The sequence below is a fragment of the Citrus sinensis genome, chromosome 2 (assembly GCF_022201045.2).
Source record: "Citrus sinensis cultivar Valencia sweet orange chromosome 2, DVS_A1.0, whole genome shotgun sequence".
Classification (NCBI taxonomy): domain Eukaryota; kingdom Viridiplantae; phylum Streptophyta; class Magnoliopsida; order Sapindales; family Rutaceae; genus Citrus; species Citrus sinensis.
This window is the reverse complement of record NC_068557.1, coordinates 12,475,381-12,536,328: the sequence shown is the minus strand read 5'-3', so window position 1 is coordinate 12,536,328 and position 60,948 is coordinate 12,475,381. Positions and strand designations below refer to the sequence as shown.

At 33.3% G+C, this 60,948-nt stretch overlaps 1 protein-coding gene, 1 long non-coding RNA gene and 2 other non-coding genes across 4 annotated transcripts; 3 read left to right on the top strand and 1 right to left on the bottom strand.

Annotated features, from left to right (window-relative positions):
- The first annotated feature begins 2,092 nt into the window (after window positions 1-2,092).
- Window positions 2,093-8,521, top strand: LOC112497269 (uncharacterized). The gene is made up of 2 exons (XR_003063976.2): window positions 2,093-2,978; window positions 6,024-8,521. It is a non-coding gene; the product is annotated as an uncharacterized LOC112497269 (long non-coding RNA).
- Window positions 8,522-24,039: 15,518 nt separating this feature from the next.
- LOC107175818 (uncharacterized) lies at window positions 24,040-26,657 on the top strand. Its single transcript, XM_052434914.1, has 4 exons — window positions 24,040-24,236; window positions 25,136-25,859; window positions 26,016-26,249; window positions 26,403-26,657. Exons 1-4 carry the CDS (start codon window positions 24,040-24,042, stop codon window positions 26,655-26,657), a joined length of 1,410 nt encoding a protein of 469 aa, XP_052290874.1.
- LOC112497414 (small nucleolar RNA R71) lies at window positions 24,649-24,755 on the bottom strand. Its single transcript, XR_003064210.1, has one exon. It is a non-coding gene; the product is annotated as a small nucleolar RNA R71 (small nucleolar RNA).
- A 12,117-nt stretch (window positions 26,658-38,774) lies between the features above and the next one.
- Window positions 38,775-38,878, top strand: LOC112497339 (small nucleolar RNA R71). The gene has a single exon (XR_003064138.1). It is a non-coding gene; the product is annotated as a small nucleolar RNA R71 (small nucleolar RNA).
- The last annotated feature ends 22,070 nt before the right edge of the window (window positions 38,879-60,948 follow it).

Here is a 60,948-nt window from a genome sequence, read left to right as displayed (position 1 = left end):
GTATTTGATTTTGATTAAAGAAAGAAGAAAGGAGAAAATAATGGGTTTTCTTTCTCTAAAATGAACAATGTTCTTCAGGGGCTAAGAGATCCTTTTCTTATAAAGGTAGTCCCTATTTATAGATGATAAGTGACATGATTTTGGGGTTTTCCTTGAGCTTTCTTACTAATGAAACGTGTCACCCATCATTATTGTACACATGGATGTCAATTTGATTGTAGCAAAAGAAACATATTTATTCCGTACCTACGTATTTCCTTACTTTTATGACTTTGAGTGTGGTTTCTTCAAACCATAGAATTTGAAATCAGAATGAGTTTTCTCCTCTTATCATTTGCATAAGTTCCTAGAGAATTTTATTTTGAATGCTATACCCTAGGAATAGATTGGACGTTATTTTCCCACAAAGAAAGGATGGAGACGTGGCATAGTTTGGTGTTATCACAATATGGAACGTACACTATTCCCATCACAAGTGTGTTTTCTTTAGAAATTACTTTGATTGGAAAGTACTTACTTTCGTTTGACTAGCCCGTGGCCTTTTTGAAAGAAGTAACTATGGCCATGGGCATCTGAATGTATTTCAAGAGGAATTTTATTAGTGAATTTTTCTCTTAGTTGACTTAGGAAAAAGTGAATTTTTCTCTTAGTTGACTTAAAGTTCTTAGAGGAAATGGTAGTCATTATTTTAACTTTTCCCCTGAACTGGAGGTCTAAGATGAATTGTGGATTGTTCTTTAAAGCGATGTAATTGAATCCATTGAATTTTTCCTTTAAATTGAAGCTCCCAGAGGGAACGTCTATTTCCTCAATTTTTTTTTTATTTAAACCAAAGTTCTAAAGGGAAAAGCAAATTCTTCCTAGGCATTCCAGCTAGTTCAGGATGGTTGGTAAAAATTTTTGTTTGCAATCTAGAATTTCGGCAAGTGAATATTTTTTGTTGTAGTTTAGGTTGGCCAATTTTTATCTTGCCTTGTATAGGATTGGTCGCTGTTAGCCTAAAAGGCTACACATAATGTAATTTTGATGATAACAAACATGTGTCTTAAGTAATTTAATAAATATTGTATTTCACAATTTCACTAGTTTTTTAAGGGTAATATTTATGCAAGTGAAATCAAGTTGAAGACACTCAACGGACAACAGCGAAATCAAGAATAAAATTTAGAGCTCAACGGACAAATTATTACGATAAATTCTTGTAAAGCCAGTATGATTTAATTGATACATGATTTAGCATTTGAGAAGTTCAAGAGATTAATTTAAATAATTACTTTTCATAAACTAAATGGTTTTATTTTTATAAGGTAAAGTATTTTGTGGATTTGAGTAATTTGGACTTAAATGAAAAGTTTTGAAATTTGTGATTTTAATAAGTATTATTTTGAATTTCGGAGTTGGACCATTTTGTAAATATTTGAAATGTTCTGGGCTATACTATAATTTATGAACATTTTGGACTAAAGTGAAAGGTTTTGAGAACTTTGAAAAATATGGGTATTTTGTTAAATTTTGAAAAGGACCTCTTTGAGAAATAATAATATACTTGGGGCCATATCATAATTTTAGAAAGTTTTGGATTGACAATCATTATTAGAAAATTCTGAAATTGGACCTATTTGTAAAGTTTTATAACATTTTGGGTCATAATATAATTATAGAAAGTTTTGGGTCAAAGTATAATTTTAGTTAACAGTGTATCAAAAATAACAAAATTCAAAAATAACAATAAATATCAATGTTACAAGCGGCTAGCCGGATAAATCAAGCGGCTAACTACTTGGTTGTTGGAATTTGCCAATAACGGCTAGTTTTCGGGCTCTAACTATAAAAACTCAACTCCAATTTCATTTTAAGAACCAATGCAAGCATAAACAAAATCATATAACATATATTGAGCTTCTAAATCGCAAATCATCATAGATTGAATCATTATTGTACTATTATTTGCATATTCACTCTTAAAGAGAGTTTTTGTTGTAATCTTTTTTTTCTCATCAAATTTGTGAGTTTATAAGTGTGAGAAACACTTGTGTAAAGAGATTAGCTGTTCTTGGCTCAGCTTGGCTTACTTTTGTAGCCTTAGCTTTTGTTTACCTAAGTTTTTCATTAATTTTTACTTGCTTTTGTTGGCATTGGTTGTTCCTGGCTCAGCTTGCTTTTGTGGCCTTGGCTTTTTTTTTCTTAGTTATTAATTGCTTTGATTTTTTCTTAGTCTTTGTTTACTTTATTGGGTGTTGGCATTTTTAATTTTTTTGGCCATGGCTTGCTTTTGTGGCTTTGGCTTTTGTTTGCCTCGATTTTCCCTTAGCCCTTACTTTTTCTTAGCATTTTGTTTGTTTTGTTGGGTATTGGCTTTTGGCTTGGCTCGCTCTAGTGACCTTAGCTTTTGTTTGCCTTAATTTTCTCTTAACCTTTTTTTTTTAACTAAGTCTTTATTTGCCTTGTTGGGCATTGGTGTTTGGCTTGTCTTGCTATTGTGGCCTTGGCTTTTATTTGTCTCGGTTTTCTTTTGCCTTTGTTTGCCATGTTGGGCATTGGCTTTTTCTTTGCTTGGCGTGCTCTTCTTCCCTTGGCTTTTGTTTATCTAGATTTTTCTTTAACCTTTATTTGTCTTATTGGGCATTGGCTTTTTCTTTATGTCTTGGCATGCTCTTTTTGTCTTGACTTTTGTTTGCATAGATTCTTTTTTAACCTTTGTTTGCCTTACTGGGCGTTGGAGTTTTCTTGACCTGGTTTGCTTTTGTAGCCTTAGCTTTTGTTTGCCTAGGTTTTTCTTTAACCTTCATTTGTCTTACTATGTATTGGCCTTTTCTTGGCTTGGTTTGCTCTTGTGGCCTTACCTTTTGTTTGCCTTAGTTTTCCCTTAGCCTTTATTTCTCTTTGGCATTTGTGTTGCCTTGTTGGGCGTTGGCCTTTTCTTGGCTTTCCTTGAATGCCTTTAGAGTTCTGGATGTTTGTTGCCTTGAAGATCATGGGTAAGTTAATTAATGTAGCTTCTGATTCCGAATATCTATTATTCTCAATTTTTCTTTTAGTTTTGGAGGTAGGTTTTGCTTCCTCATATCTTTTTCAATTCTAGGCAAATCCATTCTTAAACTTTGAGGTTGTGCACATTTGAAAACTTGTGCAAGTTTCTTTTTTTAATTGCATTATTCTGATTATGATGATTTAGTGATTAGAATTTCAATCATCTAGGAACTTTGCTTGCGAAATTTTTCTCTAAAGAATTGGGGTTCTTACAAACTTGAATAGTATTATCCAGTAATATTGTTTGTGGAAGTTTTCCTTATAGAATATGGGTAGCCTTAAGCTTTTGATATTGAATACTTAATAAGATATTACTTCGTCCTCAAACTAGTAACAATCAGGCTGTTGTTACTAATGTTTAAAGGTAACAATCATGGAACTTCTCCTCTTTGTTGGTATAGGGAAAGATGAACAATTCTACGAAAGATCATTATTAGGAAACTTTTCTTCCTTCTTAGTGCACAAAAGGTAAACATTTTTAGAGGAATATTATTAGGGGACTTTTCCTCTTTATTGGATTAAAAAGAAGTGACTTATTCTATACAAATATTATTGTGGAACTTTTCCTACTTCTTGGCCTAGGAAATATTTTTTTTTCTTTGTAGGCTTAGGAATAGTGATCTATTCTAGAGGATTATTATTACGAAACTTATCCTTCTTATTGGCGGCCTAGGGAAGTGTTTCCTGCTTATTGGTGTAAAAACAAAAAATGAATTTTTTTTGAAAAACTATTGTTATGAAACTTTTCCACCTTATTAGTGGAAGGAAAAAATGAAGTATTCCGGAAGAATATTATTTGGGAACTTTTGTTCCTTATTGCTTAGGAAAATATTTTCTCTTTGTTGACTTAAGGAAGTTTTTCCTCTTTATTGGCCTAGAGAATTTTTTTCCTTCTTCTTAGCATATAGAAATGTGAGCTATTCTAAAAGAATATTATTACAGAACTTGTTATCCTTGTTGGCCTAGGAATGTTTTTTCTCTGTGTTGACCTAGGAAATTTTTTTCCTTGGTATAGGGAAAAGTAGCCTACTTTGGAAGAATATTATTATAAAAAAATTTTCTCCTTATTAACCTAGGGAAGTTTTTTCTCCTTGATATAAGGAAAAATGACATATTCTAGAGGAATATTATTACGAAAATTTCCTCCTTGCTGGCTTAGGGAATTTTTTCCTCCTTGTTAGCATAAAGAAAAGTAAACTCTTTTATAGGAATATTACTAAGGAACTTTTGCTCGTTATTGGCTTAGGGAACTTTTTCCTCCTTGTTGGCCTAGGAAATTCCTTTTTCCTCAGTAGCATAAGGAAAAGTGAACAATTCCTAGAAAGAATATTGTTAAGAAATGTTTCCTTATTAGTGTAAGGAAAAATAAATAGTTCCAGAGAATTTTATTGTGGAACTTTTCATCGTTATTTGCATAGGAAAAAGTGAGCATTTCTGGAGGAATATTGATAGAAAACTTTTTCTCCTTGTTGGCTTAGGGAAGTTTTTCTTCTTTGTTGGCCTAGTGAATTTTTTTCCCTCATTAGCATAGGGATAAGTGAACTTTTCTAGAGAAATATTACAAGAAAACTTTCCTCCCTATTGGCCTAGGGAAGTTTTTTCTCATTAGCATAAGGAAAAGTGAACTTTTCTAAAGGAAAATTACTAAGGGACTTTTCCTCCTTGTTGGCCTAGTGTAGTTTTTCCTTTTTGTTGGCCTAAGAAAATTTTTCCTCTTGTTAGCATAAGGAAAAGAGAGTTATTCTAGAGGAGTTTTATTAGGAAAGTTTTTCCTCCTTTTTGGAGCAAAGAAAAGTGAACAATTTCACTAAACTTTTCCTCTGAAATAGAGTACTCGGCAGAAGTCAACTTTTCCCTTAATATAAGAAGGACGTAGATTTTTCTTTTGAATTAATGCTCTAGGAGGAAATCTAATTTTCCCTCGATGTATGAAAGAATATTAATTGTTCTAGAAACCTTTCTTTGAGCTAAAGTTTTAGGGAAAATCTACTTTATCCACAACACAAGAGGGAATATTCCTTATTTTTGGAACTTTTTCCTTTGAACTAAGGTTTTAGGGGTAAATGTATAGGGAATATTTCTTGTTCTTTGAACTTTTACCTTGAATGAGGTTCTATGAGAAAATCTAATTTACCATTGGCATAACAAGGAATATTAATTATTCTTAAAATTTTTCTCTTGAATTGAAGTTCTAGTGGAAAATTTAATTTACTCTCAACATAAAAAGGGGATATTAATTTTTCTTAGAACTTTTCCCTTAAACTAAAGTTCTTGTACCAAATATAATTTACCCTTGGCACAAGAGAGGATATTAATTGTTCTTATAACTTTTTTCCTCGAAATAAAGTTCTAGTGGGAAATCTATTTTTCCCTCAACATAAGGATGGATATTAATTGTTTTTAGTACTTTTCCCTTGAAATGAAGTTCTAAGGGAAATCTACTTTACCCTCAATATAAGAGGAAATATTTATTGTTCTTAGAACTTTTCTCTTGAACTGAAGTTCGAGGGGAAGTCTACTTTACCATCGACATTAGAGGGAATATTTCTTGTTGTTAGAATTTTTCCTATGAATTGAAGTTCTAGCGGGAAAGAAAATATTCCATAGGTAATTTGGTCAGTTCTAAAATGGATTTTTATATTTTTGGAAACATATATGACAATGTATAAGATGATCATGAACACTCATGAAACAATGATGAATATGGATTCTCGTGAGATGCAAGATATGAATCTTTATGCATGCAAATGCTCATTAGTGCAATGCATGAGTCTTTTGAGAATATGAAATAGTTTTTAAATTTTATGATCAATCATTCGAGTACATGAGTTGTACATTATCAATTGGATCAATATTTTCAAGAGTTGACATCATTCATATTGTCGTAATAGCTAAAATGTAATGTTCTTCGTCTCCATGCTATCAATCTAAATAAGCATTTTTATTAATCTGGAATGTCATTCAAATGGAATTTAGCTTTTTCCCTAGGGCAGCTATCATGGCATCATTTTCTGTGGAAGCCACATGGAATTTTTTTCAGGAGTCTCCTTAAGATCTTTTGAATTCCCTTCTGTAGGTGATCTCATAACCTTTGTTCTCTATTATTATCAGTCCTTATATGCCTTCTTGCGTTTGTTTGCGTGAGTTCTGACCTTTATTTTAGTGGGCCAATTTGTCTTTCCATCTGTTCTTTCCATTCTAATAAGGAATAATCTAGAATAATTCACAAATCTAAATCAACTAATTGTTCCTGGATAGCAACTGCTTGGTTTTCTATAGCTACTCTTTTGATTGTTGCTCAAGGGCAAGCAATTTTGCCTTCAATTTTTGTTTTACCTTCTTTATCTCCTCTATTTATTTGGAGGTCTTGTGTTAAGACATCACTGGTTTGCACATTTCATTCCTCAATAAATTTCTCTAAAATATCATGTTCTGAATATTTTTCAATAGGTATTTCACTTGAGAAAACTGGAGGAAATTTATTTTGGATAAGCCTAACCACCGACTACTTTTTTTTTGTGCATTTAACTATGTTTTCCCTCTATTAGCCTCTCATTCTGTTTATTTTGAACAGTATTTAAAAATGGCTAAAGTTTACATAGGGAACTTTAGAGAGGCAGAATCTTTTGGTTGGTTGTACATTTGAACAATTTTCATCTCCCCTACTTTTTGATTGTTTGGAGAGAATTGTGTTAAAACACTTTTGAATTCTCCAAAATTATTCTATGGGTATATGATCTAGGCTTAAAAAACCTTTTGCTTAGTCTCTTTTCTCGTTATGGAGAAGGCGAAACAACAGTATATTTAACAAGATAGATAAATAAATAAGTAAAGGGGAATAAGTAGTTTCCATTCCTCACATAATCAACATCTAACATTATAAAATTTACAAAAATAAAAGCGTAAATGCAGAAATGTAAAGGTTATATTCGTAAAGATAATTGTTAGTTCAATAATATTTAAAAAAAAATAGATTAATCCACATTGGCATAATACTTTTTTGTATATTCCCCATCAGGAGGTGAATATTTGGGTTTCCGATTGCCTCACTCGTGGATAAGTCAAGTAAAATCAGAAATGACATAATTAAAATTAAAAACAAAATGTGTGAACATGTTAGATGTAGAATCATAGTTGTTACATTAGAACATAGAGTTATTTAATCCATATCGGCTTAATAACCTTTATATATTCCCTCTTATATTTCCTTAGCGTCACTCATGGAAAAATAAGAAATACAAGGAAATAAATAAAATGGCAGAAATGTAAATAAGCCAGAATAGTTGCCAAGGTATTAGCATAATTAAAAAGAAAATAAAGATAAAATAAAATAAAAAATAAATTAGTTTCAGTTTTAATAACTATTTTTACCATCTTGTTTGCCTACTATTTGGTCAAAGTCTAATGTTGACCAAATGGGTTTTTCATTTTCTTTACTCTTTATTTCCAACAACTCACATGAAGGGAAGACCTCCATTTTTTAGCTTGGACTTTTAGATTTATTCCCTCTATAATCATGTTTGAGGTTTGGATCTCACAAACTATACACAGCCAAATCTAATCTAAAAAAGGTGATGGTAGAGTGTTGGTTGCATGAGTTTTAGTGAGAGAGAAAAATTTCAGCAAGTTCCCTACAGACGATGCCTATGAAGGTTCTAGATTTTTGCCTTCACACGAATTTCTAGTTTGTAAAGAACTTGTAATCGATCAGGTAGCCTCGAATCCAACAGGTTGCATACTTAAAAAAGGCATTATGATGCTCAAGTTAGTGTTTAATTTTGATTGAAGAAAGAAGAAAGCAAAAAAAAGTAGGTTTTCTCTCTCTCTAGAATGAACAATGCTCTTCTAAGGCCAAGAGACCCCTTTTTCATAGAGGTGGTCATTATTTATAGATAATGCGTTATATGGATTTATGGTTTTGCCTTCATCTCTCTTCTTAACGACACGTATCTCTGGCCATTATTGTACACACAGATGTGAATTTGATTGTAGAGAAACAAATATACTTATTCTGCATCAACGTGTTTCCCTACTCTTATGATTTTGGGCGTGATTTCCTAAGGTCATGGAATTTGGAGTCAGAATGAGTTTTCCCCCTGTTGTCATTTTCACATGTTCTTGAGAAATTTTATTTTACATATTATTCCCTCAAAATAGATTAGATGTTATTTTTCCCGAAATAATTTTTTTTTCTTTAAAAGGATGGAGACATGACATAGTTTGGTGCCTTTGAAATATGGCACCTAGACCTTGCAAATTCGAAATTCAAATTCATATTTATCATGTATAGAGGCCAAGGCCTTGTTAGGTTGTATCATAGAGTTATGAAGTGCCGATAACATCCACCTGTGGGTAGAGCTCTTTGACATTAGGACATCACGTTTGGTGTGCCTCTCCAAAGCACATGCCAGAATATTCCAACTTGATATATATCCTTGCCTTTTTTTTTCCTGATATATTAGGATTAAAATTCTATTTATATTTGCAGTTAGATCCATAGCAAATGTTCGAATATTTTAACTTTTACTTGATACATATACACGCAATGGATATGGAGATTTCAATATTTAAGTCTTAATTTTAGTCATACATCTATCGGATGATGGATATAAAATTATTTATTACTCTATTCTATAATTCAATTCATAAATGTCACATCAATTAAGACTCAAATTAGTAATCAAATATTGGGATCTCTAGTATTAATCTCGTGCCCGCACACACACACACACACTCGCACGCACGTATACTTGCCCCCTTTTTTTTTTATGTGCTAGTTTAGAAATAATTAAAATTCGACTGATATTTAAAATAAAAAAATCTACTTGGACTAGCTTTGACAAACCTATTATCACATAACTCGAACTTTTACCCTCTTTTAATACCGAGAAAATATATACTCTACCGAAAGCAAAAGTAATGTTAGACATTCTAAAATTTTATCCTAAATTTTATTTCAAATAATATGACATATGATTTACTATTTATTAAATAACTGATGACATTTTTATAAATTTTAAGTGAATTAGTTACATTATTTCACCAATCAATGAATGATTGTCATATCACTTACGATATAATTTTAGAATAAAATTCTAAAATGTGTAGAATTACTCCCGAGATTAATACTGAATTAGAAACTTATTACTAAATTAAATTGGAGGAAAAATAGTCCCAACAATCTCTCGGACTCGAAGACTTTGAGACAATGGATTGTGCCAATTGGCATATATGGACTAGCCTCTTAATCTTGAATATTCTATATTGCTTTTATCAATTGCATCAATCTGGTTGAAATTTATTCCGAGTATTTAAAAATATCTTTCCCACATATATCGTTTGATTACATCTCAGTGCACTAAAATTTAACATTGTTCGTCATTTTTTTTAAAGAGAAAAAGGAAAAGAATGATTTATCACTCTTGATTGGTTAGACATGATTGGGACCTTGTTATGTTACAGATTCTGTCTGTAACATAGCAAATAAAAAACTTACACGCGTGTTGGATGAGAGAGAAAAAGCTGTTGATGCAAGGTCCTGCAAGCTTACCTTCCCAAAGTTGTTACGTGCAGAAGCCGCAATTTAGCCTCGTCCACATGATTGATCTGTACAACTGCTACAGGAAAGGAAAAGGATAAGAAAAAGATAGCAGGTCAATTGTCATAAGTTGCGTACGTCAATGGTAATTAATAATGACATTGTTAAGAAGTTATAAGTCAAGTAACTTGCAGTAGGACCAACATTGTTGGTATTATTGTGTAATATAGACATATATATCAACGGGATCAATAATGTGAACATGTGATTATTGGTATAGAATTAAATGTTCTAAAATCAATGTCGCTTTTGAATCGCTGCTAGTTGAAACATTAATGAAGTAAAAGATTAGGCGATCACTTTTGTTGAATTATTGTTGTTCACAAAAAGGTCTTCCCACACCGGGTCATACGGCGGCGTAGTTCATTCCAGCAGAAAAAAGCAATGGAATATGGATCCGGTCATCCTGATCTAGAAGCTTTTGCCTTTTTTTTTCTTTTTAATATTATGTAAAGCACAATTAGTGTTGTTAATAAAAATTAACCAATTAATAAAGGGGTTGCACGTATATAATAAAGTGTTCTTGCTAAAATAAAGTGTTTTGGTTAATCCAACCAAATATTCAAGAATCACAATAGCTAAACATTATTAGCTTTTGTCTTGAGAACAAACCTTGATAAACCTAGAAGTTCATAATTGGTTATGAGTAATGTTATGATTATCAAGCTCTACAATTCTTTAGTTTGCTTTTTTACAGCAACCTATCCTTATGTTCAAAGTAAATTTGCATTGTTCTACAGACCTCAAACTCTCTTTTCAGTGGTTTAGAAGATTTTTAGTGTATATTCTAAGAGTATTCCTTTTATTTTATTTTATTTTATTTATTCTTTTTTATAAATTAGTATGGTAAAAGGGGATTTACTAATTTTCTCTATTAAAATCAAAATATACCACTTAAACTTGTTATTTTCGTAATATCTAATAATCTCCTTGGCATAAAAAATTTAAAGAAAAAAAGGTAAATAAGTCATTTGCTTGACATTTGATCTTGGAAATACATAATATATATTTATTATTAGAAAAAATGTTCATAAATAAGATAAATTAAAAAAATATCTTTTTTTTTTCACACCCAAAACCTTTATTTCTTATTCTCAGTATTTAATTTTTTATTTCAATTTAATTTACATGATTTATTTAATTTACAATAAATTTAAATAAATTGTATTTGAAAACAAGGGTAATATCATAAAATTTTGGTGTCAAGGAGATTTTTGAGTATTATGAAAATAGTTGAAGTAAATAGTATATATAGATTTTAGTAGAGCGGAAATAGGCAATCTCCTTTTTATCTTAATTTATTTCCACCCTATAATTTTGCAAACTAACCACACTTGTAAAAAATAGTTACAAAAAGTTCACATTATTTTTTTTAAAAAAAAACTCAAACAAAGAAGAATTTTGGAGAATTAATTAAGTAAATCTATCTTAATTTATTTTTTTGACTGAGATTTTTTTTATTTAACATAAATTTAAATTAACTATTCTATCTTATAAGATAAAAGAACTAAAAATTTACTTTAACTTTAATATTATTTTAATTTTATACAAAGTTCATTGTTTCTAAATTATTTGGCAATATTAACTTTACTTATTATGATTATTAATTTTTAATTAAACTAACATAATGTCTTTATGACTCATTACATAAAATTTCAATCTCTCTCAAAATCAATTTTCAATCCTATCTCGAATTTAATCCTAGTTATTGCTTATCCCAAGGTTTCTGATCCTTCAAAATCAGAAAATGACATCTACTTGATCATCCAAGAAATTAAAAATACCAAAAAGACCAATTTGCCATTGAACCTATTGATGTTTTTTGACACAAGATTTTGATAAACCCTAATAAACAGGGCATTTTATTGCTGCATAAAATTAATTCATATAGTCTTGCTCTTAATGTTTTAATTGCTCTAAAAGGTGTATATTTCGACATCAGTTTCTTACCTATTAAATTATTTTTTTATACCATTGAAGTTTTAAGTATTATTGTATCTTGAAAATAGCCATAACATCTAAAGATATGACGATATATGTTTGATGAAGTATATAATAGGAAAATTATCATTTGTATACCCTTAGTTTACTCCATTATCAAAAATACTAAAACACTTTGAGGGTGTATCAATCGTCCACCGTAAGTTGACAAAATGTATCAGCGACCACCAAACCGTTAGTTGCTGTTTAAGTATGATGAAGTCAGAAGGGTAATTTGGTCTTTTCATATGATACAAGTGATAATTTAAGGGTATACAAGTGATAAAAAGAGAATTTAAGGGTATAAAAGTGATAATTTTCAAGGGTAAAATCGTCAATTCACTGTAACTCCGTTAACTTTCAAATGACAACTAACGGTTTGGTGGTCAGCTGATACATTTTGTCAATTAAGGATAGACGATTGATACACCCTCAAAGTATTATAGTATTTTTAATAACATAGCAAATATAGGGTATATAAATGATAATTTCTCTATATAATATCATACAAAGATGAATAGAAAGATATATGGCATCAATTGTTTTCAATTATTCATTAAATAATCAATGGGCCCTACAAAGAGATAACTATTGTAATAATTTAATTGGAATAACAGTAAATTGGATATCGATTTATAAGAATTTTCCTAGGCCCACAGGTATGGAATTTTCAAATTTCATTTCTTTATCTGCTAGTCTTATTATTAAAGGCCCATATATGTCTAATACGTGAATAAAGATGTAGTAAATTCAATGTATTTTTACAACCTTTACCGAAGGAAGGTTTGAATTTATTGTTAAATTAACATTGTTAACTTTAAAATTTAGGTTTTCGATTACATAGCATGAAATGCATATGTATTTCCCTAGTTGAATGCATGATTTCGATATATGGCATTTCATGTGGATGAATAATTTATTCTTGCAAAATCAAGTACTCTACATGACCAAGATGAATTTAAGCAGTAGGTGAATTCAATCTATTGAGCTTAAATCTCATGTAGGAAAAAAAAAAGTAATGTTAATTCTATTACTCAAGGATGAAAGTTTCATAAAGATTAAGGAAAAATAATTTGTGACTTCTCATTAGGTATTGGCCATCACCTAAATTTCATTTGCAAATTATAAAGAAAGACAAAATATAAGTCTTTCATTAGTAGTTTACAATATTTCACAATGTTAATCTCATTTGATTTATCGAGAAAATTGTTGCTTAAAATATAAACCTTAAGGTTCATCACCTCACTCTCAAGTTTTGCATTATCATCCAAAAGATTGGATACTTAAGTCAACAAGGTCACATTTTGATTATAGACTTCTTCCCATTTAGCAAAAATCATCTTGTAGCTTTCTTGAAAAGATTTCTTGTCATTTATATCAATGTCACTAATGTTGCTATTTGAATTATTATTCTTGTTAACATGTTATACAATTGTGTCAAGATAGGAATTAGTGTCTTCCTTGTAAGGAGCTAAGTGCGAGGCTTTAAATAATGGATGCATCTATGATATTTGATTCCTGTTCACTACCATTAGTATATCTTGACACATCATTATAAACAACAAGTCCTCCAACAAGGTCTTCTTCATCAATGCTATCATTAGAATCATCATCACTCGAAGTAGATTGCATTGCTTTCTTTTTCATAAAAGTGTTAGCACATTGTCTGTATTTGTCCTATGCCTCCACATTCTCTGCATTGAATACCCTCAAGCTTGTTAAGATTAAAAAATTTAGAATTAGGGTGAGAAGAACCTTCTTGAGTCGTTGGAGCCACTGATGTAGAAGTTTTCTTTGGCTTGTTGAAGTTCTGTTTTTTAAATATCTTCTTAAAATTATGAGTAGCTAATTTTCTTTCAAGTTTGGGTTGAAGGTGAAGTATCAACATGTGCCATGGGCTTTATTTGGTAAATTTACTTTCTCTTCCCCTCTAATTATTGTTGATGTTTTGACTTTTCGTCGACAAATAATAATAATCTTGTCTAGATACCGCCCTGGTTTCACTAGCTCCCTAGTACAAAATTATTATTATTTGACACGATAAGCTCTTAGCACCATATTGATTAGAGTGTGGTTCATGAGGTGTGGATTCCCCCCTCATGATTTAATTGGCACTAATAAGGAATATTTAGCCCATGGCGCATGTTGATACGGATTCAGTTACCCAAGCGCTTCAATTATTATAGTTTCTACTTTAATTTAATTCTGCCATTTCAATTTAAATTTTAGGATATTCTAAATTATCTTTACCATAATTCCAACCACCTATTTAGAAAAATTAATTCTCTCCACAATTAAAATCCACTTCCTCGTGGGATCGACACTTGTCATTATTGATCTATTCTACAATAGATTCGTGCACTTGCGAGTTCAATAAAATTTGCACAACAATGATACCCACAAACATCATAAAAAATGCGTCAAAAATTGCATAAAGTATATAGCTCAAAGAAAATTAAAAATATTGACAAAGTTCTAACTTTAATTCAATAGTCAGCCTCATCTCACATTGGATCCTTATATTGTGTGTGAATCAATTCAATCAACACTCATTCTCAAAATTTTCAATATCAACAGCCCTTGTATTGAATAGGGAGATTGCCAATTTCCGCCTTACAGCAATCAACATATACCATTTTCCCCCCTGCTGTTTTTATAATGGCCAAAAACCCCCCTGATAGTATAAGTTTACAATATTACCCTTATTTTCAACTACTCTTTTATTTATATTTATTATAAATTAAATAAATCACATGAATAGAAACTAAATAAAAAATTAAGCATTAAAAACAAGGAATATATGTTTTGATATGAGCAAAAAAATTAATAATAAATTTTTTTTCTTGTACTTATTTAATTTGTGAAATTTTTCTTAAAGTAAATATATAAGAAAATTATTATAAAATGATAAAAAAAATTATTATAAGAAAACTTGAATGACAAATAAAAATTTATTATTAATTTTTTTCTCATATCAAAACATATATTTCTTTTTTTTAATACTTAATTTTTTAATTTAATTTCTATTCATGTAATTTATTTAATTTATAATAAATGTAAATAAAAGAGTAGTTAAAAATAAAGGTTATACTGTAAACTTATGCTGTCAGGGGGATTTTTGGCCATTATAAAAACAACAGGGAGGTAAATGGTATATGTTGATTTCTGTAGGGGGGAAAGTGACAATCCCCCTATTGAATAATAAACAGAGTAGGTCAAACTAACCTCATCATCTTGATCTTTTTTTTTTAATTCCACAATCATAAATTTGCATTTTCATTTGATTTTTCTTGAAGCACATGCTTTTTTTTTTTTCAATATATCCATAGTCAGGAGCTTTCAGTCTACCCCTTAAGGTAGCCTACTTCTCATGATAGATTATCCTCTATATATTGGTGGTACATAGGCCAAAATTACTCAATGATAGCTTCACTCTTAAGGGTTATAGATAACTATTTCTGACTATGGTGCCTGGGTAAACTTAAATAATGTAGAATCAAGGTAAATAATCATTTACTCAATATAAAATTCTCAACTTAGGCTGTATCAATCTCAAATCTCAAGTCAAAATTATGAAAGAATCGATATAAGTGCGCAAGATATTTAAAGAATCACAATCAAGACAAAACTAACACAATAATCAAGTATAAACTAAGACAATATTCATCCATTTCTGATAACCATATTCTTTTTCAACTATATACTCATCATAGGCATCACTTTTTTTTTCTTTTTTTCTTTTTTAAAAAAATGAAAGCAAATATTCCCACCTCCAAACTTAAAATAAGCATTGTCTTCAACGTAAAGAAAAAGAAAAAGAAAAAGAAAAAGAAAAAGAAAAAGAAAAAAGAAACTCCCTCGGTTTTGCACTTGAATATGTAACCTTGCAGTCGAGTCATTGAAAAGGCATGTGAAACGTTTATGTTCATTGACCCCCAAACTTGTGCAAAAACCTAGATAAAACAAATAAAATAAGTAAAAGAAAAGACAAAAGAAATAAGGAAACATAAAGATGGCAATAATAAAGTTTATAAAGCTTGGGTTGCCTCCCAAGAAGCGCTTAATTTATAGTCATTAGCTTGATTGTTTTTGGTCGTCATTCAGGACTAGACAACTCAATAGCTATCTTGTGCTTATCAAATGCATCATCTAGATAGGGGTTTAATCGATGACCATTAACCTGAATGTGCCCTTTGTATCATGTGAAACTTTTGCCACGCCAGAAGGAAAGACTTGTGTTATTGTAAAATAACCAGACCAATAGGATCTCAACTTGCCTGGGAAGAGTCGAAGTTGAGAATTATATAATAAAACCTTTTGGCCAACCTGAAATTCACATCTGAGTGTATGTTTTTCATGCAAATGTTTAGTGTGGGCTTTATAGATTCAAGCATTCTCATAAGTTTCATTGCGAAATTCATCCATTTCATTAAGTTGCAACAATCTCTTTTCTCCTGCTGCGTGCATGTCAAAATTCAAATTCTTCATTGCAAAAATGTTTCCCACCATCACTTATAATTGCTCTTGGAGTGCCAAACCATGTGAAAATATTTTTCTTCAAAAAATTCACAACAACCTGAGCACCATTAGAAGGCAAAACAATAACTTCAACCCACTTAGAAACATAATCAACAGCTATCAGAATATATTTATTCTTGAAGGAAGATGGAAACGGACCCATGAAGTCAATTCCTCAGACATCAAATAATTATACTTCAAGAATATTAGATAGTGGCATTTCATTCTTCCTTGAAATTGTTAGCTTATAGGGCTATAAATGTTGATTTTGATGATAACAAACCACATGTTTTGGATAAATAAATATTTACACATTGTGCTTTTATAACAAGAAAATGATTTTTATGTTATTAGAGTGTTTTTCAAGATATGGAATAAAGTGAAAGGATTTTGCCATCTTTGATTTTAATAAATATTATTTTGAATTTCATATTTGGACCTAATTGAAAATATTTAAATATTTTGGGCCATTCTATAATTTCACATATTTTGGGCCATATCATAATTTTAGAAAGTTTTGGGATTAACAAAGTATTATTTAGAAAATCTGAAATTGGACCTATTTAAAAATTTTCATAACGTTTTGGGCATAGTACAATTATATAAAGTTTTGGGGTCAAACTATAATTTTAGAAAATAGTTCACTGTAGTAGTTGATGTAGCAAGCGGCGAACCGGATTTGACAAGCGGAAGACTGGAGTTTGGGCAGTAGCTTACTGGAATGAAAGCGTCTATCCAGATTTAAAAAATGGCATACTAGATGTTCTAAAATTCAAATTTTTACTATAACGGTAACATAAAAGCGGCTAACCTGATTTCGAAAGCGGAAAGTTGGTTATCATCATAAAATACATAACGGCTAGTTTTTGGGTTCAAACTATATAAATTCAAATCAAATTCATTTTCAAGCTCTCTTACAAGCAAAAACAAAAAGCACACAACATATATTGAGCTCTCATTTCGCAAATCATTATATATTTAATCATCTTTGTTCTTCAATTTGTATATCTGCTCTTTAAGAGAGTTTTTGTTGTAATTTTCATTTCCTCATCAAATTTATGAGTGTTTAAGTGTGTGAGACACTCGAGTGATGAGATTTGGAGATAATCTCTTTGTTGTAAAGGTTCATTGCCACCTTGGAAGTCAATTGTAAGCATTTGAAGCCTTGGAAGGCTTGGATAGTGAAATCCTCAAGTTTGGGTTAATTAGAGGCGTGGATGTAGGCGGGGATTGCCGAACCACGTAAAAATCCTTTAGTTTGTTTTCTCTTTCCCTACTCATTTATTATTGTGCTTTCATTGAATTTATTATTTTCGAATTTTATTAAGGCGTTAGATTGGATTGTTGTTTGGTTTGATTAGGATAAGTTTTAAAATACTAATTCACACTAGACCACCATATTTTGATGGAAACGATTACCCGTATTGGAAAACTAGGATAAGAATTTACTTGCAAGCTTTAGATTACGGAATTTGAGAAATCGTTAACAATGGTTCTTTTATGCCTCTGACTAAAAATGAAGTCAGGGAAGATATTCTAAAACCTTCGCGGGAATGGAATAAATTGGAAAAGAGAAAAGCTTCTCTAAATTCCAAAGCTATGAATGCCTTGTTTTGTGCACTAGATAAGAAAAAGTTTCATAGAGTGTCTAGTTGTGAAAGTGCTAATGAAATTTGGCGTAAACTTGAAGTTTTTTATGAAGGCATGAATCAAGTGAAAGCGTTTTAAAATTAGTAGGTACACTCAACAATATGAATTGTTCCAAATGGAACAAATGATAGTATGTATTCTATGTATACTAGATTTACAGACATGGTGAACAATCTATGAAATACTATCTAAGCAACCCAAGACGGGGTGAATTGGGTTATTAAAAATTAAGCTAAGCAAACCACACAACAATTTAATCTATTGCCTTAATGAAATTAAAATAAATAAATAAATTTAATCAAGCAAGATAATAAAAGAGTAAGGGAAGAGAAATCAAACACGTGATTTTTACGTGGTTCAACTAATCGTGCCTATGTCCACGCCTCCAAGCTTACCGGGCTTGAGGATTCCACTAAGCAAGCCTCCAAGGCTTTAACTGTTCTTACAATTGACTTCCAAGGTGTCAATAAACCTTTCCACAAAGAGATTATCCACAATCTCTTATTCTAAGTGTATCCCAACACTTACAAACTCTCAATTTGATTTTCAAAAATATTACAAAAATAAATCTCTCACACACAATGTGTTTGATTACAAATGAAAATCTAAAGTGTGAGAAGTGAAATGAATACAAGAATTTAAAGCTCAATGAAAGTTGTATGCTCAATAATTTGCTCAAAGATAATTGTTGGAATCGTTGAAGTTTGAATTTGATTGAGCTTATTTATAGTTGGAGTTGAAAACTAGCTGTTATTGACTTTCTACTCACTGTCAGATTGCAGTTAATTAGATATTGGATCGTCGTTTTGACTGGTCAATATGACCGTTGGGCTGAATTTTCAAATTGTCGAATCGCCGTTTTCAAGATGTCAGATCACCGTTAGTGTCCAGAGGCTACTCTTCAATTATGGTCGATGTCAACTAGCCATTATCAAGATGTCGATTAGCCGTTTGCTATAGTGATTGCTACAATGAATTATTTTTTAAATTTACAATTTGGCCCCAAACTTTATAGAATTATACTACAACCGAAAACTTTATAAAACTTGTCAAATAAGCCCATTTCCAGAATTTTAATCAATATTTGCTAATTTCAAAGTTCTCAAAACTTTTTCAATTTAAATCATTAACAGGAAGGTCATAAAGTTACTTTTTATTGAATATAAAGCCTTTACAGTATGAAAACTATATGAAAGAATAATTTGAGCTTTTAAATCAATCTTAATCAAGTTTGTTATCATCAAAATCAATATTAAAGAAATATTTATGTTAACAATCTCCCCCTTTTTTACAATGACAAACTTTTCAAGAAAATGCTTGTGCAATTTTGCTCCCCCTAAATATGTGCTCCCCCCAAGTAAAAATATTTGTAGAATTTAGCTCCCCTTAAATATGTGCCCATCAATTTTTAACCACACAAAAAAATAATAAAAAGAAAATTATTCAACAGATTATATATAAATTATCTCCCCCTTCATCATAAAAAAGAAATAAGCGCGAAAAGATTAAAAAGAGAAGTTTAGAGATTACCCATGTCGGAAAAAAAATTCGGCAGAATCTCCCCTTAAAAATGAGCATATCCTAAAAAACAAAGTAGTAACAAAACACTCTCATATAAACTCCAATTTAGCAACCAACCTCCATACCAACAATTTTAACATTATCATAAGCAATATCCAAACATGTCATCAAAATCAACTCAATCATAAACAAAGTCCACATATCCAACAAAATCATCATAAAAGCATCACAAGCACAATAAAAAACCAAATAGTATCAATACAACTACATGAGATGAGTAATGTTTGTGCAAAATGCATAGGTGAAGAAAACTAAGATGGGGGCCGTGAAGAGGAACTGCTGGGATTATAACCAAGATAACTAAGGATACGCTGCTGTCCAGCAAGTAGCTCCATCTACTAGTCTAAAAACTGCTGCTGAAAAGACTCAAATCGGGATTGGAGCAGCTGCTGCTGCTGGGAAAGTGCATTCACTTTGTCAAGGAGTTGCTGGATGAGATCATCAGAAGCTAAAGATGCTGCAGGAGGCACAACTGGCTCGGCTGGCTCCTCATCCTGAGAGGGGGCTGCTGCTGCTCGACGAGAGGCACGAGGTCTAGCTCCAAGGCGAAAGTTGGGTAACTCATCCTCAAAATAAACGACATTGACCATTCGGTCATCCTCCAGAGCAACCAAAGTGTCTTCATTCTTAGAGGATTGTGTCTTCACCCACTTCCCATGTTTCTTAAAATATCTGATCGCAGAAATAATCTATCTACTTAGCTTTCGGGTCTAAAAAAAAATAGGCTCAATAAGAGGTACATGAAAATACCTCAAAATCCTAGTAATGGTGCTACCATAAGGAAGAGACCAGTTGGTCACAACAGGTGTCGATACATATGACGTAGGATAGTGTAAGATAAGCTCACATGTCGTCCACGGATAAGGGAATCTAATAACCCAACATCAAGTCGAGTTACTTCATCACTATGACTTTGTCTAGGAGTAACCATGTGCTGGAGTATGCTATGAAGTATGCGAAAGATCCCGACGCCTACAAATATTCTATACACCATCCACATGACGGAAATCATTAAAGTCAAGCTCTTTCCTAGTTGTGTAAATGTCTAAACCTCCATATTGAATCCCAAGTATACTACATAAGTCTACCTCATCAAACTCAATACGAACTCCTCCTACGAAAGTAATAATTTGAACTTGCCGGGAAAAGGAGAGTTCCATATTAGAGTAAAAAACTCGCACAAGGTTTTCATAAACATGCTCTTCTATACTTAAAGCCTCATTCCAATGACTAAGCATGTGAGTAATATTGTGACCACAAATTGTAATATCCAAAATCTCTTCAATGTCAAGAAAAAAAGAGAGAGTTACTGGTTTTCCCATGAATTTTTCGCGAAATCGTTGAGCAGAGTGAGCATTGGGAAAATGGAGACTCTTGAAGTCCTGAGAGGAAGGCTTGGAGGGACTGGAATTACGCAGGGTGTTGTGCAAATTTTATTGAACTCGCAAGTGCACGAATCTATTGTAGAATAGATTAATGGTGACGAGTGTCGATTCCGCGAAGAGCTGGATTTTAATTATATGTAGAATTAATTTTGTATAAGGGTGGTTGGATTTGTGGTGAAAGTGACTTAGATTATCCTAAAATTGGAATTGAAATGGCGAGAATAAATTGAAGAGAAATCTATTGAAATGACGTACTTGCGTATCTGGATCCGTATCAACATGCACCATGGGCTAAATATTCATTATTAATGCCAATTAAATCATTAGGGGGGTTTCCACACCTCATGAACCACGCTCTAATAAATATGGTGCTAAAGGCTTATCGTGCCAAATAATAATAACCTTGTACTAGGGAGCAGGTGAAACCAAGCCGGTATCTAGACAAGATTATTATTATTTGTCGACGAGAAGTCAAAACATCCACAAAAACTAGAGGGGAAGAGAAAATAAATTTGCCAAATAAAGCCCATGACACATGTTGAGACTTCACCTTCAACCCAAACTTGAAAGAAAATTAGCTACTCATAATTGAACTAGGGGCAAAATGGAAATTCATTAAAATACATAGAAAATACAAAATGGAGAAGGAATTATAGAAAATGGAGTCCAAAAATGGATTCAGAGATGCCAATTAGGGGGGGAGGCCCCCTTTTTATAGATACATTGAGTAAATCATGGCCATCGGATTAAAAACAGTTTGGACGCTCAAGATTACGCCACGTCATCAGTCAACAGTACGCGGTTTGGCTGAAAATAATTATGTGTATATGCATGTACCGTACGCGTAATTTTTGGTCCACTAACATGCTGCCACGTCACCAATCAACAATGCATAAGAATTTTAGTCCAACAGGATCGTGACACCTCATCAGTCAATGCGACATCATCGGTCAATGTCACGTCATCGATCCGTCTATGTGAACAGTGTTATGAACAGTAACGTAGACAGTACCGTACATGTGAATAGTGTCATTTTTTCTTTTATGCTCCTCCTAAGGTTTTCGACCATCCTGAGTTCAAAAGTGATGTCCGTTTTGCCGGCTGATCTCTCGTTCATTGTGAAATGACCATAATGCCCCTAAAATATATAAAATACTTAATTAAAATAAAACACACGTAATTAAATCACAAGAAGCTTAAATACATAAAAGTAAGGGTGTTAGTAAGACTTGAAATGTAAAATGACGATTTTCTCCTTTATAAATATACATTTTCTAACACTCAACACACCCCCCAACCAGCTTATTGCTAGTCCTTAGCAAATAAAGCGAAAATAAAATTCAAATCCAAAATAATTTTTTTTAGCAATCATGTTTATTCAATCAGACTAATGATAATAATAAAATAAAAGTATAAGCATTATCTCCAGTCTAAAGAAACATCACACCCACATCAACCATCCACATGAATCAATCGAGTAGACTTTGTCACAGCTACTTTCAAGAATAACATGTTAAACCCCAAAATCTCACTTAAAATAGTAATACTCTCACAAAGAAATTAAACCCAATAAAAATAGCCACGCCAATGAATGGTAATTGAGAGAAAATAATAAATAAGTGATATCACATGCTCTCACCAAGATGAAAGAAATATGCCCTCAGCTTAGAAATAATACGATCTCAAGTCAAATAAAAATGCTAGTTGATAACTCTATGAAATGAGAGTTATCATAGCACTTTTAGACTTAAATTAATATTACTTAGAGAGTAAATGATGTGATTCTATTGCATTATTGTTACATTTTGCATAAATATTCATTTTAGTTTAGTCTTAATGAGTTTTGCTTAATTTAAAGTAATTCGTGCTCAAATTGTGTGCATAATTGTAGGTTTTCAGAAGCTTATAATTCATAGAAGGAATGCTGATGTAATAGGCTGGCAAAAAGGAGGAAGGACATTGTTATAAAAGAATTAAAACAAATCTAGAACAGTGCAGTTGCTATAGCCGTTGTTGTAGCCGTTGCTGTAGCAATCCTGGAACAACGACAGAGAAAATTTCGAGCGGGATACTTGCAGAATTACGATCTTCAGTTTCTTAATCTGACTTATGCGCGCCCTAGGCTTTTGTTTACCCTAATTTTTAACTATAAAAGAAGCACACATCATAAGGATGGAGGAGGGCCGTCACCCAAGGAGAAAAACACAAAGAAATAAAAGAAAAACAGATTCAAGATAGAGATTGAAGGCTACACAAGAGGAAAAATTATAGAGATCAATTGGGAGCTCAATCCTTCTTATCATTCTCTTCTTTTCGTGTTTTCTATTTATTCATGGGGATGTGTTTCATGGCTAAAACTTTTTTCTTTATTTTTCTTTTGCAAACCATGAATTAAATTTATTTCTGGTTGAGTGATAAACAATCTTGATGGTTTATTGACTGAATATATATGTTGCTGTATGTTTGCTGTAGCAGTTTGTTTTGATAGTATTTATTTTTATTCAATATGTCGGTTGATCACCCATTTAATGATACAAGTTAGGAGAGAGCCGCAAAAGGGCATATCTTAGTGGAACATATCAGAACAATACTTGGTTTTAGATTGAGTTTCCTGGATTGAGTTTAACTTATCCCAAAAGGGCCATGCTTAATCTAAAATTAGTGATGAACTAGATATAGGGATTCACCTTGTAGGGTAAATAGAACCTAAGCATGTAATGGTATATCTTATGTTGGCATAACAATTGATCACTGTTAGGTTATATATAGATATAAGATATCCAACATGCGACGGCTAAGGATGCATAAAGATTCTGCCCAGTGCTATAGCAGATACTGCAGCAACCGAGCCAACCATTAAAAAATAGTCAAGACCATTAGGAGAGTTTATTCACTCAACTACTTTATATTCCTATTGATTTTATCCTTGAGATTGACGTGATAATTTACTTTGTTGCATTTTATTTATTACGTTTTTATTTTAATTAGTATATTAGTTTCATTAATTATTTTATTTTATTTTAGCACAAAATTTGCACTGTTAAGATTGCTGTAGCAAATCTGATAACATCAATCCATGTGGAGACGGTCTTGAATACTAATCACTTTATTACTTGTTATGTACACTTGCACATTGACACCAATAACATTAGTATTTAATCACTAACAAGTTTTTGGCGCCGTTGCCGGGGATTGATTGTTCATTGTGATTTGTGAAATTAGTTTTAACGGTGTTAATTTTTTATTTTATTTTAATTTGTTTATTTTTTTTAACATAGGTGATCTAGCAACCCTTGCATGTGCAAATATAAATCTGTTGACTTCCAGTTTGATCCAGAAATTGAAAGAACTGCAAGGAGATTGAGAAGAGAGTATCGGGAATTACAAGCTGCTGTAGCAATGGATGATTTGCATGATTTGAGAAACTTGAACCGTAGAGAGGGGATACAACCAGTCATTGTACATGAAGGTCTGAATGGACAATGTGTTCAAAGGTAACCAGGGAACAACAACATTATTCACATGGCGAATGATAGAGATAGAGCCATTCGAGATTACACAGTGTTGACTCCTCAAGCCATACATCCGGGAATAGTTAGACCCGACGTTCAAGCTGACAATTTTGAACTTAAACTCGTGATGTTTCAGATGCTTCAAACAGTGGGGCAATTTAAAGGTTTTCCATCCGAAGATCCTCATCTACACCTTAAGTTATTTTTGGAAGTAAGTGATGCTTTCAAGATTGCTGGAGCATCACAGAAAGCATTGAGACTCAGACTTTTCCCTTTTTTTTTTAGAGATCCAGCAAGAGCATGGTTGAATTCTCTACCACCAGATTCTATCACTAAATAGAATGATTTGGCTGACAAATTTTTGATGAAATACTTCCCACCAACCAAGAATGCAAAGTTAAGAAACGAGATCACATCTTTCCATCAACTTAAAGATGAGAGCTTGTGTGAAGCATTGGAGAGATTTAAGGAGTTACTTAGAAAATGTCCTCATCATGGTATTCCTTGCTGCATACAGTTGTAAACTTTCTATAATGGTCTCAATCCAAGCACTAGATTGATAGTGGTTGCTTCAGCAATGGAGCCTTGTTATCTAAGTCTTATAATGAGGCTTATGAAACTTTGGAGAGGATAGCCAACAATAACTATCAGTGGCCATCAACCAGACAAGCTACAGCAAGAGGAATAGCATGAGTCCATAATGTAGATGCCTTCACATCATTGTCAGCCAAAGTAACTTCATTAACAAGGATGGTAAAGGCTATGACTACTGCTCCAGCAACTGTTAACCAAATTTATGAAGTGTCTTACGTTTATTGTGGATAAGTGCATTTATTCGACAATTGTCCTGGGAATCCAACTTCAGTCAATTATGTGGGCAGCTTCAATAGACAAAACCAGGACAATCCATATTCAAACACTTACAACCCTGGATGGAGACAACACCTGAACTTTTCATGGAGTAATCAGAATCAGCCTGCTGCAGCATTCAGTAGACAGAACAGACTTGCTCAACCTAGTGGATTTTATCAACAAAATCAAGAGCAAAGAAGCATCAACAACGATCAACTTAGCTCCCTTGAAGCTTTGATTAAGAATTATATTGTGAAGAATGAAGCGGTTGTCCAAAGTCATGCTGCATCTTTGAGAAACTTGGAAAATCAAATTGGACAGCTTGCTACAACATTAAGCAACAGACCTCAAGGCAGTTTACCCAGCAACATAGAGGACCCAAGAAGAGAAGGGAAAGAGCACTGCAAATTGATTAACTTGAGATATAGAAAGGATATTGATAGTTCAGTTGGTGTACCAAAAAGAAGGATTGAGTCCAACAAAGGCAAAGAAGACACTCAAGTAGAGAAGGAGTCACAATTTTTCACTTTTCAAAATGCAAATCGACACAACTCTGCTATATCATCTGCAGAAAGTTATGATCCAGCACCTAGTGGTGAGGCAGCTACAACATTAACATCAATAAAGCCGAGTAGAGCAAAAGAGAAGCAATTTGCACAACCTGCTGCTGCACAACAGTTTAGACATCCACCACCATTTCCTCAAAAGTTTCAAAAGCAAAAACAAGACAAGCAGTTTACCAAAATGTTGGGGGTGCTGAAACAGCTACATATCAATATCCCTTTTGTGGAAGCTCTAGAGCAAATGCCAAATTATGCAAAAATTTTTAAGGATATCTTGACAAAGAAAAGAAGACTTGGAGAATTTGAGACAGTTGCTCTAACACAAGAGTGCAGCTGAATGCTTCAGAGTAAGATACCACAGAAGATGAAGGATCCAGGAAGCTTCACAATTCCATGCTCCATAGACACTGAATACAGTGGCAAAACACTTTATGATCTGGGGGCTAACATCAATCTCATGCCTTTATCAGTGTTTAAGCAATTGGGAGTTGGTGAATGTAGACCAACAACAATGACTCTACAACTTGCTGACCGATCTCATGCCTATCCAGAAGGGAAGATTGAAGATGTGTTGGTGAAGGTGGATAAATTTATTTTTTCGGTGGATTTCATTGTGCTAGACTTTGAGGCAGACAAAGAAGTGCCAATCATTCTAGGGAGACCTTTCTTAGCCATGGGAAAGACTTTAATTGATGTTCAAAAAGGAGAATTAACTATGAGGGTGAATGAATAGCAAGTTACATTCAATGTGCTGGATGCCATGAAGAGTCCCAATGAGATTGAAGATTGTAATTTTATTAGTGTTGTGGACTTTATTGTAGCAAAGAGATTACGCAGTTGCTGCAGCAAGGAAGACATCAATGTTGTAACATTTGAAGAACTTAATGATGAAGATCATAGAGCAGCTAACATAGCATGGTCAGGGGAGAAGCAACCCTTCAGAATTGACGAGCAAATCCAGCAAAAGGAACTTACTCCAGACCAATAAGAATTCAAGGTTAATGGGCCGAGAGTGAAGCACTATATGAGAGATGATATGAACAGCCTAAAGAATGATCGGTTCTTGAAGGATCCAGGTTGAGGAAACAAGAAAGGTCAGGCTGAAACACCTAAAATCAAGTGCTAATTGGGAGGCAACCCAATAAGGGAAGTTGTTTCAAGTTTTTATGGCATTGAATTTAGCTTTTAAATTATTTAATTTGTCTTTTTGTTATTTTAAGCGTGCATCTAATTTTTTACATATTTATGTTACATTGCAGTAAGTAAAAAAAAATGTGTCGGCAAAAAGAGCATGAGGGAATTGCTGCAGCATCACTTACAGCATGACATAACAGAAGATTCTCGAACAACAGAGGCATTCTTGCTTTTGCAGTAGCAAATGAATTGATCAGATGTTATGATAAGGAGCGTTTGAGAAGTGGATAAAAGAAGAAGTGACCCTTTACAGCCTATGCTGCAGCAGTGCTTCCAGCAACAGGGGAGTACCCCCCTACCTGCTAGTTTATTTTACTTATTTCTATAAAACTTTTCTTTCATTTAGTTTTAATTTTCTAATTCATTCTACATGTCCTTTTATTTAATGTATGCATGTCTGGTTTATGTGGTTTTGTTTTGTGTGCTCGTGAGGACACAACACTACTCAAGTTTGGGGGGTTGTGTTTCTGAGTGCATGTGTTTATATTTGTGTTGTGTGTTGTGTGAAGCTTTGTTATCTAATATTTGTGTATGGATTTGAAAACCTAATGAAGATAAATTGAGTATTATTCAGTATTTATGATAATGCCAAGTAGAGATAGTTATAGATGGAGGTTAAAATTCTGTCCCGACACTTCGACTTTGGTTGAGTTTTATGAGAATGTTGTAGCAAAGCGAGGAAACCAAAAAAAGAGTAGAAAATATCTCAAGTTTGGGAGAAAAATTTTATTGGACTGTGCCTGTTATGAAATAAATTCTGATCCAATAGTTTAAGTTGTTGAGTAACCAAGGTTGAGTATGCACCCCATATGCAAACTTGAGTCCAAAGGCAACAAGAGCTATTAGCAGTGCTGCAGTAATTATATATAAAAAAAGCAAAAAAAAATTTGTGATGAAGGAATAAAAAATAAAGAGGTATGCTGCCTAAGATACTGAGTAACCTGGTCTGTTCATGAGCCCCATGTTCAGCCTTGAGTCAAAGGCGTCCAAAGGTAAGACATAGATATAACATCCTAAATGCGTTGCTGTAGCAACTATGACATGTAATTTGAATGAGTAATTGGGTGTCGTCATTACAAGTGATAGGCATTCACATGAAAGCTCAATGTTGCATTGAATGGTTTAACTAAAAAAAAAATTATTATTGTTGTAGCACAGTTTGAGTATATTTGTGATTTCTGCTCCCCCATATGTGAATATATTTGTGTTCTACCTTTGAATTATATGTAATGTCTCTGAAATGTTGTAGCACCTCTGGAATTTTATCAAAGTGGCACACACACACTTTGGACATAATGAAGCCTAAGTCTAGAACTAAACTGCTAAGGCTATTTTGTGTGATTCAAAGTGTGATCTGAGGGTGGAAGAATTCTTGCAAATTTGATGATAGAGCTAAGTTATTTTTTTGCATAATTGTGTGATTGAAATGTTAGCGTTGTTCTCATTACTTGAGGACAAGTAATAGTTTAAGTTTGGGGGTGTGATTAGAGCTGGCAAAATTTGACACGACCCGATTACCCGACACGAACACGACACCAATAACTGGGTATGGGTCGTCAAATTTAACACGATTATTAAATGGGTCGGGTCTGGGTCAACACGATTTTTTTTCGTGTCGGGTTAGGGTTAAAATTCTTGACCCATTTACCCGATCAATGACCCGATTATATTTTTTATTTTAAAATAATTTACAGATTCTTGTCGTCAAAACTCAAATATTAGAAATGATTTTTTTTAATTCTTTAAAAGGATGAATATAGACACAATATTTTATTTATAAAATTTTAAATACATTTAGAGCTTTAATAGTGTAAATGTATAAAATATTGGTAGACATGTATATTTTATAATATTGATATATAATATTATTTACATATATATAATTAAAATCTCAATAGTGTGTGTAATATTTTAGTAGATATGTATATTTTATAATATTGATAAATTATGTATGTATGTATGTATGTATGGATGTATGTATGTATGTGCATACATATGTATGACAAAGTGTAAATATTTGATGTAACTTTTATTTAATATATAGATATTAAGCGGGTTATTGGGTAACCCGATTATTTTTTCGTGGCGGGTTTGGGTCTCAATATTTTGACACAATTATTAAATGGGTCGGGGTTGAGTCGACCTAAATTTGACACGACACGAAGCTGACACGACACGAACACGACCCGATGACCCATTTTGCCAGCTCTAGGTGTGATAACTCTATGAAATGAGAGTTATCATAGCACTTTTAGACTTAAATTAATATTACTTAGACAATAAATGATGTGATTTTATTGTATTGTTGTTACATTTTGCATAAATATTCATTTTAGTTTAGTCTTCATGAGTTTTGCTTAATTTAAAGTAATTCGTGCTCAAATTGTGTGCATAACTATAGGTTTTCAGAAGCTTATAATTCATAGAAGGAATGCTGATGCAATAGGCTAGCAAAAAGGAGGAAGAACATGGCTATAAAAGAATTAAAACAAATCTAGAACAGTGCAGTTGATGTAGCTGTTGTTGTAGCAACCATTGCTGTAGCAATCCTGGAACAACAACAGAGAAAATTTCGTGCGGGATACTTACAAAATTGTGATCTGCAGTTTCCTAATCTGACTTATGCGCACCCTAGGCTTCCGTTTACCCTAATTTTCAACTATAAAAGAAACACACATCATAAGAATGGAGGAGGGCCGTCACCCAAGGAGAAAAACACAAAGAAACAAATGAAAAACAAGATTCAAGAGAGAGATTAAAGGCTACACAAGAGGACAAATTGCAGAGATCAATTGGGAGCTCAATCCTTCTTATCCTTCTCTTGTTTTCGTGTTTTCTATTTATTCATGGGAATGTGTTTCATGGCTAAAACTTTGTTCTTTATTTTTCTTTTTCAAACCATGAACTAAATTTATTTATGGTTGAGTGATAAACAATCTTGATGGTTTATTGACTGAATATATGTGTTGCTGCATGTTTGCTGTAACAGTTTGTTTTGATAGTATTTATTTTTATTCATTATTTCAGTTGATCACCCATTTAATGATACAAGTTAGGAGAGAGCCGCAAAAGGGCCTATATTAGTGGAACATATCAGAGCAATACTTGGTTTTAGATTGAGTTTCCTAGATTGAGTTTAACTTATCCCAAAAGGGACATGTTTAATCTAAAATTAGTTATGAACTAGACATAGGGATTCACCTTGTAGGGTAAATAGAACCTAAGCGTGTAATGCTATATCTTATGTTGGCATAACAATTGATCACTGTTAGATTACATATAGATATAAGATATCCAACATGCGACGGCTAAGGATGCATAAAGATTCTGCCCAGTGCTGTAGCAGATACTGCAGCAACCACACCAACCATTAGAAAATAGTCAAGACCATTAAGAGAGTTTATTCACTCAACTACTTTATATTCCTATTGATTTTATCCTTGAGATTGATGTGATAATTTACTTTGTTGCATTTTATTTATTACATTTTTATTTTAATTAGTATATTAGTTTCATTAATTGTTTTATTTTATTTTAGCACAAAATCTGCACTGTTAAGATTGTTGTAGCAAATCTGAAAACATCAATTCCTGTGGAGACGATCTTGAATACTCATCACTTTATTACTTGTTTTGTACACTTGCACATTGACACCAATAGCATTAGTATTTAATCACTAACACTAGTCAACCCAATTTATTTATTTATATTTTTTTTATGCATCACTTTATCTTTTTAACCGATGTAACTAGCTTCTACTTTAGATTATAGTTCCCTAAAATCAAGAAGGACTTTTATTAGGACGTAACGTAGGCTAGGGACATGGCTAACAAAGGAGGGGAAATAAGGAAAATAAAGTGTATGTTTGAGAAAAATATAGAGATTTTTTTTTTAAAGTTGTAAGGTGGATTTCACCTATTATTGTTATTTTTATTTTTGAAACAACAAATATTTATTTTTATTTTTATTGTTTTCTGCTTTTGTTTGGCATAACTTCACTGAACAAAATAATTATTTACATTTTTCTCAAACATAAGTAGGTGATGGAACTTGTAAGATATCGGGTAATACTCCAAATCGGAGTGGGTCAAGATTTTACAAAAAGGATGGCTAGAAAGGCTCAAACGAATCAAAGATGGCTTTTCCATCATTTTTTAGGGCTATAAATAATCTTCCATATCTACTAGTTAGATGGGCCTCCAGATGTAGCAACACACATTTTTTTTTTCTCTTTTTTTTTTAAATTTTACAACAACTTTTTTTTAAGGGTTAACTCAAAAGAAATCTAAAGATCGTGTATAAAATAATAAACTGCTAAGTTGTATGAAGAATGGGCAAAATGATTACTCTTCAAGAAAAATGATAGGCTCAAAAACTCACTTGGTACTTATTATGATATGTTTATTCCTTCCAGTAACTCATATTTGTCTTCGACATCAACATGTAGAGTAGCAAACATGGTGTAACATCATTTAAGACCAAAGATAATACAAATACTAAAATTTGAAATTCATCATGTCATCTAATGTTAAAACAAATCACACAATTTTTTTTTCAAACAACATTCTACACCCCAACCTATTCTAAGTATGAAAGGAAAATATGCATGCAGAAATGTGAAAATGATGTAGAAAAACTAATTATAAAAGTTATACTTAAAATGATAGAAAAAGAAAATACTTTTTTTTTTTAACTAAGAAGATGCGTTTCTAGAGGCACTACACTCCATAATCAGCCATTTTCGACTTAAAAATTTGAAATTGTATATTTATAAAGGAGAAAATTAAAAAGAAAAAGAAAAATGAACGTCAAAACTTAATAAAGAAAAAGAAAAAGTCTAAATTTTGTTTTGATTTTTTTTAATTTTTTTTTCAAACAATGAAGATGCGTTTCTAGAGTCACTACACTCCATGTTCAGCCATCTTCAACACAAAAAGTTAGCAACAATTAGTTTCTAAAACAAAAAATTAGTAAAAACTTAACCAAGATTCCACAATTGTCGACTATTCCCTCCCCCCAACCAGAACGAAACTGTCCTCAATGTTTTAAAGGAAAGAAGTAGAGTTTAGAAAACATCACCTGGGTGGTGCAACACAGAAGAAAATATTTACAGGCGGAGAGTTAAATCTAATTTGTACTTCTTACTACGGTTACTGTTACCATCATTATTTGGACGCTCCAACACAAAGGTCTAGGGGTCTAGCTCCGGTCTATAAGCCTGTAACAGATCAAGTAGCTCATTAGTAGTGTGAGCACAAATAAAAAGCTTTTTCGCTGTGGAAGGAATGAAATAGTTTTTTATTGCATGGTTAAGAAATGCGATGAAGCCATAATAAAAGTTATTGACATTTAACAAACCGATGGGTTTCTGGTGAATGTGCAGATGGGCCCAGGATGCTAGTGTGATAAGTGCCTCTAGTGTTGCAAGATCTCATGGAAGGAAAATAAAAACATCAGCATGATGAAGCATTTAAGTTATTCTTTCTTGCATACCTAAGACGACTAACTCTTCTCCAGTCGGTGAGTCAGACAAACTGCCCAAAGGTTTTAGGGCTCTTGGGATGATGCCTAACACTTGGCTTTCTCTAACAAAAGCAGCTTCTGAGACCAATTTTGATAACCCTCGGTTACCTCCTTCATACACCAAGTGTAATTTTCTCTCTGCTATGCTTCGACCAAGATCCATGGCTGCCTCAACGAACTGTTTATGTTTGCCATAGTTAAATTCAGAAAGCACACAAATGTTCTTGAATTGTCTATTGGGAGCAGCTGCCATTGGGATACTTCTCAAAAATAATTTGTGAGTGCTTAATAAAAAGTCATATTTAAGAATCTTGGTGACAGTGGGTCACAGCTGTGTATGAGGTGGCATGTCAGTGTCAAATAACGCGTAAAGCACATGACTCGCGAGTCAAAAAGGAAACAGTAAAAAGAAAAAGAAACAATGATAAAATAAAATTATTAAAGACAATAATGCAAATGATAAAACAACAGTGAGAAAAAATAACAGTGAAGTAAAAGGATATTTACAGGTAGCTGCGACTGTAGCTCACATCTTCCTCTGGTTTTACGTCCAGAAACGGCTTGAACACCCTCTATGGGTCGATGATAGGCTTCCCATCTAGTTTTCTTATAAACTGACAAACAAGGTCGTTTATAGTCAGATTGCCAAGACTATATCGTGCATGCTCTTTCTGGAATAATGGCCATAACTGGAGAATCGCTCCTTGTATATATCCACTGGGATGCGTTTCAAGAGACAAAAGGATATCATCTAATGACTCCTTATTTAAGCCATCCCTAATGAATTGAATCTTATCTTCCTTGTGATCAGACACCATTCCTAAAGAACATGGTTTTTTATCGCAACTCATTCTGGCACACTTATGACAAGCAACAAAAATTTTTCGAGCTCTTTGTTTCCTTGCATAATTTCCTTTACCACAAACGTGCTTTGGCCTCGATTAACCAATGGATGTCAGTAGGTATGTTATTTCTCATGAGCAATCGCATGCGTTCGGACCGAGCTTTATAGATTGTAAGGAGGGCATTCTGAGGAAGTGAAGGGAATCGATTGTGAAGCTTTGCTAGAATCTCGTTTCTGTCTATACCTTTGCCTCAGAATATCAGTTATTATGGGAAACTGAAGTAACTGACTTGATTGTCACAGAGTACCACTATCCGCCACTTCACCGGGGTAACAAACTAAAGCACACAAATAAAGAAAAACAAACTAAAATACATAAAGAAAATTACAATCGTCCTCTTATTGAATTTACCTCAAGCTCCAACTAGATATTGTAGACACTTCTCTCAATATCTCTGAGTTGGTTTTCTAAATCCTCAACATAGGATACTAACTCTGGTGGTTGCAGAGCCCAAATACGATGTATTTTACAAAATCAAATCTGCCTTTTGAGATGAGATTTTACACGTTAAAGTGGTTTAAGAATGTCCAGGAGGAACCGTTTAGCTATGGCACTCATGATTAACAATGATAAGAGAAAACTTAATGGTTAAACAAACACGCTTATGCAATAATAATTTCAATTAGCAAAAGAATAATAAAACGAAAAAAAGAAAAATCAAATCACTGAAAAAAAAAGAGAAAAAGAACTCAATTCAAATCTGGTGGGTCACTCAAATTTATTTCGATGTCCTCTCCATATGGTTAGTACTCTAGATATGTCTTTAATATTTGGCCATTAAGTTTAAACATGACACCATTCTTTGGGTCCTTAATTTCAATTGCCCCATGTGGAAAAACAATATGAACAATAAAGGGGCTAGACCATCGAGAGCGTAACTTACCTAGGAATAGGTGTAAGCAAGAATTGAATAAAAGCACTTTCTGACCTGGAGTGAAAGATTTTCACATAATTTGCTTGTCATGGAAGACTTTCATTCGCTACTTGTAAATTTTGGCATTTTCGTATGCATCATTGTGAGTTGTAATCTTCTTTCTGAGCTAGCTTGCTGCATGTCAAAGTTTAATTTCTTGATGACCCAATATGCACGATGCTTGAGTTCCACAGGTAGGTGGCAAGCTTTTCCATACACTAGCCTGTAGGGTGACATCCCAATCGGGGTCTTAAAAGCCGTTCTATATGCCCATAATATATCATCAAGTCTTGATGACCAATCTTTTCTGTCTGGCCTCACCGTCTTTTCTAATATGTGCTTTATTTCTTGATTGGAGATCTCAACTTGGCCACTAGTTTGCGGATGATATGGGGTCACCACTTTGTGCGTGATGGAATTGTTTGTCAAAAGACTTTTGAATGTTTTGTTACAAAAGTGGGCACCACCATCACTGATTATTGCTCGAGGGAATCCAAAGCGTGAAACAATATTACTTTTCAAAAATCCTATCACCACCTTGTGATCATTGGTTCTACATGGAATTGCTTCTACCCATTTCGATATGTAGTCAACAACAACCAATATGTATTGATGGCCCAAAAAAAGGGGAAAGGGTCCCATGAAGTCGATACCCCATACATTAAAAATCTCAACCACTAAAATTAGTTTTAGATGCATCATGTTCCTTCGTGTAATGCTCCCCATTCGTTGATACCTATCACATGAAGAATAGAAAGTGTAAGCGTCTCGAAATACAGTTGGCCAATAGAAACCACATTGTAAAACTTTAGTCGCTATTTTTTTAGCGCTGAAATGGCCTCCACATGCTTGTTCATGGCAGAACGAAAGGATATTTTGAATTTCACTTTCTGGGACACATCGTCTAACAATTTGATCTGCACAATACTTGAACAAATAAGGGCCCAAAAGAAATTCTTTATTTCCGCAAAAAAATTGACCTTGTCTTGCTTGGTCCAATGCTCTGAAAGTTGACATGTAATAAGATAATTCACGATGTTAGCATACCATGGTAATACTTCCACACTCATCAATTGTTCATCTGGGAATGACTCATTCAATGTTAATGGTTCTGTAATTGTGTCAAAATGGAGACGAGAGAGATGGTCTATCACAACATTTTCTGTGCCTTTCTTATCTTTAAATTCCAAGTCGAATTACTGCAAAAGTAACACCCAACAAATTAGTCTAGCTTTTGCATCTTTCTTTGTGAGAAAATATTTAAGAGCAGCATGATCTGTGAACACAATTATTTTACAACCAATAAGATAAGATCAAAATTTTTCCAATACAAACACTACTGCTAGCATTTCTTTTTCAGTAGTTGAATAATTTAACTGTGCATCATTCAATGTCATACTAGCATAGTAAATAACATGAGGAATTCGATCAACTCTTTATCCTAATACTGCTCCTACTGCCTAATCAGATGCATCACACATGAGTTCAAATGGTAAGCTCCAGTTTGGGGGCTGAATGATGGGTGATGATGTCAATAACTGCTTTAATTTTTTAAATACCACAAGACATGAATCATCAAAGATAAAAGGTACATCTTTAGCAAGTAGATTGCATAAGGGTCTAGAAACTTTGCTAAAATCTTTAATGAAACGTCTATAAAAACTAACATGCCTAAGGAAATATCTTACTTCTCTAACTGTTTTGGGTAGAGGAAGATTAAAAATGAGATCCACCTTGGCTTTGTCAACCTCAATACCTTTGCTCGAAATGATGTGACCGAGAACAATTGGGAGAAGTGCCATTTTAACATAAAATGGCACTTCCCCCAATTTAAGACTAAGTTATTCTCGATACATCTCTGCAGAACTAGTGTTAGATGATGTAAACATTGATCAAATGAATCACCAAAGACAGAAAAGTCATCCATAAAGACTTCAAGGAATCGTTCAACCATATCTGAAAAAATGCTCAACATGCATTGTTGAAATGTAGCAGGTGCATTACATAATCCAAATGGCATCCTCCTATATGCAAAAGTGCCAAAATGGCAAGTGAAAGTAGTTTTCTCTTGATCTTTTGGTGCTATGGGAATCTGATTATATCCTGAGTAACCATCTACAAAGCAATAAAATTCATGGCTTGCTAATCTATCAAGCATTTGATCGATAAATGGTAAAGGAAAATGGTTTTTACGTGTGACGGAATTCAACTTTCTATAATTAATGCATACACGCCATCCTGTAGTCACTCTAGTGGATATCAATTCATTATCGGCATTCGTAACTACTGTGACTCCTGACTATTTAGAGACAACTTGTACAGGACTGACCCATGAACTATCAGAAATTGGGTAAATGATACATGCGTCTAATAGCTTACGGGCTTCAGTTCTAACAACTTCTTTCATGTTAGGATTTAACCGACGTTGCATTTCCCTAGTAGGTTTAGTATTTTCATCAAGGTGAATGTAATGCATGCAATCTACTAGGTTTATAACTTTGATGTCTGCTATGGTCCATCCTAGTGCTCTTTTGTGCTCTTTTTAAACATCCAATAACTTACCTTTTGTTCGTCATTGAGGGATGATGGGATGATTATCGGCAGAGTACTTTCTTCTCCCAAAAATACATATTCCAAAGTGTTGGGTAATGGTTTGCACTAGAGTTTCGGTGATGATTATGATGATGGGATGAATTTCTTTTCTGATGGTGCTAGTTGTTCAACTCTTGACTTTCATTTATTGGTATTCATGGATGGTGCTGAGTCAAGTTGGGCGTTGACCTCATCGACTGATCTGTCAATATCAAAATCCAAACCAAAGTGAGTTAAACATGTTTGTAAAGGATCATCACTAAGGTATGAAAGAAAAGTGTTATAAACTATTTCTTCTATTAAATCCACATCAACAATTCCATCATCTGTATTGTGAGGTTGTTTGGCAATGTTAAAAATGTTTAGCTCCATAGTCATGTTGCTAAAGGACAACTTCATATTTCCAGTCTTGAATTGAATGTGAGCATCCGCAGTTGCCAAGAAAGGTCAGCCTAGGATAATGGGGATGTGCTTCCTTGAATCCTGTATTGGTTGAGTGTCAATTACAATGAAATCAACAGGAAAATAAAACTTGTCTACCTGGATAAGCACGTCCTCTACAATACTACGAGGTATTTTCGTGGACCGATCTGCAAGTTCTAACACCACTAGAGTTGGGTGTAATTCTATCAATCCAAGTTTCACAAATACTGAGTAGGGTAACAGATTTACACTAGCTCCTAAATCCAATAAAGCATTCTCAATTGTGTGGTTCCCTATGCTACATGATATAGTGGGGGAACTCGAGTCTTTGCATTTTAAAGAAATTTTGTGTAGGAGTATAGAACTAACGTTTTCTGTTAAAAAGACCTTCTTTTGAATGTGAATGTTTCTCTTTTTAGTACAAAGGTCTTTAAGAAACTTGCCATAAGATGGAACTTGTTTTATAGCATCAAGTAAAGAGATGTTAACACTTACCTGTTTGAAGATTTCAAGAATCTCACATGTGGATTTTCCCTGCTTTCCTTTAGCTAACCTCTGAGGAAATGGAGCTTTGGGAACATATTCTCATGGATTGGTTTCTTCTTTCTCTTCCGATGGTGAATCCTCAACATTCACAGGTACAATTTGATTTTCTTTTCCCACTGACATCTCCACTTTGTTGTCGACTTCTTTTCCTTTTCGCAAGGTCATGACTGCTTTAACCTCTCCATGCTGTTGTGGTGAACTGGTACTTGCTTCATGTACTCTTTTAGGATTAGGCACTGGTTGACTTGGAAACTTGCCTTTCTCAACAGTCATTGCTAAGGTCTGAACTGAAGAAGCAAGTTATCCCACCATCTTTTCAAGGCTTGAAACTGATTGGGCTTGTGAGTTGAAGCTTGCTCTCATCTCATTTCGTATTTCATCAATGGTGCGGTTCTGTTGCTTGATCGTGGAGTGAGTAATATTTTTGAAATTATGGAGTGCATCCTCCCATGGTCTGGGTTGAGAGTAGTTCTGGTTCTGATTGTATGGTCTAAATGGTGGCTGAGAGGCTTAAGGAATTTGAGGAATTGGTTGCATTGGTGGAGCTGGAGCTACTGGTCCATTCTGTTGGAATCCTTGAGACCATGAAAAATTTGGGTAGTCTCTCCATCTAGGATTTTATGTGTTGGAGTATGGGTTGTAATTTGATGGCTTTCTCATTACACCTATGGCATTGGCTTGATCTGAGTATGAGTCATGGTCATGTGGTTTTATTGATTTAGCAGTCGTTAACGATGCTATTTGTCGAGAAAAACCTTCAATTATCGCTTTGACTTCTTTAATTTTTGAACTTGACTCGCCAATGTGAACCTCATTTACTCCCTTAATTCTTTTAGTGTTCCTAAGAAATCGACTCTGTTGTTGGGAATTATCCGCTTGTCGCTGGAAGAATTCCCAAATCTCTGATGCACTTTTTGACATTAGCTCTCCTCCACTTGTTGCCATTAGCTATTCTTGCACATTCGACAATAATCCCTCCAAAACGTATTGACATTGGCGTCATTTTTCGTACCCATGATGTGGACACTTCAAGAGTAGCCCATTGAATCGCTCCCATGTTTCGAAAAACTGCTCGTCTTCTCTCTGGGTAAACTCTGAAATTTTCCTGCGAATAGCATTGGTTTTATGCACTGGGAAATATTTATTTAAAAATTTTGTTACCATTTGTTCCCATGATGTAATGCTATTAGCAGGCAATGTATTGAGCCATTAACGAGGTCTATCCTTTGAAGAAAATGAGAATAGTCTAAGTTTAACATCATCATCTGAAAAATTCTCATATTTAAATGTTTGACAAACAGCATGAAAATCACTCAAATGATTATATGGGTCCTCATTTTCTAGGCCATAGAATGTTGGGAGATAATTTAGCACACTAGGTTTTAGTTCAAAACTCCTAGCAGCTACATTTGGGTATCTTATGCATGATGTGCTCAAATTAGCTAAGGGACTAAAGTAGTCCTTAAATGGCCTCTCATGTGGTGGTACTTGTTGTTGCAAATTCATTTTATTTTTAATGTATTTTTGTGTGCGTAGTGTTTTTTCTAATTCAAGGTCTATAGGCTAAAGATTAGGTAATAATGATCTTCGACCATGCACGCAAAGAACATAAATAAATAGGAACAAAACAAATAAAAATAAAGAAGAAGGAGAAATTACAGTACTTGTTAGCCTAAAGGACTACACATAATGTAATTTTGATGATAACAAACATGTGTCTTAAGTAAAAATAATAAATATTGTATTTCACGTTTTTACTAGTTTTTGAAAGATAATATTTATGCAAGTGAATCAAGTGCAATCAAGATTGAAGACACACTCAACGGACAACGGCGACATCAAGAATTGTCTACAGCTCAACGAACAAATTAGTGCGATAAATTCTTGTAAAGCCGGTATGATTTAATTGATGCATGATTTAGTATTTGAGAAGCTCAAGAGATTAATATAATTAAATACTTTTCATAAGCTAAAAGGTTTTATTTTTATAAAGTAAAGTATTTTGTGGAATTGAGTAATTTGGATTTAAATGCTAAGTTTTGAAATCTTTGATTTTAATAAGTATTATTATTAAATTTCAGAGTTGGATATTTTTACAAACATTTGAAATGTTTTGGGCCATACTATAATTTATGAATATTTTGGACTAAAGTGAAAGGTTTTGAAAACTTTGAAAAATATGGGTATTATGTTAAAAAGGACCTTTATGCGAAACAATAAAATCTTTGGGGCCATATCATAATTCTCAAAGTTTGGAAAAGACAATTATTTTTAGGAAGTTCTGAAATTGGACCTATTTGCAAAGTTTTCTAACATTTTGGGTCATAGTATAATTATAAAAAGTTTTGGGCTAAAGTGTAATTTAAGTGAACAACATTACTATAGCAAAATTCAAAAATAACGGTAATATCACTATTCCTGAGCGGCTAGCCGCTTAGGCGCTGAAATTTGTCTATAACGGCTAGTTTTCGGGCTTTCACTATAAAAACTCAACTCAAACTTCATTTTAAGAACTAACACAAGGAAAAACAATACCATATAACATATATTGAACTTCCATTTCGTAAATCATCATTTGTTGAATCATCATTGAGCTATAATTTGTTTATCCACTCTTAGAGAGAGTTTTTGTTGCAATTTTCATTTCTCATCAAATTGTGAGTGTATAAGTGTGGGAAACACTTGGGGTGAAGAGATTAGGGATATAATTTCTTGTTGTAAAGGTTCATTGACACCTTGGAAGTCAATTGTAAACATTTGAAGCCTTGGGAGGCTTGGATAATGAATTCCTCAAGCGGGTAAGCTTGGAGGCGTGGACGTAGGCGGGGATAGCCGAACCACGTAAAAATCCTTGTGTTTGTTTTCTCTTCTCTTACTCTTTTAATATTGTACATGATTGAATTTATTATTTTTTATTTGATTAAGGTGATAGATTAAAGTGTTGTGTGAATTGTATTGCATAAATTTTAAAATCCCAATTCACCCCCCTCTTGGGTTGCATAACTTGCATATTAGTACTAACCTTATCACGCTGTTAAAACCTTTCTATAAAAACAGTAAAACAAATACGTGAAATAAATTAACTAAAAATAAATTAATAAGATAAACAAAAATTACAAAGAAAAATAACTTGAAAATTAAATTACAAAACTTTAAAGAAGAGAAAAAGAAAATAAATTATTACCTCTAATCGCAGATTCGCTTTTTTTTTTTAATAAAAAAAATACAAGAAAATAAATAAAAGAAATTATTCATAAAAATTAATTTTACGAATTAAAATAACTTACCTCCCCGACAACGGTGCCAAAAACTTGTTGTGCAAATTTTATTAAACTCGCAAGTGCTCGAATCTATTGTAGAATAGATTAATGGTGACGAATGTCGATCCCACGAAGAGCTGGATTTTAATTATATGTAGAATTAATTTTGTATGAGGGTGGTTGGATTTGTGGTGAAAGTGACTTATATTATCCTAAAATTGGAATTGAAATGGCGAGAATAAATTAAAGAGAAATATATTGAAATGACGTACTTGGGTATCTGGATCCGTATCAACATGCACCATGGGCTAAATATTCCTTATTAATGCTAATTAAATCATGAGGGGGGTTTCCACACCTCATGAACCACGCTCTAATCAATATGGTGCTAAGGGCTTATCGTGCCAAATAATAATAACCTTATACTAGGGAGCTGGTGAAACCAAGGCGGTATCTAGACAAGATTATTATTATTTGTCGACGAGAAGTCAAAACATCCACAAAAACTAGAGGGGAAGAGAAAATAAATTTACCAAATAAAGCTCATGACACATGTTAAGACTTCACCTTCAACCTAAGCTTGAAAGAAAATTAGCTACTCATAATTAAATTAGGGGCAAAATGAAAATTTATTAAAATACGTAGAAAATACAAGATGGAGAAGGAATTATAGAAAATGGAATCCAAAAATGGATTCAGAGATGCCAAATTAGGGGGGGCCCATTTTTATGGATACATTGAGTAAATCATGGCCATTAGATTAAAAACAGTTTGGACGCTCAAGATTGTGCCACGTCATCAGTCAACAGTACGCAGTTTGACCATGCGGTTTGAACAGTGACACGGTTTGGTTGAAAATAATTCTGTGTATATGCATGTACCGTACGCGTAATTTTTGGTCCACTAACATACTGCCACGTCACCAATCAACAGTACATAAGAATTTTAGTCCAAAAGAATCGTGACACCTCATCAGTCAATGCCACATCATTGGTCGATGCCACATCATCGATCCGTCTATGTGAATAGTGTCGTGAACAGTAACGTAGACAGTACTGTACATGTGAACAATGCCATTTTTCCTTTTATGCTCCTCCTAAGGTTTTCGACCATCCTGAGTTCAAAAGTGATGTCTGTTTTGCCGTCTGATCTCTCGTTCATTGTGAAATGACCATAATGCCCCTAAAATATATAAAATACTTAATTAAAATAAAAAACACGTAATTAAATCACAAGAAGCTTAAATACATAAAAGTAAGGGTGTTAGTAAGACTTGAAATGTAAAATGACGATTTTCTCCTTTATAAATATATATTTTCTAACACTCAACACAAGGCAGTGTGCTTAGTTCGGGCACACCTCTGTGAAGGTAGTCTTGTGGCTATTGATAGTTTTGGGAGAAAAGAAATGGGCAGAAAGGAGATTGGAGAGTCTAGAGAGTGATTGGAAGTTGAGATTTGACTGAAAATTGAGGAAAATTTGGTTAAAAATGGCAAGAACAATGCAGCTGGTTCTAGGGTTTTAATTTTGGGATTTAAAAATTTTTAAATCGAAAACAAGTTTTAATCGGTTAAAAAGGTTCTAAATAGGATAAAAATGGTTTGTAATGCTTCAATTTGGTGAAAAATGACAAGAAAAATGATGGATTTGAAAGAAAGAAACAGGTGCAGTCGCGGGTTGAGAGAGAAAAAGAGTTAAGGGTAAAACGAAATGAGGAAGAAAATGGGTCACTGTGCACTTATCGCAGGATAACGACGGGCCGTTATAGAGATATCGATGAACCGACAGCATCCAGAGAGCTTCCCAAAAATTTTCTTGCAAACGGCGAGCTGTTAGTGAACTATCGACGAGCCGACAACGTTCAGAGAGCTTGTTAAAAATTTTCTTTCAAATGGCGAGTCGTTATCTGAGATATCGGCAGACCGACAGTGTCAAGAAAGCTTGCCAAGGTTTCTGCGCCAAAACGGTTAGCCATTTATAGTGATAACAGCAATATGTTTTCTACAACTTATGATTTCGCACATGTATATTGATATTTGGCCAGTAAATAATACATTCCAAGATCATTTTATTGATCTAAAAACATTTTAAGGGCCAGTCTAATGCATAATTCATGAACATCTATGTATTTCGACAATTAATTCATACACATTTTCAAAAGTACACACATTCCACTTGTATATCATGATTAAGCATTTCATAGATATTAAATCGTCAAATCATAAATCAATCAATTTTAATAGTCTCATAACATGAATAGAGATGTTAATGCGAAAATTTCATCATCCCAAGTTCATGCTGAATTTTTTAAAATTGTTCTTCGCAAAGAGGTTTTGTAAAAATATCGGTAAGTTATTTTTCCATAGAAATAAACTCTAATGCAATATCTCCCTTTTGAACATGATCTCTCAAGAAATGATGTCTAATTTCTATATGCTTGGTTCTATAGTGCTGAATGTAATTCTTTGAAAGATTTATAGCACTAGTATTATCACACTTAATGGGAATTTGTTCAAGATTTATGCCATAATCTCTAAGTGTTTGTTTCATCCAAAGTGCTTGTGCACAACAACTTCCGGCGGTGATATCTTCAGCCTCGGTGGTTGAGAGTACAACATAATTTTGTTTCTTACTAAACCATGAAACAAATGAATGACCTAGTAAATGGCAAGTTCCACTAGTGCTTTTCCTATCAACTTTGTATCCAGCAAAATCCGCATCCGAATAACATGTTAAATCTATATGAGTTCTTTTAGGATACCAAAGGCCAAGATCTATGGTTCCACTTAAATAACGGAAATTCTTTTTACAGCAAGTAAATGAGATTTCTTGGGACATGATTGAAATCTTGCACAAAAAAATACACTAAACATGATATCGGGTCTACTTGCGATTAAGTAAAGTAAAGATCCGATCATACCTCGATACGTTTTGATATCCACTTCTTTGTCTTTTTCATCTTTGTCAAGCTTAGTTATTGTGCTCATTGGAGTGCTTTTGGTCTTTGAATCATCAATGCCAAATTGCTTGAGTATGTCTTTCACATACTTGGCTTGATTTATGAAAATTCCTTCCTCATTTTGTTTTATTTGTAGCCTAAGAAAGTACTTCAACTCTCCCATCATACTCATTTCAAATTCTTTACTCATACAAGATGAAAATTCTTTACACAACAATTCATTAGTAAAACCAAAAATAATATCATCAACATAAATTTGAACAACAAGAATATCTTGGTTCTTATGCTTAACAAAGAGAGTAGTATCCGCTTTACCCATCGAAAAATCGTTATCCAATAAGAAATTCTTAAGCCTAGCATACCATGCTCTAGGTGCTTGCTTTAATTCATACAATGCTTTTAACAACTTATAAACATGATTTAGAAATTTTTCATTTTTAAAATCAGGGGGTTGTTTCACATAAACTTACTCCATAATATAGCCATTTAAGAATGCACTTTTGACATCCATTTGAAATAAAATAAAATCTTTATGACATGCAAATGCTAATAGTATCATAATGGATTCTAGTCTAGCTACGGGTGCAAATGTTTCATCAAAATCAATTCCCTCTTCTTGGTTGTAACCTTGAGCTACTAGTCTAGCTTTATTCCTTACAACCACACCAGATTCATCCATTTTATTTCTAAATACCAATTTAGTGCCTATAATGGAATGATGTTCTGGTTTAGGAACTAATTCCCACACATTATTTCTCTCAAATTGATTTAACTCCTCTTGCATTGTCATAATCCAAGATTCATCATTTTCTACATCCGCAAAGGATTTTGGTTCAATTTGAGATATGAATCCAGTATGCTCACAAGTATTTCTAAATGATGATCTAGTTGTTATGCTACTTGAGGGATCTCCTAAAATCAAGTCCTTAGGATGAGAAGAAACATGCCTCCACCCCTTGGGGAGTGATTGAGATGTACCTTCATTTTGCTCTACATTCGTTTCTTCATGTTGCTCATCTTGATTCCCATGAGATGCATCCTTTTGGTTATCTTTTGATGACTCTTTTTGTAATTCCTCATCTGCATCACTATCAACAATAACTTTCTTCGTAGAGGAGGGGTTAGATTCATCAAACGTAACATGCATAGATTCTTCCACAACTAGAGTTCTTTTGTTATAAACTCTATAAGCTTTGCTTGAGTTTGAATACCCAAGAAAAATGCCAACATCGGATTTTGAATCAAATTTGCCAAGATTATCTTTTGTGTTCAAAATAAAACATTTGCATCCAAAAACTTTAAAATAACTAATGTTGGGTTTTCGATCTTTCCAAAGCTCAAATGGAGTTTTATTAAGATGAGGTCTAATCAACACATGATTTAAAACATAACAAGTGGTGTTGACGGTCTCGGCCCAAAAATACTTAGGCAAAGAATTTTCATTTAACATGGTCCTAGCAATTTCTTGAATGGATCTATTCTTTCTCTCAACAACTCCATTTTGTTGTGGAGTTCTAGGTGATGAAAATTGATGCACAATGCCTAGATTATTGCAAAAGGTTTCAAATGCATAGTTTTCAAACTCTCCTCCATGATCACTTCTAATGCATGCAATACCATACCCTTTTTCATTTTGAATTTTCTTACAAAGCACTTTAAAAGCATCAAGAGCATCATCCTTATTAGCTAAGAATAATACCCATGTGTATCTTGAAAAATCATCAACAATTCCAAAAGCGTAATATTTTTCACTCAAGCTAGCATACCTTGAAGGTCTAAATAAATCTATATGAAGTAATTGAAGCGGTTTTGAAGTAGAAATATGATTTTTGCTTTTAAAAGAGGTTTTGATTTGTTTACCAAATTGACATGCTTACAATTTTTATCTTTTTGAAAACCGATTTTTGGAAGACCTTTGATTAAATCATTTTTGGAAATCTTTGAAATTAAATCCATGCTTGCATGTCCTAGTCTTCTATGCCATAACCAACCATCATCATGCAATGTCGAAAAACATTTATCATTAGTAGATGCACATTCTATGTCAATGGTATAAACATTACCATATCTATTTCCAATAAATAAAATCTTGTTATCACATGCATTCTTAATAACACATCTAGATTTATCAAAAGCAACTTTATAACCTTTGTCACACAATTGACTAATACCAATCAAGTTGTGTTTTAAGTTTTCAACTAAACATACATTTTCAATTAGGGTTGACGAAATTTTACCGATATTTCCAATTCCGAGAATCTTTCCCTTTAAATTGTCTCCAAAAGAAACATCTCCACTGTTTTCGATTTTGGTGAAACTTGAAAACCATGCATAGTTTCCGGTCATATGCCTTGAACAATCACTATCCAAGTACCATTTATTTTTCTTCTTCTTTAAGCCTTGTGGAGAAAATCTCAAGTCTTAGGTACCCAAAACTTTTTGGGTCCTTGAATGTTAGCAATGGTTATTTTTGGAACCCAAATACATTTCCCACCATAATATACATTTCTTTTCACTGGACATCTATTTTTCATATGACCATCTTGATTACAATAATGACATACGACTTGATTGTTAATAGATGTACTCTTCACAAAGTAGTTTTATAATACTTTTGTTTCAAATTAGGCTTATAGCCAAGTCCTCCTTTATCAAATACACATTTTTGTGAATTAAGCAAGTTCTCCAACATCTTTTGCCCGTTTGTAAATTTTAGCACAATTTCATTTAGTTCATTATTCTTCTTCTTAAGCACTTCATTCTCTTTCATCAATTCATCTACATGTGCATGCATTCTTTTTACCAATTTTCATCAACTCATTTGTAATTCTTTAAAAGCATCATAGGTAGGATCACTTACCTCATTGAGATCATCATCATCTCCTACTGCCATAAGTGCTAGGTTTGATACTTCTTGTGATTCTTCTTCATCACTTGAATCTTTATCGCTATCATCCCAAGTAGCAACCATGGCTTTCTTCTTGAGTTTTTTGAGAAGTGGGCATTCTGATCTTATATGGCTGGGCTTTTTGCATTCATAGCATATGATTACCTCTTTCTTCTCCTGTTGGTTCTTGAGGTTTCTAAATTTTCTTCGCTCACCAGTTTTCTTGAAAAATTTTCTGAACCTCCTTGCTAGCATAACCAATTCCTCATGATCCGGTTCACTTTCCCCATCACTTTCATATTTTGAGGCTTTGAGAGCAATGCTTTTCTTTTTCTCCTCATTGCATTTTTCTGCTACCACGTCTCTTCATAAGAGATAAGAGAGACAATTAAATCATCAATAGGTAAGGTATTTAAATCTTTGGCTTCCTCAATTGCAGTTCTCTTATGTCTCTATTCTTTTAGAAGTGACCTAATGATTTTCTTGACTTTCTCACTATTCGAAAAAATCTTTCCTAGGCTACTATGTTTGTGAATCGTGTATACATAGAATACACATTTTCATTTTGTTCCATTTGGAACAATTTGTATTGACGAGTGTATCTACTAATTTTAGACTCTTTAACTTGATTTGTCCTTTCATAGACAACTTCAAGTTTATTCCATATTTCTTGAGCACTCTCACAACTAGATACTCTATGAAATTCTTTCTTATTTAGAGCACAAAATAAAGCATTCATTGCCTTAGAGTTTAAAGACATTTTTTTCTTTTCTAACTCACTCCATTGACTTGACGATTTAGGAATAGCATCTCCTACTTCATTTTTAATCATAGGCATGAATGGACCATCACAAACAACTTCAAAAATTTCGTAATTTAAGGCTTGCAAATAAATTCTCATTCTAGTTTTCCAATATGGGTAGTCATTACCATCAAGGAATGGTGGCCTAGTTGTGGATTGTCCTTCTCTAAAGGTAGAGTCATTTTGGATTGCCATGGATCTTTTACTCTAAACGATTAAGTCCTAAAATGAGAACAAAGCTCTGATACCAAATGAAATACTACCTAAGCAACTCAAGAGGGGGGTGAATTGGGTTATTAAAAATTAAGCTAAGCAAACCACACAATAATTTAATCTATTGCTTTAATGAAATAAAAAAAACAATAAATTTAATTAAGCAAGATAATAAAAGAGTAAGGGAAGAGAAATCAAACACGTGATTTTTATGTGGTTCAGTTAACCGTGCCTACGTCCACGCCTCCAAGCTCACCGGGCTTGAGGATTCCACTAAGCAAGTCTCCAAGGCTTCAACCGCTCTTACAATTGACTTTCAAGGTGTCAATAAACCTTTACACAAAGAGAATATCCCCAATCTCTTATCCTAAGTGTATCCCAACACTTACAACCTCTCAATTTGATTTTCAAAAATATTACAAAAATAAATCTCTCTCTTACACAATGTGTTTGGTTACAAATGAAAATCTAAAGTGTGAGTAAGTGAAATGAATACAAGAATTTAAGGCTCAATGAAAGTTGTATGCTCAATAATTTGCATAAAGATAACTGTTGGAATCGTTGAAGTTTTAATTTGATTGAACTTATTTATAGTTGGAGCTAAAAACTAACCATTATTGACTTTCTGCTCACTATCAGATTGGCATTAACTAGATGTCGGATCGTCGTTTTGACTGGTCAATATGATTGTTGGGCTGAATTTTTAAATTGTCGGATCACTGTTAATGTCCAGAGGCTACTCTTCAATTCTGTTCGATGTCGGCTAGCCGTTATCAAGATGTCGGTTCGCCGTTTGCTACAGTGAACTATTTTGTAAATTTATAGTTTGGCCCTAAAACTTTATAGAATTATACTATAACCTAAAACTTTATAAAACTTGTCAAATAAGTCCATTTTTCAGAATTTTAAGCAATATTTGCTAATTTCAAAGTTCTCAAAACGTTTTCAATTTAAATCATTAACATGAAGATCAAAAAGTTACTTTTTATTGAATATAAAGCCTTTTATGGTATGAAAACTATATGAAAGAATAATTTGAGCTTTTAAATCAATCTTAATCAAGTTTGTTATCATCAAAATCAATATTAAAGAAATATTTATGTTAACACTCTAGGAGCCCTAGGAAAGACCTTTTCAAATAGCGAGAAAGTTAAGAAAATCATTAGGTCGCTACTTAAGGAATTGAGACAAAAAAGGACTGCCATTGAGGAAGTCAAAGATTTAAATATCTTACCTATTGATGATTTAATTGGTTCTCTCATTCCATATAAAGAAGATTTGGCAGCAGAAAAAAAACATGAGAAAAAAAAGAAAAGTATTGCTCTCAAAGCCTCAAAACATAAGAGTGATGAAGAAAACAAGCTTGATGATGAGGAGTTGGCTATATTGGCTAGAAGATTTAGAAAGTTTTACAAGAAGACTAATGAACGGGGAAAGTTCAGAAACTACAAAAATAAAATGGAGAAGAAAGAGCCAATTACTTGCTATGAATGCAAGAAGCCCGAACACATACGACGAAATGTCCTCTCCTCAACAAACTCAAGAAGAAAGCTATGGTGGCCACATGGGATGATAGCGATGGGGAAACAAGCGATGATAAAGAGCAACAAGAGATGACAAATTTAGCTCTCATGGCTTTTGGGGAATAATCATGTGATGAACTCGATGAGGTAAATGATTTTCCTACATATGATGAGTTACATAATGCTTTCAAAGAATTGCATGATGAATGGATAAAAATTAGTAAAAAGAATGTATGTCTTAAAAAGAAAATGGTAGAGCTCAAAGATGAAAATGAATCTCTAAGTACAAAGATTACATGCCTAGAATTAGAGAATAAAGCATTGCATGATAAAATTGCATTATCAAATGAGAAACCTAGTACTTCACATGAGCATCTAGAATCACACATAGATAACTTGAAAAATGAAAATGAAATACTTAAGAAGAATAACAATGAATTAAATGAGATTGTTTTAAGATTTACAAATGGGCAAAAAATGTTGGATAATTTGCTTCATTCACAAAAATGTGTGTTTGATAAAGGAGGACTTGGCTATAAACCTAATTTGAAACAAAAGTATTATAAGAACTACTTTGTGAAGAATACATCTATTAACAATCAAGTTGTATGTCATTATTGTAATCAAGATGGTCATATGAAAAATAAATGTTCAGTGAAGAGAAATGCATATTATGGTATGAAATGTGTTTGGGTTCCAAAAGGAACCATTACTAACTCTCAAGGATCCAAAAATATTTGGGTACCTAAAACTTGAGACTTTCTCTGCAGGGCTTGAAGAAGAAGAAGAATAAGTGGTACTTGGACAATGGTTATTCAAGACACATGACGACGAATTATTCTTGGTTTTCAAGTTTTACCAAGATTAAAAATGGTGGAGATGTATCGTTTGGAGATAATTTAAAAGGAAAAAGCATTGGTATTGACAATGTCGGTAATGTATCCTCTACTGTTATTGAAAATGTGTGTTTAGTTGAAAACTTAAAACACAACTTGCTTAGCATTAGTCAATTATGTGATAAAGGATATAGAGTTATCTTTAATGAATCAAAATATGTTATTGAGAATGCATGTGATGGTAAGGTTTTGTTTGTAGGAAATAGATGTATTAATGTCTATACCATTATTATAGATTGTGCATCTATAAATGATAAATGTTTCTTTGCATTGCATGATGACGGTTGGTTATGGCATAGAAGATTAGGTCATGCAAGTATGAATTTGATTTCAAAAATCTCGAAAAATGATTTGGTTAAAGGTCTTCCAAAAATTAGTTTTCAAAAAGATAAAGTTTGTAAAGCTTGCCAATTTAGAAAACAAATCAAAACTTCTTTCAAAAATAAAAATCATATCTCTACTTCAAAACCACTTCAAATTCTTCACATAGATTTATTTAGACTTTCTAGATATGCTAGTTTAAATGGCAAATATTATGCATTTATGATTGTGGATGATTACTCTAGATACACATGTGTATTATTCTTAGCTAATAAGGATGATGCCTTTGATGCATTCAAAATTTTCTGTAAAAAGGTTCAAAATGAAAAAGGTTATTCTATTACTTGCATTAGAAGTGACCATGGTGGAGAATTTGAAAATCATACATTTGAGAATTTTTGTAATGATTTTGGCATTAAGCATCAATATTCATCACCTAAGACTTCACAACAAAATGGAGTTGTTGAAAGAAAGAATAGGTCTATTCAAGAAATGGCTAGGACCATGTTGAATAAAAATGCTTTACCAAATATTTTTAGGCTGAAGCCGTCAACACCGCTTGTTATGTTTTAAATCGGGTGCTGATTAGACCTCATCTCAATAAAACTCCCTATGAGCTTTGGAAAGATAGAAAACCCAACATTAGTTATTTCAAAATTTTTGGATGCAAATGTTTTATTTTTAACACAAAAGATAATCTTGGTAAATTTGATCCAAAATTTGATGTTGGTATTTTTTTTTTTTTGTTATTCAAACTCAAGCAAAGCTTATAGAGTGTATATAAAAAAACTTTGGTTGTGGAAAAGTCTATGCATGTTACATTTGATGAGTCTAATCTTTCCTCTACGGAGAAAGTTGTTGTGGATGGTGATGTATATGAAAAGCTATAAGAAGAGTCATCAAAGGATAGCCAAAAGAATGCAGAAAACCAAGAATAGCAACATAAAGAGGAGAATGCGAAGCAAAATGAAGGTACGTCTCAATCACTCCTCAAAGAATGAATGTATGTTTCTGCTCACCCTAAGGATGTAATTTTAGGAGATCCCTCATGAGGTGTAACCACTAGATCATCACTTAGGAACACATGTGAGCATGCTGCATTCATTTCTCAAATTGAACCAAAATCGTTTACGGATGTAGGAAATGATGAATCTTGGATTATGGCAATAGACGGAGAGTTGAATCAATTTGAGAGAAATAATGTATGGGAATTAGTTCTTAAACCAGAACATCAATCCATTATAGGAACCAAATGGGTATTTAGAAATAAAATGGATGAATCTGGTGTGGTTGTAAGAAATAAAGCTAGACTAGTGGCTCAAGGTTACAACCAAAAAGAGGGAATTGATTTTGATGAAACATTTGCACCTGTAGCTAGACTAGAATCCATTAGAATGCTCTTAGCTTTTGCATGTCATAAAGATTTTATTTTATATCAAATGGATGTCAAGAGTGCTTTCTTAAATGGTTATATTATGGAGGAAGTTTATGTGAAACAACCTCCTGGTTTTGAAAATGAAAAATTTTCAAATCATGTGTATAAGTTATCTAAGGTATTATATGTATTAAAACAAGCACCTAGAGCATGGTATGGTAGGCTTAAAAACTTCTTGTTAGATAACAATTTTTCGATGGGAAAAGCGGACACAACTCTATTTTTTAAGCATAAGAACCAAGATATATATATTGTTCAAATTTATGTTGATGACATTATCTTTGGTTCTACTAATGAATTGTTGTTTAAAAAATTTTCATCCTGTATGAGCAAAGAATTTGAGATGAGTATGATGGGAGAGTTGAAGTACTTCCTTGGACTCCAAATCAAACAAAACGAAGAATGAATTTTCATAAATCAAGCCAAGTATGTGAAAGATCTACTCAAAAGATTTGGCTATGATAATGGAACGGAAAAAAAGCACTCAATGAGTACTACCATAAAGCTAGACAAAGATGAGAAAGGTAAGGAATTTGACATCAAGACTTATCGAGGTATGATTAGATCCTTACTCTACTTGACTGCTAGTAGACCTGATATTATGTTTAGAGTATGCTTGTATGCTAGATTTCAATCTTGTCCTAAAGAGTCACACATGCTTGCTGTCAAACGAATTTTTTGATATTTGATTAGCACTATTAATCTTGGCCTTTGGTATCCTAGGGGAACTCATATTTACTTAACTTGTTATTCGGATGTCGACTTTATCGTATATAAGGTTGATAGAAAATATACTAGTAGAACATGTCACTTCCTAGGTCATTCACTTGTCTCTTGGTGTAGTAAGAAACAAAACTCGGTTGCACTTTTAACCACCGAGGCAGAATATATTGCCGCAGGTAGTTGTTGTGCACAAATTTTTTGGATGAAACAAACCCTTAGAGACTATGGTATTAAACTCGATTAAATACCTATCTTGTGTGACAATACGAGTGCTATTAATCTATCTAAGAATCCCATTCAACATTCTAGGACTAAGTATATAGAAATTATGCATCATTTTCTTAGAGATCATGTTCAAAACGGAGATATTGTGATTAAATTTGTTTCCACTGAAAATCAACTTGCGGATATCTTTACAAAACCTCTTAGTGAAGAGCATTTTATAAAGATAAGACATTAGCTTGCAATGATGAATGTTGCATCTTGAATTATGAATTGTTGATTAAGCTGATGTGTTTATTCTTGTATGCATTTATGTTTCATTTAATTTTAAATGGCTTATTGAAAAGTTTTAAATCACAAAATGATTTAAAATTGATCAATTTTTAAGCCAAAAATAAATTTGTGTGTATAATACAAGTCTAAGAGCTTACCAAAATTCAGTAAGAGTCAAAATGAGTTCCAAAGATTAACCGGTATATCGCTTCTATCAACTGAAAAATCATTTTTCTTAATGATTATTCTCTGGATCAAATTCGGATAACTGGATTCTGAAAATCAGTAAGCCGGATTGGCTTTGGTTGCTCTCGGGTTAAGTTCCAGATAACCGGATTGGAAAACCGGTAAACCGGTTAAGAAAGTTTTGTTTCTAGACAGAAATCGGTCAACCGGTTATGAAATCTGGAAAGCCGGATTCGGTTTGGAACTTACTGGACACAAACCGGGCATTCGGTTATGAAATCCAGAAAGCCGGATTTGCAAAACTTCTTTTCTGCCTCAAAATCAAACAGTCGGTTCTTCAAACCTGTAAGCAGAATTACTTTTGAAAAATTTTTGGAAAACTGGTTTTGGTTTTTGAAGTCATTGCGTCACAACTGGATAACCGGTTATCTAATCCGAAAAGCTAAATTTGCAAACCCCTTTTCTGCCTCAAAACCGGACAGTCGGTTCCTCTATCCGGAAATCCAGATTTGCGTAACTAACTCACTGTCCAACAATCGGATAACCGGTTAGTGCTATCCGGATAACCGAATTCGCGAATATAAAAGTTGTTTTTCTTCTTCCTTCTTTCGGTAAACCGGATATCATTTTCTTTCTAAAAACCGTTTCTTCCTTCATTCTTTTTCACTCCAAAATCCATCATTTCCACTCGTTTTCGATTCAAATTGATTCATAAATCTTATTCCCCATCCATTCTTATGGCCGAAATCATCTTTCAAATCCATTTTCCACATCAAACTCACTAGATCTGAAATCAAACCTAGGGTTTCCAACGAATTTTCTCTATCTAGATTTCTTCCTCTTAAGTCATTTTTGAATCGAAATTGCACCTCAAAATCTCTTTCAATCCTCATCATCGCCCTTCTCATTGCCTCATTTCACTTCAAATTACTTAAAATCATCATGTCCAGCTCGCGACCGGTTCGAGGAAAAGGCAAAGAACCGGTTCAACAAACCAAACTGTCACGGCAAGCAGGGGGCACCTCCAATCAATCCAACGTTGAGTCTACACACTTTCAGAATAAGCATTTAGTCAAACGATTTCACCAAAGCTTCATGACCCATGAGGTACTTTTTACATTTTTCGTTTTACCGGATTGGCTTCATAGTCTCAATATTAGTCATAGAAATTTGTATCAATTGTTGGAAGAAGTTGGTTGGATTAATGCACTTATGATTGAGGAGAATGTGTATCCCGACTTGGTGAAAGTGGTTTACTCGAATATGGACATTTCCGAGGAGAAAAAGAATCGAGTAATCACCAATGTTGGAGGAGTGTTGATTGATTTTGATGTTTCGGAGTTAAATTCTATTATAGAAACCTACAATTATGGCTTAGAAATTTTCTCGCCTAAGAAATCTCCCAAACTTGATAGTTATGTTCATGTTGATGCCGTTAGAAATATATGCCGGCGTAATGACCTTTCAGTTGAAAATTGAAACATTCATTTTCGCACTCAATGCCTCTGTCTCCAAACTCAGATTTTGCTACGTTTTATTTAGTGCATTGTACTTCTTAGATCAGGGCATTTGGATAAGGTTTCCCATATGGATGTTGCTTTAATTGATTGTATCCTTAGACGTCGTCCGATTAATTTGGGGTATACCATTATCCAAACTATGCTTTCCATTCCTAACTTGATTACCCGTTCCCTTTTGTATGATCATTTTATCACTCGGATCCCTAAATACTTTAAGGTTCCGATTAGTGAACCATCATGTAAACCTTTTAAGAGTATTAGGGATGAAGCTGTATATGCCTTAGGATTTGAGTGGAAAAATAGAACTTGGGTAAAATTCACTGACAACAAGTTCACTTTTCTTGCTCCGAGTGATGATCGGCCACTCAACATTGTGGTTCCTATTAATCAACTTCCTGATTTCTCACTTCCATTTCGAGGCCAGGGTAGACGCCGAGACCCTCCAGTGTCTGCCTCTACACCCGCTTCATCACCTCTAGAGCCTCTAGCCTTTGAAGAGGTTATTCGTCAGCAGCTTATGGATGAGGTGCGAACCCTTTCCGTATGGCAGACCGACTTGGAGCAGCACATACTTGCAGAGCACCAGCGCCTTTCACAGCAGCATCAACAGCTCATTCATGGACAGCGCCTCCTCTTTGAGCACTTCGGCATTCCATATCCATAGCCACCTCCATCACCACTATCCTCACCACCTCAGTAGTCTCTTATGCTTGTATTTGGACACAGCAACATTTCATTTACTGCTTTATGTTCTTTTATTTTCATTTAGATTTTATGGATATTGTTATGTTGGATTATATGTCTGTTTTGGATGATATAGATTTGATATGGTTGATTGTTATGTTCTTTACTTCTATTTTGGATAACTTTGAACTAATATGCTTGCCTTGAGATTTTGATGATTGATAGGGGGAGTTTTTACTCTTTTTTATTATGAAGGGGGAAGATATAATATGGAAGGGGGAGATATGGTAGATATGATTGTTATGAAACATTTTCATATGCATTTATGCAGGGGGAGTCTTTTAAATAATTTTCAAATTAGTTTTTAATCTTGTATTGATTAAGGAGAACTCTTCATAACTAAATCAAATTTTTATAATGTGTTTTGTCATCATAAAAAATGGGGAGATTGTTAGCCTATAGGGCTATAAATGTTGATTTTGATGATAACAAACCACATGTTTTGGATAAATAAATATTTACACATTGTGCTTTTATAACAAGAAAATGATTTTTATGTTATTAGAGTGTTTTTCAAGATGTGGAATAAAGTGAAAGGATTTTGTCATCTTTGATTTTAATAAATATTATTTTGAATTTCGAATTTGGACCTAATTGAAAATATTTAAATATTTTGGGCCATTCTATAATTTCACATATCTTGGGCCATATCATAGTTTCAAAAATTTTTAGGATTAACAAAGTATTATTTAAAAATTCTGAAATTAGACTTATTTGAAAATTTTCATAACATTTTGGGTCATAGTATAGTTATATAAAGTTTTTGGGTCAAACTTTAATTTTTAAAAAAAGTTCACTTTAGTAGTTACTGTAGCAAGCGGCTAACCGGATTTGACAAGCGAAAGACCGAATTTTGGGCAGTAGCTTATGGGAATGAAAGCGGCTATCCAGATTTCAAAAGCAGCATACTGGATGTTCTAAAATTCAAATTTTTGCTATAACGGTAACATAAAAGCGGCTAACCGAATTCTGAAAGCGGCAAGCCAGTTATCATCAGAAAACACATAACGACTAGTTTTGAGGCTCAAACTATATAAACTCAAATCAAATTCATTTTCAAGCTCTCTTACAAGCAAAAACAAAAAGCACACAACATATATTGAGCTCTCATTTCGCAAATCATTATACATTGAATCATATTTGTTCTGCAATTTGTATATCTTCTCTTTAAGAGAGTTTTTGTTGTAATTTTTATTTCCTCCTCAAATTTGTGAGTATTTAAGTGTGTGAGACACTCGAGTGAAGAGATTTGGAGATAATCTCTTTGTTGTAAAGGTTCATTGACACCTTGAAAGTCAATTGTAAGCATTTGAAGCCTTAGAAGGCTTGGATAGTGAAATCCTCAAGCTTGGATTGCTTGGAGGCGTGGACGTAGGCAGGGATTGCCGAACCACGTAAAAATTCTTGAGTTTGCTTTCTCTTTCCCTACTAATTTATTATTGTGCTTTTATTGAATTTATTTTTTTCAAATTTTATTAAGGCATTAGATTGGATTGTTGTTTGGTTTGATTAGGATAAGTTTTAAAATACCAATTCACCCCCCTCTTAGGTTACATAACTTGTATTTTAGAAATGTTATCAGTTCTTTAACATTGGTCACAAGTGTTGTAGAATGCTTGCCAAAATGTCCACCAACTTCACGAGAATGACAATGTTGTAGAATGCTTCTCATTTATTCTTCCGTCATACATCGTCGAATGATTTGGTCTGAACAATACTTATACAAGAACAGATATTCCCAAAGATAATACTTTACATCTGAGAGAAATTTCTTTTTTTTTTGACTTGATAAATCAGAAGGAACAATGGCGCTCGCTAAATAGTTCACAAAATTTGCATACCATGGTGCATTGCAAGTTTGAAGAGGTAGCAGTTTTTCATCAGGAAATTCTTCGGTGATTGAAACCATTGCATTATCCCCTCGCTCTCCCTGCTCTAACAGAGATAAATGATCTGCCACCAGATTTTCAGATCCCTTCCTATCCTGAATCTCTAAATCAAATTCTTGTAGTAAAAGTACCTAACGGATCAGTCTTGGTTTTGCATTTGCCTTTGTGAATAGATACTTGAGAGCTGAATTATCAGTGTAAAATATCACCTTGGAGCAAATCAAACATGAGTCGAATTTTTCAAATGCAAACACAACGACCATAAACTCTTTCTCACTAGTAGCATAATTCAATTGCGCATCTATCAGAGTTTGACTTGCATAGTGAATAACATGCAACATATTTTTATATCACTACCCCAAAACTGCTCCAATAGCATAATCACTTGCATCACACATAACCTCGAAAGGTAGATCCTAATCTGGAGCTATAATAATTGGAGTTGAAATTAGTTTTTCTTTGAAAGTGTTAAAAGCCTGCAAACACTAGTTGGTAAAATTGAAAGGCACATCCTTGAGTAAAAAACTGTACAAGGGTTTCGTTATCGTTGAAAAATCTTAAATAAAACGTCGATAAAACCCGGCATACCCTAGAAAACTTCTTACAGCTTTCACAATAGTCGGTGGTGGCAACTTCTCAATGACTTTTATCTTTACCCTATCAACTTCAATTCCTTTAGCTGAAATACGATGACCTAGTACAATGCCTTTTTGCACCATAAAGTGACATCTTTCTCAATTCATAACCAAGTTAGTCTCCTCACATCATTGTAAAACTAGATCTAAATTGTTCAGACAATGATCAAATAAAGATCTAAAAATTGAGAAATCATCCATAAACACCTCAATAAATCTCTCCACCATATTAGAAAATATAGCCATCATGCAACGCTAAAAGGTGGTTGGTGCATTGCATAAGTCGAATGGCATTCTTCTATAACCAAATGTTCCATAAGGACATGTGGAGATAGTTTTCTTTTGATCTTCTAGTGCTATAGGGATTTGATTATGGCCTAAATATCCATTTAAAAAGAAATAGTAGACATGGCCAGCAAGTCTCTCTAACATCTAATCAATAAAAGGCAGCGGAAAGTGGTCTTTTCTAGTAGTTGCATTAAGCTTTTTGTAATCCATGCGTACCCACCAACATATGACTATCCTTGTTGGGATAAGTTCATTATTTTCATTCTTCACGACCATCATTCCTCCCTTCTTTGGTACCATTTGCACTCGACTGACCCATGAACTATCAAAGATTGGATAAATTATCCCAACATCCAATAATTTAAGCACCTCTGCCTTAATTGTTAACATGTATATGTTCTTTATAATGATTTTAATGATAACAAACTCTGAATGTTTTTTATTAAAATGTTGGAGTTTTTGTTTAATAAATATTTCATTAAAAAGTTGTATAATATTTTCCTAAAATATGAGAAATCATTAAACTTTAAACTAGGAAAACATCTTCTGCAAAATGATGATTAAAATTGTGATTTCGGAAACAAACGGTGAACCGTTAACATTGAAACAGTTAACCGATAAATTCTAGATAAGTATTTTCTTAAACTTGAATCGGTTAGTAAAAACGGACAACACAACTGTGCAGGGAAGGTTACTGAAATTAAATGGCTAACCATTTATATCAAATGGTGAACCGTTAATTTCCAAAATGGAAATAGGTGCTAACCTTGAACCGTTGAAGACAAAAAGATAAGCCTATTTTATTTTGCGTGCTGCTGGAAATAACCGGTGAATTGCTAACTTCAAACGGCTAACCGATAATTTCTAAAATGTCATTCCATGCTAACCTTTAACTGTTTAGCAAGAACGGATAGTAGAAATCTGTTTCGCAGGTCTTTGGAAATTAATGGCAAACTGATAGTGGCAAACAGTCAACTATTTATTTGAATTTCAGCTCAATGGTCACTTGGACCAGTCAAAACGGTTAACCGTTAAAGGTTAACGGCGATCCGTTTTCGTATAGAAAATCAACAACGGCTATATTTCATCTCCAACTATAAATAAGCTCAATCAAATTCAAACAACAATTGATCACAACATTTCCATTGAGCAAATTGTGGAGCATACAACTTTCTTTGAGCTTTAAATTCTTGTATACATCTCATTTACTCACACTTTAGAATTTTATTTGTAATCAAACATATTGTGTGAGAGAGATTTATTGTGTAATCTTTTGAAAATCAAATTGAGAGGTTGTAAAGTGTTGAGATACACTTAGGTTAAAAGATTGGGGATACTCTCTTGTTGTAAAGGTTATTGACACCTTGGAAGTCAATTGTAAGAGTGATTAAAACCTTGGAGGCTTGCTGAGTGGAATCCTCAAGCCCAGTAAGCTTGGCGGAGTGGACGTAGGCACGGTTAGCCGAACCACGTAAAAATTAAATGTTTGATATCTCTTCCCTTACTCTTTTATTATTTTACTTGATTAAATTTATTGTTTTTATTCTTATTAAGACAATACATTTAAATTGTTGTGTGGTTTGTTTTGCATAAGTTTTTATAACCCAATTCACCCCCCTCTTGGGTTGCTTAGATAGTATTTCATTTGGTATTAGGTTCTCTTGTTAGGACTTAATCGTCAAGTGTAAAAGATCCATGGCAACCCAAAATGACTCTATTTTTAGGGAAGAACAATCCACAATTAGGCCACCATTCTTTGATGCTAATAACTACCCATGTTGGAAAACTAGGATGAGAATTTACTTGCAAGCCTTAGATTACGAAATTTGGGAAGTTGCTTGTGATGGTCCATTCATGCCTATAACTAAAAATGAAGTAGGAGATGATATTCCAAAACCTTCAAGTCAATGGAGTGAGTTAGAAAAGAAAAAGATGTCTTTAAACTCTAAGGCAATTAATGCCTTGTTTTGTGCTATTGATAAGAAAGAATTCCATAGAGTATCTAGTTGTGAGAGCGCACAAGAAATATGGAGCAAACTTGAGGTTGTCTGTGAAGGGACAAATCAAGTTGGAGAGTAAAAATCAGTAAGTACACTTGCCAATACGAATTGTTCCAAATGGAACAAAATGAAAATGTGTATTCTATGTATACAAGATTTACAAACGTAATGAACACCCTATGAAAGAATTTTTTGGAATAGCAAGAAAGAGAAGAAAAGCATTAGGTCACTTCCAAAAGAATAGAGACCTAAGAGGACTGTCATTGAAGAAGCCAAAAACTTAAATACTTTACCTATTGATGATTTAATTGGCTCTCTCATTTCATATGACGAAGATTGGCAGCAGAAAAAAGGGCATGAGGAGAAGAAGAAAGCATTGCTCTCAAAGCTTCAAAATATGAGAGTGA

Bases quoted from the DNA above. Each gene is read 5' to 3' on its own strand.
- LOC107175818 (XM_052434914.1), top strand. From the start codon at position 24,040: ATGTGCAAATATAAATCTGTTGACTTCCAGTTTGATCCAGAAATTGAA. The intron at 24,237-25,135 runs GTAACCAGGGAA...TTATGTGGGCAG, and splicing joins AATGGACAATGTGTTCAAAG to CTTCAATAGACAAAACCAGG. The intron at 25,860-26,015 runs GTGCTGAAACAG...TGAATGCTTCAG, and splicing joins AGTTTACCAAAATGTTGGGG to AGTAAGATACCACAGAAGAT.